Source organism: Polypterus senegalus, chromosome 10 (genome assembly GCF_016835505.1).
Source record: "Polypterus senegalus isolate Bchr_013 chromosome 10, ASM1683550v1, whole genome shotgun sequence".
Classification (NCBI taxonomy): Eukaryota; Metazoa; Chordata; class Cladistia; order Polypteriformes; family Polypteridae; genus Polypterus; species Polypterus senegalus.
The window spans coordinates 86,029,292-86,094,385 of NC_053163.1; the positions used below are offsets into that span (position 1 = coordinate 86,029,292).

The 65,094-nt window shown below is 37.5% G+C and overlaps 1 protein-coding gene across 2 annotated transcripts; it reads left to right on the top strand.

Annotated features, from left to right (window-relative positions):
* Window positions 1–17,571: 17,571 nt before the first annotated feature.
* lamp2 (lysosomal-associated membrane protein 2) lies at window positions 17,572–59,807 on the top strand. Of its 2 annotated transcripts, none has more exons than XM_039766073.1 (9): window positions 17,572–17,710; window positions 22,377–22,495; window positions 34,627–34,840; window positions 35,046–35,207; window positions 35,784–36,040; window positions 45,091–45,213; window positions 45,526–45,580; window positions 53,685–53,852; window positions 58,471–59,807. In XM_039766073.1, the coding sequence occupies exons 1-9, from the start codon at window positions 17,665–17,667 to the stop codon at window positions 58,611–58,613; spliced, it is 1,287 nt and encodes a 428-aa protein (XP_039622007.1). In that variant the 5' UTR covers window positions 17,572–17,664; the 3' UTR covers window positions 58,614–59,807. The 2 variants fall into 2 exon arrangements, with proteins under 2 accessions (XP_039622007.1, XP_039622008.1); XM_039766074.1 differs by lacking the exon at window positions 58,471–59,807 and adding an exon at window positions 54,481–58,337 and having other exon boundaries at window positions 17,574–17,710.
* The last annotated feature ends 5,287 nt before the right edge of the window (window positions 59,808–65,094 follow it).

Consider the following 65,094-nt stretch of genomic DNA (forward strand, 5'->3'; position numbering starts at 1 on the left):
TTAGCTATTAACTAAACAGATGAGATTGATGGACCCAATAGTCTCCTCTATTTGTAATAATATTTATGTTTTTATGTAAAGTATGAATAAATATATGTCTGACCCCTATCAAGTCCCGTTCCTATGTACCAAATGCAGCTGTAGATCCTTCTACTTTAAAGGGTCTTGGGATGGAACTGTGTAATAGAGATTGGTTGTTAAAACACTCTTGTCTGTTTTCAAATCATTTATTTTGCTGAATTGACAAGTATTAGACTTAGCACTTTAAAAGAAGGTTTTTTTTCAAGTAAGACTAATAATTAACTGTTAAGTAGAGCTGGGGGTCGATAGAATGTGAGAATTACTTGAGGATTAGCTACTCCAGTGAAGGTATTTCATTACAAAAAAGAGTCTATCAAATCTCACAATTTTGATGTCCACTACATATAAATGGTTGAAAGTGTAATACACCTTTAAAAAACTTGACATCTGCAGAGGTAGAGGCACAACCATTGATAGCATAATGCAGCATTACTTATCAGGTGGCTCAGTTTTATGAAGCCAAGGAGAATCTACTCAAGCATTTCTGTGCAGATATTGCAACATCTGAGTGCAGTTTCTGTCCTGTGATAGCATGTAAAACTAGGCTGGTAAGTTCCAAAGTGCTGGTTAACAGATACTGTAAATGTTGAAGGTGAAGAGGTAAGAGGAAAATGAATGTACAGAAAAGGAAGTTGAGAGATGAACTAAAAGTTGCATTGAACATGTAAGCTGTAGAAGTTTGCCTTAATACAAGTCCTTTTTATCTGTCTGCTGTTTTTCATCATGTTTGTGTGTGAATGCATAAACTGGAATCTGAAACAGTTTGAAGTAGACTGTGAAATTCCTCAGTTCTTCTCCTATTTTAAAATCAAATTTTTGAACACCTGCAAATGGTATTTTTATGATATAATCAAATGGTATAAATATTTAAAGTGATGGTGCACTGTGAAACAGTCATTGTCTGTTGGTACATTATTTAAATTGTGTAGGCCTTTTGTGGTCCTCAGGCCATTGAATCTTTTTTGAGCTTGTCCCATATTTCTTCTGACAAGCTGTAATCCAGACATTCCATGGGTTTTTTACCCCAGAAAAATGCTTTTTGTTTTAAAATTGTTTCAGTAAACCCATGTCTGCAGTCCCTTTAGATTTGCCTCCTGCAGTCTTTTTGACTTGTGCCGTTTTCATCTAATTATCTCATTTTAGAGGTTGTCATGTTTTGTACACATTTAAAATTGTACAATTCTTTCTCTTTTGGCTTAGTAAACTTTCCAGTACCCCTTATTGTTGACTTTCCTCAATATGCCTTTTCAGTTTTCCTTTTCCCCCATATACAGTTTTAGTTAAGAACTGGGTGGTCCATTGTATGAGTTCCTAGAGGTAGGTATGGTTATCCCATACTTGTTAGAGCCATCTTTAATGTTCACAGGTGGATTCTAATTTTTTTTAATCTAAATTTTACAAAGACAGCTGCTACACCAGAAGCATATTTTGGTGTGTCAAATCCCAAGGATAAGTATCCTGGAATCGGTCATTTTCTGTTGTTTTTTTTTAATTTGTTGTTATTTAAAATGTTCTGTACTGTTTTGTGGGTTCAATGGTGCTACAGTGGTTAGCACTGCTTCTTCATGGATCCATCATCCCAGATTCAAACCTCCTGCCCAGTCACTGCCTGTGTGGCGTCTGCCAGCGTCTCTGTCTGCATGGGGATTTTATTTTATTTTTTTTATCTACATGCTCTAGCTTTCCTTCCACATCCCAAAGATAACCCATTATTTGAAAGGGAAACTTTTTCAATTGGCCCATGTGGGTATGTGTATATTGGACTGGCATTCGGTCTAGGATTGGTTCCTGCCTTGTTCCAAGTGCTGCAAAGACAGACTACAGACTCCTGCAATAGTGAATTGCATAAAGCTGGATCTATAATATTATGTTATGTTTTGATGACTGCCAAAAACTGCAGGTGAATATGTAAAAATGCAACGCCATGTGAAAAGTGTCCAGGCTGGGAAAGTAACTTGTTTCTAAGCACATACCTTCAGTTCCTACCAGTGGCAGGGAAAAAGAGCCATCTCAGAGTGGAAATGTTTAACTGGTGGAGTGTGTATTTTGTTATATATGAATATCTACATTATCTATGCATGGAAGCTCAGGTGCTTCTTAATGTTAATACCTGATAAAGCTAGAGAAAATTCTGGTCCCATTCTATTTAAATGGTTATTTAATTAAGTGCTTTTGTTCTGTGTAGACCAAGAGTTCCCAAAGTGGTCGATATTGACCCCCTGGGGTCAATATGAACTTTCTAGGGGTCAATAGTTTCAATAAAAAAATTTGGGGGTCGACGACAGCAAAAATAGACCCCCTTACTACTGCTATTTGTTTGTTACTTCAAAATATCTATGATTCCAATAGGTACCTAATTAAGAAGTAAAATAATTAAAAAAAAACTTTTTTGATAAAAACACATTACATACCAAACTTGCGAATGAAAAGGTAAAATGTGTCATCAAAAGAGTCACATGTAAGAATGCATGAAAATACATGTAGCACAAACATGTCTGTGCATTGTCTTATCAAACGTATCAGAGCAAGTGTGGACATGAAAAACCGTTGCATGTGACTAGGGGGTCGACGGTTTTAAACGTTTTTGGTAAATGGGTCTGCAGCCGAAAAACGTTTGGGAACTCTTGGTGTAGACAGTGGGATATTTTACTTTCACATACAGTACCTATACAAAGTACTCACCATTTTGGAAATGTTCATTTTGTAATTATACAACATTGACTTTGGCTTTTTTGTCACAGATAAACAGAAAAGGCCTTTAAAGTCAAAATGAAAATAGATCCCTTTAATGTGGTCTAAATTAATTACAAATATAAAATAAATGATCACACAAGTGTTCAAATCCCAAGTCAGTATGTAGTAGATGTACCTTTGTCAGCTATGATGGGCTTGAGTTCAATGTTGACTGTATTTTTAAAACGACAAAACATCTGCTGTCCGGTGGCCACAAGAACACTGCAATGCCTGATGAACAAAGACAGTAAGAAACACAAAGAAACAGACACGTGAGTAAAGGCAACAAGACGAACAAAGAAAGAGGGATGTAAGGGCTAGCATATCAGGTGAACAGAGGTTCCTAAATGTACACTGTGATCAAAACAGAGGGACTTACCGTTGTGCCTGTTGTAATAAATGGGTGTTTTGCTGTGACAGTATAACAATAAAACACTAAGCCTTTCATGGAATGAATACTTTTTAGAGGCACTTTACATCAAAATAATAATACTATTGACTCTATATTTTAGTGTCCATTGATGGAATGTTTTCCTTTCCAGGGCTTATTCTTACCTACGGAGTACTGTTTGGATAGGCTTTGGATCCTCACCACTCCACAGTTTTATTAAACAACTTAGAATATAATGAATGGATTGATTTTAATACTTTATTCTTTCGTATATCCTGCAAACTATAACTAGATTGTTACCAAACAAGTAAGTGAGTTGCTTTATTTCAGCTACTAATAATACTAGTAATTTTTATTCTTGCATACATAACATGAACTTTGTTCTGTTCTGTGTATTGTGTTGTGTTGACCCCATTCTTTTTCACACCCACTGCATGCCCAACCTACCTGGAAAGGAGTCTCTTTTTTTTCCCCAAGGTTTCTTCCATTTTCTTTTTTTTTTTTTTTTCTACAAGGTTTTTTTTGGGAGTTTTTCCTTGTCTTCTTAGAGAGTCAAGGTTTGGGGGATGTCAAGAGGCAGGGAATGTTAAAGCCCATTGTGGCACTTCTTGTGTGATTTTGGGCTATACAAAAATAAATTGCATTGTATTGTATTGTATTGTATGAAGTTGTAAATCCTTGACATCGATTGTACTGTGAGAAAGCAGGCCCTGCAGTAGAGTGCCATCTCATCCAGGGTTGGTTGATTTCTTCTGTTGGCTGCTGCCAGAGTAGAATCTAGGCCTCCAGTGACTCTTAACTGGAATTATTGGGTTTGGTGGCTACTCATTTCAAAATTTCATATTGTTTTACTTTTTAAGTGGTTATGCAAAAATTACATTAATGCTATCATCGTTCTTTTATCCCAAAATATTGTATGGCAAGATACAGAAAAAGGTAAAATTAAATTACAGATAAGACAAATAAAAAGATAACATTTCAATCAAGCTTTAATAATAACCAATTGTACCAATCTGTTAGCAAATTAACAAAAAAGTAAACTTTTTCTTGCAAAGCTTGAACAAAACCTTGTTTTTGAGTTTTAAGAAATGCTTTGCAATAAATAAGGGAACTGAGTGAATATTTGTCATTATGCATGTGAAATAAAGTTAATTCATGTGTACTGTAAACAGCAGTGAAGTTCAATCATTACGCAATGTATCGCTGTGGTATGTTTGTTTAATAAGCTTTGCACTGATATACAACCTGCTTGTGAATTATTAGTAATTCATATTCAATACATATGTATGTGTGTGTATTCATGCATGCACTACTCAGGCTGATTATTATCATGTTACACTGATTACACTGCTTGATTTTCCTTTTCAATTATATATTCTTGGTTTTTGTTTGGACTACAGTGTTGTGTCTGTGAGGAAGAATTTCCTGAGTTCTTCCTGGAGAAATGCTGAGAAAGTTCTTTGTTCCCAGAGATTTTGTAGCAAAAAGGGTCAGAGCTCCTAGTTAAACACTGATTGGTTTACTACACCAAAATAGATAGATAGATACTTTATTAATCCCAAGGGGAAATTCACATAATCAGGCAGCAGTATACTGATACAAAGAAACAATATTACATTAAATAGTAATAGTATAAACAGTAAAAACCAACAGATAATCTCAGATAAATTATCTCAAATAATTTTAATGATGTTTACGGGAATAATGTGTCACATCACACAGTGCATCAAACCCTACTGCATATGGGACCACACAACTACAGGCCAGTCAAAGTGTCCATGCTAACCCCTAACCATCATTAAAAAAATACCCATAATGGTCACTCGATTGTTAGAACTGGATCTTTGATCAATGGAAAATGTTTGGCAAGTCCGATTAATACAGATTTTTGTTGTATCATGTGGGCAGCCCAGTACGTGTCCATTGTTTACCTGGAGAAGAGATGGCACCAGAAAGTACTGTGGGAAGAAGACAAGTCAATGGGAGGAGAGTGATGCTTTGAGCATCCCTAGATTCAACCATTCACGTTGACATTAATTTGACATGTAACATGCACCTAACCATCCTTGCAGGCCTGGAACACCCCTCTCTTGGCAATGGCATTTCCAGATGGAATTGGCATCTATCAGCAGAATAATGCACACTGCCATACTGCATAAATTGTTCAGGAATGGCTTGAGGAACATGACAAAGAGTTCAAGGTGTTGCCCTGACCTCCAAATTCCACATGTCTCAATCCAATTGAGCTTGTATGGGACATGTAGAAACTACAAGTCTGATATGCGGCAGCTGCACTTAACAATTTATAGAAGTTAAGAGGATCTGCTGCTAACATCTAGGTGCCAGATACCACAGGACATCCTCAAAGGTCTTGCTTGGGTGGGTCAGAGCAATTTTGTGGCACATGGAGGAGTTAACAGCATATTAGGTAGGTTGTCATACAGTTCTGGCTGATCTATGTATATATTTATAGGGAAATTATTGTGATTGGGTGAAAAGTTCAACGTATTCATCCCATAACATTATTTGATCACTTTATGTTTATGTGTCAGAATGCAAGTTTGTGAACAAATTAACTCAGAAAACAAATCACAAAATCTGAATAACTCCTGGCCCAGTTATTAGCAATGCAAATGCTAGAAGCAGATTGATGTTGAGAAAAATCACTCCATTAAATGTTGCTCTACAGAAATAGGTTTACACATTCTCTGCACATTTGTGTCCCAAGTATAGCACAAGTGGGGAAGCAACAAGTGACACCAAGTCTGCAGCTTGAAATCCTATGAAGCATATCTAAATGGCTGTTAGATTACAATCATTGTGAAATTAGCACCTTTTATGATCTTCAGTATATCATTCCTTCATAGTAAATTTAGCAAGCCATGTAAATTGGTCTTGTAGAGATTTACTGTACTTTGAACTATTGTACAAATATTGTTTGGGGCTGCCTAGCTATATAAATTATAAGAAATCCGACAAATGAGAAGAGACCATTCTATTTGTCCAAATTTCAGCTCAATTGAAAATGTTAAATTGTTTTTAGTAAGATATGGTTCTTCAGGTTCACTGTGGATGGTTGGGATATCTCACAGCTAAAGACGTCAGGTCCCTGTGTGGACACTTGCATGTTCTCCCTGTGCACATTTGTCTTCTTCCCTTTCCCATTCCAAGCAAATACTTGTCGGGTTGATTTTGATTTTAATTAAACTGGTAGGTGTATATGAGCATACTTCACAGGACACTGGCATCCTATTCAGGGCTGGTGGGATATGTTTTGGAATCGCATGACTTGGCATAGGAGTAAGCTGACTTGGAGAATAAATACATTCATTTAAATTGATAATTGTGGGGAAATTGTGTCCTTTTTATGTTGTAGATTACACCATCTCAATGCATATTATATGTACAGATACTATGGTAGTTTCCTTTAACATGCCATTTACCTTTGTCCCCCTCCTTGTTGTAATTTCTATTAATTATTGTTAGAAATGAATTTGTAAAGACTAGAAAATGTACCAAATGTCAGCTTATTTTTCTCTGATTAGCTGTGCCTTAGTTCATTAAAGTCAATTGGTAGAAAAAATCAGTTGGTAGAACTAATCAGAAAGAAGCAATGCTGATTTGTTAATGAAGCCCCTAATGTCATTTCATATTCTTGAGTGTGCTTCAACATTTCAAGGTTAAACTTTTACAAGAAAATGTGACTGCAACTGCTTTACAAGGAGCTGACAGCATAAACCTAAGATAATGTAAGAAGGAGGGTGGGAACTTGAAAAACATAGTGATTTGTTGGCACACATCCTGTGGTTTTCATGCAGTCTGTTATGTAAAATTGAGTGCGCTAACACTAAAAAAAGACAAGTGAAGTTTTATCAGTCTTAAGTTTACTTATCAAAAAGCCTGCTTTTGTTAAATCTTTGATATTTCGCAAAGCAATGTGGAGAGATATAAAAAGGTGTAATATAACTTAATGCAGTGTAGGGTTACTGAGAACGGAGTCTAACCCTGCAACATCAACTGCAAGACAGGAAATTACTATATTCTGCCTATAAATTAAATAAAGACTACTGTTAAACCCTTCAGTTATTCTATGATCCGTTCTTACTATTGATTATTGATCTGCATAGTACAAATATGACTGGCCAGTATTATCATGGAAGAATTTGAACAATTCTGCTACAATTCTATCTTTTCTTGAAAGTTACTTATTAACAATGCTTTCAGAGGCCCAATTAACTTTGCCATGCAAGCTACCTGGCTCAAGGGCACTGAGTATACTAAGTTATGTGTCACTGATGATAGCACTGTGTGAGTATACTCTCTTATGCTCGCTTTCCCTCTCTGATATATACGAGAGGAGTGGGTACCCTTCACATAACCTAATAGCCAATAGATAAACAAAGGAAAGCAAACTTTATTGCCTTTTTTTCCTTATTGCCACTCTTTCTACGTTGTGTCTGCACCCCTGCAGAAAAGACTTGCTAGGGAGCCTCATCAATGAAGGAGTCTGAGCAGAACCAACTTGTAGCTGCCCCTTATGTGCCTGACACCCGACTGACCCATACTTCCCCTGGAGGCCGTGACCGTGCAGTGATTTCAGATAACATATACAGTACCTGCTCAATTCAGTGGCTTATCTGGATAACAGGATAGATGAAGGTTCACAAAAATAATTAAAAAAAAACAATAATAATCCTCTAAAACAGGGGTTCTTAAACTTGGTCCTGGGGGAGCCCTGTGGCTGCAGGTTTTTGTTCCAACCAGATTCCTAATCAATGACAACACCTGATAGCACTGATCTCTTTTAATCAGCTGGTATTATTTATATTTTATTCTACATTCAGAAAAGCACAGCAGCATGATTTTTGCATTTATAAGAAACATTTCTTATATTTCTGTTTATGCTATGAATTTAAATGCTTAACTCTCTTTTTTATTATATCTCACCCTTTCTCTGTGCAGTTTGCTCCCTTCATTGAATCTTAATAATGACAATAATAAACAAGCAGAGCAGAAACCCAAGTAAACAACACTCGATCGTGAAAGGCTGCAATTAATTTTGCGTGAGCCCCACAAAGTAGTAAATAACGGATTAATTAAACAATAAGAACACCTAGAATGACAATCAAGATGAAAAAACTGTTAAAAAGAAACAAATACATATAACTGCTTAGTACATTTTACTACCTTTTTTTTTTTTTTTTACCAAACTTAGTTTTCTAATTTGTATATTTTTCCCAAAACAGGCAATCTGGGAAACAACAGTTCACTTAATTAGCACAGGAGTCCAATTAAAAACAGAGGCTGGTTGGAACAAAAACCTGCAGCCACAGTGGGACCCCAGGACCGAGTTTGAGAACCCCTGCTCTAAAGAGCAGTATTGGGCAGAGTGCAAAGCAGACTCTTTTTTCTTAGGAGACTGTGTCCCTTAATTGAGGGTAATGACAACCATTAAATATTCTAAAATTCTATGATGGCCAGTGTGATTTTCTTTACTATGATGTGCTACACTGATAACATCACTTCAAGAGAGGCCCACTGTATCAAAAAGCTAATTAAAAGGGCAAGTTCAGTTATGGGACACACTCTGGACCACCTGGAGCTAGTAGCAAAGAGGAGAATTTAAAAAAAAACAAAAACTAGTGTCATTATGAACAAAGCAGCACATACTCTCTCTGACACGCTAACACTGAGGACTTTCAGCCAACAAATTATTCGGCAAAATTGTGTCAACAAAAGCTAGTGGGGCTCCTTCATACAAAAAGCAATACATCTGCATAAGCCCCCACTGGGACTGTGACAGCCAAATCAGACGTTTTTCATTCTTTTTAGTCATTCTTTCATATGTTCAGACCATAGTGTGTGTGGTTGTCTGTATAGTATTTATTTATGTATTTATTTATTTAACAAGCTTCTGTAAAAAGCCAAAAATCTCCCGGGGACAAATAAGGTTCTCTTTATCCATCTATCTATTGACCCTGAGGTTCTGCAGATATTTTCCGTCTTTATATTGTATGGGAATTCTATCTCTCAAGTTGAATTTCAGTTCAAATCAAGTTTAGAGGTATGTCAATACTGTATGTTCTGTATTATCAAAAACATTGATAACTAAGTAATATTAATTATGCATAGACGAGAGCAACTAAAAAAGTAGCATAACAACATGGTCTCCCTGGATAACAGTAAGTGCATTTACACTATAAAGCTAGATCCAGATTGTAGTGCACATACTCATGAGTTTAATCAAGATGTTCTTCTCACGAGGTGATCAGTCTGATGTGTTGTACTTTTTTTTTTTTTACCGTGTCCTGTTCGGCTGTGAAGCAGTCAGAATTGATGTCTGAATGCTGGCGACTAGCCTTACAGTTTTTCTCTCAGGTGGAGCGTTACAGCTTCTGCTGACGTCACGCCTGATACCAAAACTTTATTAAAAATATTTTTAGATGTTTTTAAGATTCGAACCGGACACGGAGACAAAAGTGAAAGAAAAAGAAGAGAGAGAAGGAAGAGATGGAGGTAAAGGGGAGGGGGGGGGTTTCATATAGAATAACAATAAATGAACCAGAATCCGCTTCTAGACCTGCAGAAAGAGAGGGGGGAAAAAAAAAACCACAAGACAAAAACATTGCTGCATCAGCTACATGAAGATATATAAAAGTAAAAATGTTTGCTGACAATCATACAGTAATTATTACTGAGGCATTTAAGGCCACCACAACCTTAGATCATGTGCTGAAGATGTCCAAGTCATACTTATGAAATCACCATGTGAGCACCTGTGTGTATGCACGCTTGTATGTGTAAGGTTTCTCTATAGGAGCATCCAATAGTGAGTGTGAAGGGCCACAGACCTGCCCCCAAAAACGTGCGGAAGATGGAGGGAGTTCCAAGCCCAGAGATCCAGAGGTCACCCCAGAGCGCGGAGACCCCAGGGAGGCCGTCACCAGAGAAGCCCCAACCCCCACCCGAGGCGCAGAGGATCACCCCGGGGGTCACAACCAGCAGCCGGCAGAGTCCCGGGAGATATCAACGGCAAGCCCTCAGGCCCGCCCGCAGCCGCTCTCCCCCGAGTCGGCCGGGCCCGGAACCCAGCAGCCCGGGACCCGAGGGCGACCCACCCCGCCGAGGATCCAACAGAGCCCAGGGAACCAGATCCCACCAGGCAGCCACCGGGAGCGACCAGACAGATGCTTAAGGCAGGGGGAGGGTAGGCAAAGATGTTGTAGTATTGCCAGATGTCCCAGGAGAGGGGAGGAGTCCAAAACCCCACCTGACATATACAGTCACACACAAACACAGTCATACACTCCCTCCCTCATGCTCTCACATACACATACAACCCAAGACTTACAAGGATGTACGCCAGACACCCATTCACACTCCCCACACACCCTACCTAACTCTGGTCCCGGTGCTGCCGCACCTGAGGTACAGCCATTCCTGGACGCCAGAGTTAGCCCGTTCGCAGGGGTAATAGTGAGCAGGCACCCCATCCAACGTAGAGCAAAGCAACCCACCACTCCAGACCACAGGCAGACGGCCAGCTCCCACTCCTAGCCTCCAGCCCCGGCAGCTAACTGAGAACAGAGTGTGATAAGACCTCTAGTCTCCCTCCGCCTGCTCTAATGTAGTGTTGGTGTGTGCTGATAAGGTGCATTTTGTGGTTGGGGGCAGGCAGTGCCGGCACCATGTGGCCTACACCAGCTGATGCCAACACACAGCCCCACCTCCCCCCCAAAACTCTCCGTGACTAGGTGCAGTTTAAAATTGGAAGTGGACACCGCACTGGAGTGAGGCTGAAATTTCCCCCCACCGGATGCCGTTGAGTGTGCCCACTCCCAAGGCCCTAAGTGTGCATTTGTGTGGAATGTTTTTTGTGGAAGTGTTTAATGTGCAAATAAAATTGGGGTGTAGGCTGCCACAGGACTGCGGAAACGGGATCCATACCCGCACCCCCTGACTTACCCACACCCCAAGGCCCTATGTGCATGTTTGTGTGATGATGTGAAGGAGCAGGAGGAGGGAAATGTCTGAGGATGGGGAGGAACGGCTGAGGGGCCTGAGCCCTCCAGGGAGCCAGCTCCCCTACTGGCCCCAATAGGCACCTCCGTTCCCAAAATCCACCCGGGCACGGAGGCCCCAGCCTATCTAGCCATGGCCCAAGCAGCAGCATCACAGAGCCCCACGGAGTCTGAGGCCACCAACCCACACCACCCCAGCAGAATATTTACTCCCATCCCCACATTTACTCAACATTCAGATTAAGTAAGACATAAGACACCCAGGATAAAGCTGGATCCTCCCTCCCGGACATCCCTCCCCATGGTGGAACTGCCGCACGTTCCGCCCTCTTCCCGCAGCGCACATGCCAGGACCCAATCCCCAAGGCCCCACCCATATCCCCATCCGGGACGGCCGCCCCAAACCCTAAGCCACCAGGCCCACACCCAGACCAACCCAGGGGCATTGCGCCACTAGGCAGCGACCAGCAGCCACCGCCAAGACCCCCCTAAGGCCCTACACACAACCACCACAAGCCCACCCCGGAGGTAACCCAAGCACCACCAGAGTCGGGCAGCAGCCCCCCAGCCCAAGACCCCCCTAGTGAACCCACCCCAGGGATCCTCCAGATACTCCAAGCTCAGACTCTCCACCACATCAACCACAGCATCCCGCAGGACCTATCAATGACCCTCCATCATCGCTATGTGATGGAACCGATCAAAGGAGCCCAGAGAGATTGATTTGAAGTGGAGGCAGAGGCTGTCTCAAGTGTAATATGATCCAATAAAAGATTTCTATACTGGTTAATGCAAAGATTATCTTTGTTTTTCCAGTTTATGAGGATAGTTTTCTTAGCGATGCATATGGCAGTGAGAACCACGTGAACCAAATTTGTTTCAATCGGGACATCCTCTAGGTTCCCCAGCAAGCAAAATGAGGGGGAAGTTGGGATATCACATTTCAGACACTTTGACAGGTCTTCACATACTCTATACCAGAATCCCTGAACAGGTGGACATGACCACAGTGCGTGGATATAACTGTCAGGAATGTTGTCTGTGCAGTGTGTGCAGGTGTCAGATGGCACAAATCCCATCCTGAACATCCGATGACCTGTATAGTGTACTCTGTGTAGAATTTTGTATTGAATTAGTTGTAAATTGGGGTTTCTGATCGTTTTAAAAGTTTTTAAACAGGTTTGGGACCAGAAAGTCTGATCAAAGCTAACTAATAGATCCTCCTCCCATTTGCCTATAGGAATTGCTATTGTATCATCTATTTTGGTCAATGTTTTATATACTTTAGACAGTAATTTGGGGTGTTTGAGATTACAGAAGTCTAATACCCTTGATGGTGTTTGTAATTCTACTTTAAGCTTAAATTTTTCTTTAACTACTGATTTAATTTGGAGATATTCTAAAAATCTATTCTTGTCTATCCCAAATTGGGAGACTATTCTGTTAAATGGAATGAAATCCAATCCTTCAACTATGTGTTCCATGTATAGAATTCCTTTACTTTTCCAGTATGGGAGGTTCATCATTTTATTGTTTTGCAATATGTCAGGATTATTCCAGATGGGTGTGCGTCTGCATGGAATTAGTGAAGACTCCGTCATTTTTAGATATTCCCACCATGCTGTCAGTGAGGTACTGATATTAATACTTTTAAAGCTTTCATGCTTTCTTATTTTTGAGCTAATAAACGGTAGGTCCAAAGCTCTATAGTATTGCAAAGTGTCTGTTCTACATCTAACCAGGACTCATCCAGCGGGTTATGTTGCAACCATCTTGGTATATATTGGAGCCTGTTGGTTAAGAAATAATGATAGAAGTTGGGTAGATCCAACCCTCCTCTATCTTTGGTCTTCTGTAGTGTTTTTAAGCTAATTCGTGGAGGTTTATCCTTCCAAAGGAATTTAGTGATGGAGGAGTCCAGGGATCTAAACCAATCAGATGATGGCTTGTTTGGGATCATAGAAAATAAGTAATTGATTCTTGGTAAAACCATCATTTTAATTGTGGCAACCCTCCCCATAAGTGATATCGGTAAGGATTTCCATCTAGCAAGATCATCTTCCACTTTCTTTAATAGTGGGATGTAGTTTAGTTTAGTTAGATCTGCCAGCCTGGGAGACACATGAATGCCCAGGTATGTAATATTCCCTGATTCCAATTGTGTATTAAGGGAATTGACAAAAGAGAAATTAATTGGAAGAACTGTGGATTTTAACCAGTTTATTGAATAATCTGAAACTCTTGAAAAGGAGTTTATTAGTTCAATTGCCTGGGAGAGAGAGGATTGAGAATTCTGAAGATAAAGTAACACGTCATCTGCATAAAGACTGATTTTATGTTCTATGTTCTTACACTTTATGCCTTTAATAACTGTAGTTTGCCTGATTGCTGCTGCTAGTGGTTCAATAAAGATAGCAAATAGCGAGGGGGAGAGAGGGCATCCCTGCCTGGTCCCCCTCTGAAGACAGAAGCTATCTGATGTTTGGTCATTTGTCCTGACGCATGCTGTTGGTGAACTGTATAAAATTTTTAACCAGTTTATGAAGAAGTTTCCAAAACCAAATTTATGTAAAGTTGCAAATAAGAACTTCCAGTTAACTCTATCAAAAGCCTTTTCTGCATCGAGAGATAATATACTGGTTTCCATGTTTCTGCTATAAGAAAAGTCTATTAAGTTGAGTAATCTACGTGAATTTGTGGATGAATGTCTCCCCTTAATGAAACCAGTTTGGTCTGGATGTATTATGAAAGGGGTTACCTTCTCTAATCTTTTTGCAAGGGCTTTACAAATTATTTTCAGGTCAACATTAATAAGAGAAATTGGGCGATAGCTGGTAGGAAATATAGGATCTTTGCCTGGTTTTAACAGGAGACTAATGTTGGCTGAATTCATGTTTGGCTGTAGTCTACCATTTTCTTGTATTTCACACATCATTCTGAAGAATGTTGGCGCCAGAATGATCCAGAATTCTTTGTAGAACTCTGCTGGAAACCCATCTGGACCTGGAGCCTTCCTATTAGGCATGGAGTTAAGAGCTTCCTGAAGCTCATCTGATGTTAATGGCGAGTCCAGGACTGTAGCTTGGCTATCTGATAATTTAGGAAGTATTATCCTGTCTAGAAACTCATTGATCTCATTATCTGATGGGTTAATCTGTGGTGAGTACAAGGTTTTGTAAAAATCTCTGAAAGTGTTGTTTATTCTTTCAGGGTCATATACTATATTCCCAGTTGAGTCTTTAACAGCAGATATGGCAGTTTTCTCTTTGTTTATTTTTAACTGGTTGGCTAAAAACTTGCCTGATTTATTACCGTGTTCAAAGTTTTCTATTCGTAGTCTTTGTGCTAAAAATTGTGTTTTTTTGTCAATAATTCCTTTAAGTTCTAGTTTACTTTACTGATGTGTTGTACTAAATCATGCCATTATGCATGACACCCAGAAACTCCCATTATTCAACTTATTAAAATATCTGGACCAGTGAGTTTGAAAAAAGAAACTGCCATTTGAATTATTTGTTTATCCCAATATCTGCCACTATAGTTTGTTCTAGTATTATTCAAACATTTTCTGAACCCACTTATTCCTTATTAAAGGAGCATTTTGTGAGTCTTGTGCTCCTCACCCTCTAATAGCTATCTGGCCAATCATCATGCTGTTGAAATCCATCCATCCATTATCCAACCTGCTATATCCTAACTACAGGGTCACGGGGGTCTGCTAGAGCCAATCCCAGCCAACACAGGGTGCAAGGCAGGAAACAAACCCCGGGCAGGGCACCAACCCACAGCAGCCATACATCCATCCATTTTCTTAATCTGCTCATCCAGGGCATGGTTGTGGGGGAGCTGGTAACTATCCCAGCAGGCATAGGGCACAAGACAGGGACAATACCTGGAAATGTCCTGCTAGGAATACTACCAAAGCTGTCTCTAGATGTGACCAGGAGAAAAGATGCAGTCAAAAACAAAAATAAGGTTGAAACTGGGAAGTCACAAGATTAGTAAGCAAAACCAAAAGTAAAAAAATAAAGGCATGAATTGAAACCAAAAATACAAAAATAAAGGTTTTAGTTTTCAAGGACAAAGACAAAAAGGGATTTAGAATATGTCAACTCAGATAAGGAACTGACCTTCCTGAGTGACTTTTTTAACATTGCTGGTTAAAAGATCAAAGGTCATGACCTTTGAGGGTAAGTCCCAAGAAATGCAGGAGGTACCCTAGCAAATGAAACACAAATGGTACTGACCATAGGTACAAAAGATGGTGGTGATAATGATAGAAATACAATTCACAAAAATAAAAGTAAACTGTAAATTAAAATCAAAGTACTTAACTAATCAAAGAAACATAATCTAAAACCTGAAAAAAACACACAGAGTGTCTGAACACTTGAATGACCAAGGTAAAACCAGAAAGAAAATTAAAGAATGGCATACAACAGGATGGGGTGCCAGTCCATCACAGGGTGAAGACACACAAACACACACGTGCACAAAAATCAAATGCAAAGATGTTCGCAGTTGCTATCAACAACATGGAGGCATTCATTGAAAAGAATAACAAATAGCAACAACAAAAATGACAATAATAATTCCACAAATTAAACAAACCAAATCCCCCCGTGACCCTGTGTTCGGATTCAGCAGGTTAGAAAATGGATGGATGGATGGAAATCAGGACACTTCCAACATGATCGTAACTATTATTCATAAAAATTGCAAGGAAAATATAAAAAAAAATCATAAACACAACAAAACCCAGTCCTGTATTAATGAGATTCTGAGAAAATATTGTGAATTTCCTGCATTTAACAACTTTTTTTTGTCAGTCCCTGGAAAAATGCCACATGGGCATTTCATACTCATCTGCTTCTCCTCTAAAAGACAGTATCTATTCAAACAAATGTTTCATTGACATCAAATTTTAATTAATTCTGTACTGTGTCTGGTCAGTTTGTTGCAATTCTCTGAGAACATTGCTAAGAATTTAATGTATGAAACATTTACTTATTTCTGTTTAAATACTGCATATTGCTATTTATTCCTGGGTCTGGGGATGTCAGGTTATTGTGCACAACTTATGAGCTTATGGTCACCTGAAATAGGAAGAGGTGGCAAGGAGGATAAGCTGAAGAAAGTCTCTTCTATTGAGCTTATTCTGATGCTCAATTCACCTGACATACAGCAATCTGTGGTTATGATACTTGGTGGTTGTATTTCTGTAATTTCATCTTCCACTGATCATTTAAGCCTAGATGTTATTTTAAATATAGTCTGGCATTTATAGTGCCAATTGATTGCTGTGGGCAGTGCTCAGTTATTTTATTTTTCTTATGATGCAATTCTTCGTTGTCTAATTGCTGATTTTTGCAGATTAGAGTATTACGGCACCCACCGTCAACCCATCTGTTACTTGTAACGTCACATGACATGGCATCGCAACTTCTCACATTTTGGGCCCTATTCCAACATACATGTCTGCTTTACCTTAAAAGTATGTTGACCACAGATCTCCTTAGGCAAAAACCTTTGTAGCCATTGTATTCTCGGACAAACTTAATCCAATTCAGGATTAATTTTAACATGGCAACCCTGGGCTCAAGCCAAGAGATTCATTCTTAAATAGTAAATCAGTCCATCACATGTCTTATCTATGCACAGATCAATTCAGACTCACCAACTGACCTAATGAACTTTGGAAGTGAAGTCTATGCAAACCCCTCATAAAAACATTGAGACATGACATTTACACTCAGGGTGCTGAAAAAGCCTTAGGGATAAAATACATTAAGACTTTCACGTAACACATCTGCATGACAACATACATTTTGCACATCACTTTCTAGGGATTAATTAGAAATGTAGGGGAAGGATCAGTTTATGGCAGGAGCGCTGGTTCTACACAGTTGTACTAGATGGAAGCCAAACGAAGCACAAGAGCTGGGAGCAATTCTGTTATCAGACCCCAACGTTGTTTATTTTGTACAGTTATTCTGTGTTGGTAATTTTGTTATCGGCGTAGTAACATTTTCTTTTCTGGAATATATAAATTCTGGCTCCGTCGAATCCAAAATGGAATAGCGGACTTAGGAAACTGGCTATTTAACAGTTTTAGTGCATTAAAAATGACATAAATCTTTAACATAGTGCACTTCTCGAAATCTTTGCTTCTGCTGCTCCTATACATGGTTTCTGGAGGAAGTTATTCTGATTGAACCAATTTTAACTTTTATTCTGAAAAAAAAACCCCAGCAATTTCTTTCTCTCTAAATAAATAAACTTTGACACGTGACGCCGCACGGCCCGCCTCCTCGCGATCATTCATGATTCTCGACTACTGTCATGTGATTTCATGCTCCTTTGCGCTGTAGCACTAGCCACGGACTGACGATATCTAGTTTACTTTGACTGCTGCTGTGTTTTTTCTGTGCACCTGCCATGAAGAGCTATAAGAACTTGCTCCTTCTCATTGTTATGGGCTGTGGTGAGTATGGAAACGAGGAGTCAGACGTATCAAAGGAGTTGTCTTGTCTTTCAGTGCTGACGGGAAACTTTTCTTTCCTCGGCCTTGCTGCCTCGGGACTCTCCTGAGAAAGGCACCGTAGACCGTGGCGCGTTGAACGCAGTGTGTGCTCCTGGTGAGCATCGCCCTTAGTAGCACATTAAAATAATAAGAATCCTGCTATTTACATCGTGTCTGTTTTGTTTCCAGAACCGATTCTATTTTCAGTGAGCGAAAAACGGGTTTATTTCAAGAAGTGCGACAATTGCATTTTAAAAGTGTGCTGATATCAACCAAACACGTCAAGAACATGCTAAGTAGGAATGGCCAGATTCAACCGAGCAGTGATTTATTTCGCTTGTTGTTTCAAAGTGTTTGAAGTATGTTCGACATTTTGTTGAATCACGCCTTAGGTGGTAAAAAGAACTCTGGAAAGTTACTTTAATGAGGTATCAGCATATCGGTTTGCTATCAGGAGTTGTATGAATGTCTTATTGATTATTTTTTCCTTAACTATTTGTCACTTCACAGTAAGTTCTGAGCTTCTCGAAGAAAAAAAAAAAGATTTTCTCATAAAATAAAATTAATTACAGAGAAACGTGTGATATCCAGAGTGATTACACCACCGGGCTCTAGCTCGGGTTTTCAAATTGAGTTCATGGATGGCTGTAATGACCTCCGTTTTTCGCTGCGAACACTTTTATGTTCCGAAGCCAATTCTTGCTGTTAATCATACGTGATCTGTTATTTATATGGCTTGGTATTACAACGGAGGCTCCGTCAGCAACGGCAATTGCCCCTTTAGGATCCGTGTTTGACACCACAGGCCCATGCAAAGTTAACGGATTATGTCCGGCTCAATTGATTTACTGCAATAAAATGGGATTTTTTTTTAGCTGTCATTTTAATTGCATAGCTATATCTCATCTTTGTGTTTAAATAAAGTTTTACAATACCGTTTTTGTGTCACTGTTAAGTGTCTTAATTCTTTTATATAACAACCTGAAATAATAATAACCCCGTATCAACTACATGTACACCTTTTTGAAGTTTTGTCAATTTTGGATTAATAGCAGGTCTGTTTGCATATTCTAGGGATTTCATTGTTTTTATATAGCAAACTTCCCATATACAGACTTTGAATAGGCACATAGTAAAAAACAAAGTATTAAAAACAGTTAGTACAGAATAATGCTATGTACGCATTATTTATGTGCTTTTCAAAATGTGAGTCTTAAGTTTCTAACCTTGTAAGCAAATGAGATAGTAAGCCAAGGTCAGCCAATAAGAAAGGAGAGGATTTTTTCTTGCTGGTTGATTTGCAATACTTTGTACTTTTTTTTTTGTCAGGTCTGTAGCTTGAAATTCTGATTTCATGTTTAAAGTACACAGTATCACCACCCCCCCCATCAAGTTTCAGAGTACATCTTCCTGTAATTATCATGTGATGATGTTTGAATATCCTGTACTTGTCAGTGTTATCTAGCAGCCTTTCCTTTGTATAGATACAACGGCAAGTTACATTTGACTTCTGGAAATGCTACTTACTTTTTTATCTTACTAAATTATAAAGAGCAAAGTTTCTTTTTTAAAATATTTTTTCATGAAATACTTAAAAGATTGATCATTATGTGCTTGGATTGAAAAATAAAAGCTTTATACACAATGCAATTCATTCTTTACGCCACAAGTATATGCTTACATTTTTAGCAAAATTAAGCAACATCTGAAGAAGCCGTCCAGCCATAATTTTTCTAAGAAGCTTATGCAGTTCAATATCTAGCGTAACAGAATCCATCACACTCTTACCTTTCACCTAGTGGCATAGCACCATTCACTCATCCTTATGCTGTGGTTTTAAAGGGTCTTTTACAGGTTGAGTCTGATGGAGTTCATTAAAATGATCTTGTTGTGCTTGTTTCATCTGAGATACTCTGTTTTATTTAGTTGGTAGGATCTTTTATTAATTGTTCTTAGTCTGTCCATTCCCTTAAACTATTTTTCCTTATGTAAGTCTGTCGGGAGCACACTTTTCAAGAAAACATAGCCCAAAGGATTATAGAGGTACACAGGTTCCCGCCATGTCAAAACCACAATTTTTTTGTCACTATCGGATCCCTCCTAGAAATGTGACAGAAGGTGCAATCTGCTAAAGTGAGGTTTCTGTACAGGGTAATTAAACTGGCTCTCCAGGTGGTTCATCGTGTGTTGGGTGCAGCAACGTGCCCTCAGTGCATGCTCCCAACCGCTCTCCCGTCTGTATTGCTGATCTCCTCCCTTTGTCACAGAGGGAGAAAGAACCACTACAGGAGTAGAACCACTTCTCCTGTGGATCAAGAGGAGCCAGTTTAAGTGGTTTGGGCTTTAAATTAGGATGCTCACTGTGCATAGATGTAAAAGTCATGACCCTAGGTCAGTGCTTCTCAATTATTTTCTGTCATGCCCTCCCTAGGAAGAAGAAAACATCTCGCGCCCCCCACGCGACTATAAATAGTATCATTTGTCTATAAAATTGTTATAAGTACACCTCGGCATAACACTGTATCCTTATTAACGTATAAGAGAATAAAAAAAGAAAGAAATATGGACCAATTTACAACAAAGAATAGCTTTATTAAATGTAACCGAAAAGATTTAAAGTGCATTCTAAATTCAAAAAAAATTTAAAATAAAAATAAAAAAGCATGTTCCCCGAGGTCAAACGCGCCTCCCTTGACGGAGCCAGGGGGTTTGTTGGAGGTGCGCCCCACTATTTGAGAAACACTGCCCTAGGTAGATCCAGGATATACTGTAGGTGTTTTTCTCTTGACTAGCGTAAGAGCATCTGAGAAATCCTTGGGAGATTTTGGAAGAAGTTGCTTAGGACAAACTGAGTAGGTTTAGCATTGGTGTTCAACACAACCTATGCTATGTTTATATAAGCAAGCTGGCGAACATCCTTGTCTGTAGCTGCATATATTCAATTTTCTCATGTTTGTTTTCCTTCATTTAGCTTTGAGACTCTCCCTCCTTGGCTGCCCCATAATGCTCCTGAGATCATTTATCTGTGCAGTTTTAACACCTGCCCTTTTTTACACTGCTCTCCTGGGGTCAGTGGTAACTCAGTCTGCCACACTTTTCCCAGCTCCATGAACCTGAAGCTCCGCTTACTGTCAGATCCCCCACCCCTGATCCTGCTGTAGTAATACTGCAAATGGCACTAAAGATCTTAGATCTCTGCTTCAACACTCTCCAAGAACTGTTCTGAAGAGCTTACAAGTCTGTTACAGGGCTTCACAACACTCGGCACTTTGCTAAGTTGGACAGTAGGTCTTTTTGTCCTGTTGCCGACACCAATGTAGCGCTGAGTGGCAGAATGGATTCTCTTTCTTTTTAGGTGGCTCTCTATTTGTAATCTGGCCACTTCTCTTGGGATGTTTACCAGTTATAGGCGCCCTTGCTGTTGGTGAGGGAATACAAGCTCATACAATCCTTCTATATAAAAGCGGTCGGGATTGACCTTCCGTCCCGTGAGTGCTATGCAGGCGCGGAGTTTCACACATGCCCCGTCCGTTTTGCAATGCACGATGGGATTTGTAGTTTCGTTTTTCCAGGTAAAAGATGATTTTCTACTCCAGGCTGTGCGATATCTTCTTCTTCTTTCTTACTATATAAAAGCAGTCGGGATTGTCCTTCCGTCCCGTGAGTGGAGTGCGTAGCGGTATTCCGTTTATCACAGACTTACTACTTGCAGCTTATGGTCGGCGACATGATGTGAGCAGAGTTCTGGTGCTCCCATCATTCCCTTGCTTTTGTGCGTGATGCGCTGGAAAAATAGACAAAATTATGTCTCTGGAAATAATTAATGTTGATGGAGTACAAATGCCTCACCGCGTAGTAAATATCAGGCGGGTTTAAAAGGGCGACCTCAATATAGAAAAAAAGTTTAAATTTTATAACAAAAATAACAGAAACTACGAGTATTAAAGTAATACCGCTCAAATGCAATATAACCAAATTAATGAGTTTGTATAAAATATCAAATTGATCTACATATTGAATTGCCTTAAGAAGTGGTCAACTTAAAAGTCAGTCGCCTTAAAAGGCGGGTCAGCCTAGTGGCTGACTAATCCTTGACTGATGCAACTTGTCAATGACATTACAATAGCAAGAATTGTGAAAGTCCAGAATGTCTTAGTGTATACCATACTACTTTCTAACTTATTCCATGTGCCTATGGTGTTCTTTGTGTGAAGAAACATTTTCTAACGTTTGTGTGAAAGTTACTATAGAATTTTCCATCTGTGTTTATATGTATTCACAGTACTAATTTCCTTCAGAATTTTAAACATTTACTCTTACCTTTTTAATGTCCTTTTGTTTAAACAGTAAAGGCTTAGCTTTTCTTTCATCCCAGGATCAGCCTAGTTGCCCTTTCCTGGACTTTTTCTAGTGCTCCTGTGCTGTTTTTGTAGCCCGGAGATGAAAATTGTACACGTTATCTCAGATGAGGCCTCGCCAGTCATGCATTTTTAATCTTGAGCAAAAACCTCCTTTGAGGTTTCATTTAATGTTAGTTTGGTCCAATTTTTCCAGGAAACTTTTTTTTAAACACCAGTTATTTTTTTGTTTCCATTTTTAATATATTTATAATTTTTTTTTTTTAAAGGTGTCTTACAGTCTTGTGCAATGAGGGCCGAAGTTTATGATAACAATAATAAAACATGCCTATATGGTAATATGGAACTTCAGTTCACCATTAAATATGAGACAATTGACAAGAACGTGGTAAGTTTTTTTTTAATTTATAAATTCCATCATTATTTAACCATTCTTGTTTGAAGTGTTTTGCATTTGACCAGTTCAATGAGTCTTTTGCTGAGAAACCCTTTGTCTTTACATGTGTGCAGAATCCTTATTATTTTGTCAGTAACTTGAAAACTACTTGTTGGCTTTACATAGAAGCAGATGGGTTCGAGTTAAAAAAAAAAATGATGCAGAGGTTTAAAATGTAATTTTTACAGATTTAGAGAGTAGTTTTTTTATTTTAGGATTTTAAAGCATGCTATTTGTTCTTTGCAATCACTTTGTTACTTAGTGGTTGAATATTAATCATTGTATTGCATGAGCACATAAAAGATCACTGAATGTGTTGTGCTTAATTTAGCCTTTGGACTCAGGAAATCTAAACAAGCATTAAATAACACAGGTGAGCATTACCAAATGAACATTTATACATTCTTAGAAAAAGTTAGAAACCACTGACATTATAGAGCAAATGGCTACAAGAGGTTAATGATAGAAAATTGACTGGGGGTGTGGCTGTAAAACCACTCTTGGTGATTTAACAAACAATCTCGACAGTGTATAGCTGAATATATAACCACCTATTAATTACAGAATCATTTTGTAGCAGAATTTATATTGGCCCATCTACAGGACAAACGGAGTTCTGCACAACAGTTTAACAAATGACATGAGGCAATATGATCATAAAGTGAAAGTTTTGTCAAAGGAGCAAGTTGCAGTTGAATCCAAAGCATAGCATGTCATGTGCAAAAACAACAGCAACATTTCGTCACATCCTAGCTGTAAACATCTGCCTCTAGCCCTTGCTTCCTCATTTTTACTGATATTACTAATATTACTAATGATTATAGCTAAAGAATCATTAAAAATGTGTGGAATATATTTCCACCTGTTTCTGAAGAGAATACCTTGAGACTCATTATGTAATAGAAGCATTTGCATACATAAAAGCATAAATAGGAAATCGGAACAGTACTATAAATACAAAATGTAGAAAATTTTACGGCATTTTGATTGCACCAATTTATTTTGAAGATGAAAATTCAGTGGATGTTTATACACTGCTTAAAAAAATTAAGAGAACACTTAATCATCACAGTCAAACACCAGTCATTTAAGCTTTAGGGATATCGGTCTGTCCAGTTAGGACGCATAAGTGATTGTAAAGCAACTTTATCTGCTTTGGTCCAAATGAAAGTGACAACAGGTGCACTGGAGAGACATCAGCAAGACAACCCCCAAAAGGGAATGGTTTTGTAGGTAATATTCACAGAAAATTGCTCTTTTCTTATTCTTTCTGACTGACTCTACTCTAGTTTTGTGTTTGGCTAGTATTCTTGTCACTACTTGTAGCAAGTGGTGGTGCCTGCAACTGATTAAGGCTGCGCAGGTAGTCTAGCTCCTCCAAGGTGGTACATCAATATGTGCTGTTGCAAGAAGGTTTTCTGTGTCTCCCAGTATGGTCTGGAGGAAATGCCAGGAGACAGGCAGTTATACTAGGAGAACTGACAGGGTCGTAGAAAACAAACAGCAGGAGCACTGCCAAAGCCCTACAAAATGATCAATCTCCTGTTAAGCTGCGGGTGTGCTTGTTTCTGACCAGATTGTCAGAAACTGACTCCATGAGGGTGGCATGAGGGGCTGTTCTCCTCTAGTGGAACCTGTGCTCACAGCCCATCAATGTGCAGCTCGATTGGCCTTTGTCAGGAATACCACAATTTTCAGCTCCGCCATTGGCATCCTATTCTTTTCATAGGTGAGAGCAGATTCACACTGAACTTCTGACCGATGTGAAAGAGTCTGGAGACCTTGCATTGAATGTTACGCAGCCTGCATCATCATCCAACACGACCAGTTTGGCATTGGACCAATGATGGACTGGCGAGGCATAACCTTGGAGGATTGCACAGACCTCCACATGCTATGCAACGGTACCCTAACTGCTTTTAAGTACAGAGATGAAATCCTCAGAGCCATTGTCAGACCTTATGCTGGTTTAGTGAGCCCTGGGTTCCTGCTGGTGCAGGCCAATTTCCGGCTTCATATGGCCAAAGTGTGTGGAGAGTTTCTGGATGACTAAGGCATTGATGCCATTCACTGGCCCAAATCCAATTGAGGACCCCTGAGAGGTTATGTATTGGTCTGGGAGAAGATCCCCCAGACACCATTCCCCATCTCATCAGGAGCATGCCCAGATGTTGTCGGGAGCACCTACTGGCACGTGGGACCTATACACACTTCTGAGTCACATTATAAGTTGCTGGGGTGAAATTCACACAGGTTGGATCAGTCTGTGATTTCAGTTTTTGACTTTTAATTTTGATGTGGTGTTAAGTGGGTTGGTGATTTTTAGTTTCCATTGACCATTGTTACATCATTTTGTTCTCAAAAATTATACAGGATTACTCAGTAAAGATTTTCCACTTGAATTTTTGTTTATCGAGATCCAATGTATATATAAAATGTAGCAGATGAAAAACTAGTTAATGAAAGGAAAAAAAAAGTAGATTAAAGAGGTGTGTTTTTTTTCAGTAGTTTTAATTGTACTGGCCTGGCTAGCTCTAAAGTAAAGTATTTCAGGCTTTATGTGCACAAAAACAAAAAGCCGTCTCACCAGTTCTTTTATGCTTTACCCTAGAGGATCTAAGATTACAATTAGGAATGTAGGGAGATGAACAGCCCAAAATATAAATTGGAACAAAATTGTTTTAAAACTTACATACAATTAAAATTATTTTAAAATTGGCCATTAAAGTGGGCTGCTGTGGGTATTTGATCTTTATTTGGTTTGTTTTTAAAACTATTGTGAAGTGTTAATTCTGTTCAAAATCTTTGTAATTGTATCTTTAGTATGCTTATTTAAGTGGATTTTTGTGGGTACACTGTGGAAAAATATGAATTATATTGTAATATTTATTTTCAAATAACTCATTGTTCACCTGACACTTCAACATGAGTGCTTCCTTTAATCTAAATCTAAGTGCCACCTGTTCAGACTTAGTTTTTATTGTAGTCATAGGATTTTTCTTTTATGCTATACTTAGACTGAATTCTGAAATTTGACTTTAAAATTAAAACTGCATTAGGCAGTCTCTTTAATATTTAGCAAATTTTGGTGTAGGCATTGCAGTTTTAATACTGAATACCTAGCTTCTTGAAAGCAATTCTTATTGCTAAATCTTTTAAGTCATTTTTTTCAGGCTACCCCTTGTCAATGATTCTTGGTTTTCAGTCTATATTCAGCTAATATCCAACATTTATGTAGCAGGTTGCTGTTGATCTCATCACTTAAATTCAACTGTGTTCTCATATTTAGAGAATTTGGTGTTTGGAGTTGCTGTTCAGTCACTGTTAAGGACCGACTTTTCTCTTAATGCCTCTTGCCCCTCTGATCCTTATGCCTTTTATACAGAAGGAAACTTACTTTCAGAAGATGATGTTCCAGTGATAAACTTTGACATTCAACAGACCTTTCAAGGAAATGGCATGTCTCTTGTTGATTGTGAACTTTTCAAATGGGATGAAATCTTTTGTCATCCAGTATGCCTTCTTTACCTTAAGTCTGTGTTTCCCAACCTTTTTTTTCTGTAGTGGCACACTTTTTGAAACCAAAATCATCCCAAGGCACATTACTATCAAACACATGTATACGTCATACACTTTGCTCAACTGTCTGAAGGGGTGGGACTACTGGAGGAGCCAGTAAAAGTGCAGTTCTGAGAACAGTGTTCTTAGACACAGCACTTAGTAAGCACTTTGGTGGCATCTCCAAGCTGCTTCACCCTTTTGCTTGCCCCTCTCTACCTCAGAGGCAACATATACCCACTATCCACTAGCCCTGTGAGGCTCGCTGGAGAACACACAACAAGGGTAGATGGACTGTAGCAGCCTAGAGCTTCGTCTGAAGTGGTCTAAGTGCTGTCTGCAATATAGTGATTATAGAGCTGCTTTTATGGCAGCTTCTCCAGGTAGACTTATCCTCTTCAGGGATGTCTCAACCGTTCAGATCCATGGCAAATCAGTTGAAAAACATTGCCTTAAGTTTATTTTAGGAAAATCTAACAGTATTCTGATAGACAAAAACATACTCCTATGTAACTGTTACCACCAGAATAGTGAGGAAGTGGAGCTTGAAGGCTACAATGGCTTTGAATAACTGATTTCAAATGACAGACTGGGAAATGGTGTATGAGTCAAATAATGACAATATTAAGGAACTCAGTCACTCCATCACAGACTATACAAAAGACATTCCATTGTTTTTCAAACAACAAACCATGGTTTACTATGGTGCTAAAAGGTCTCTTGAATAAGAAAAAGAGGGCATTCAAATCAGGTGACAAATAGGCTCTGTGCTAAAGAAAAAGCTGAGTGAAAGAAAGGAAGGTTACAAAGCTAAAATAGAAAACAAACTCACTTAGAATAACATTAAGGATGTCTGGAATGGACTGAGTATAATTATTGGACTCTAGCAATCCAGGGCTGTTGTGCTAGTAAGAGATGTGGACAAAGCTCTAATGCCCTGAGCCAAGTTTTTAATAGATTTTTCCGCCCACGTCCACCTTCTTCCAGTGACCAGTCTCCTCTCACAATCCTTTCTACATCAACAACTCCTACCACGTCAACTGGAATGGCTTGTGACAAGTCCACCTCTGACCATAACTGAAGACCAAGTAAGGAGGCAACTGATGAAACTACACAGTACACAGAGGAAAAGCTGTGGAACCAGATGGAGTCAGTCAAGTTCTTAAGGCCTGTGCTTTGGTGTGTGATGTCACCTGTTCATTCTGTTCCTAAGGGTTCAGAAAGTACCACCGCTTTTTTTAAAACATCCTGCATTGTTCCTGTTCCAGAGAAGGCAGTGACATGCCTCATTATTATGAATACCTTTGAGAGACTAGTCCTAGACTATACAAGTCCTCTTGTGGTTGAACATTTGGACCCACTGCTGTTTCCTTATTGGACAAAGATTGGAGTGGCGGATGCAATTATAGATCTGCTCCACAAAGCTTATTCTCACCTGGACAAAGCTAGCAACACTGTGATTGTTTTATTTTTTGATTTATCCATTGCCTTCAGTACCATCCAGCCATCCCTGTTAAGGGGTAAACTCGAAGATTTGGAGGTGGATGAGCCTATGGTATCTTGGCTAATGCACAATCTGTTGGGCAGACCAGAGCCTTTTAGACTCAAAGGACTGTGTTTCTGATATGGATGTGACCAATGCTGGAGCACCACTAGGAACAGTCCTGTCTCCTTTTCTATTCATTTTGTTCACTTCAGACTATAAATATAACACCAAGTCATGTCACTTGCATAAATGCTCAGATAATTCTGCACTTATGGGGGTATATTGATAAAGGGAATGAGACAGAGTATAGGAGTTGGCATCACCAAGGAATTGGTCATTGACTTTTGATGTTTGCCTTACCAAAGTGTCTCCATGTCTGGTCACTACTCAGGGAGTGGATGTAGAGGTGGTCCACTCCTACATGTACTTGGGGGGTCCACATTAATGACAGGTTGGACTAGTCTCCAAACACAGAGGAACTATACAAGAAAGGACAGAGCAGGCTCTTTTTCCTTAGGAGACTGTTCTTTAATGTGGGAAGTGACATCCTTTACATCTTATTTAACTCTGTGATGGCCAGTGTTTTTGTATTTTAAACTCTTAAATTTAACATACAATGCTATGTAAAAGTTTGGGCACCCCTGATAAAAATCAAGAATCTGCTGATACTGGGAAGAATTCAGGCAGCCCACAACTTTAAGAAGGTTTCCAGTACCTGTGCTAACCACACAGCCCTATAACATGATGGACCTCCACCAAATTTTGCAGTAGGCAGCAAGTTCTTCTCCTGGAATGGTGTGTGTGTGTTTGTTTGTTTGTTTGTTTGATAAACCCCCCCAAACATGCATAGCACCTCTGGTTGTGACCAAATAACTCTACCTTAGTGTCATTTGTCCACAGTGTTTTTTTTTCCAAAATGTTCCTGGCTTGTCCAGATGCACTTTTGCATACCTCATGCGACTCTACTTGTGGTGAGTTCTTAGAAAAGGCTTTTTTGCGCACCATCCTTCCACCGAACTGTTCCTGGTACAAAGTGCGTTGAACTGTGGAACATTGTACAATGACACCGTCAGCAGCCAGATGTTCTTGTAGCTCTCTGGAAATGGTTTCCGGTATGGCTGTGACCATTCTAACCATCTTCGGCTGTGCCTTTCAGATATATTTCTTGGCCTCTTTCCTTCACAAGAACTGTTTCTGTGGCCTTCCATTTACTATGTTTCTGACTGTGGAGACAGATGGTCCAAGCCTTTATTATAATTTCTTGTACCCTTCTCCTAATTCATAACAACAAATTTTTGTAGTGGGTTTTTTTTTTTTAGGTCAGTAGGAAGTTCTTTAGAGGTTCCCATGTTGCTACTCTAGAGAACTGAGGACAAGCACAATTAGAAGTTAACTATGTTAAATGATCTTTTTCATGACTGGTTGTATCTATCTTTGTAGTTTAATGTCTATTAAGCTAAGCAAAGCAATTTTGTGCTGCAACCTGTCAGCATTAAATGACTACAGGTCTCAAATTAATGTAATTAAAAGGGTGCCCAAATTTTTGCACATCCCATTTTTTACATTTTATTTTATTTCATACATCTCAATAATGCTACACTGAGAATTTTGGTCTGATAACATCCCCTTGTCTACATTTCTGTAGTTAAAAAAAAAAAAAATTTTAAAAAATGGCATATTGCTGTGATCTTCTCATATGAATACAGAGCAAATTATCATGCAACCTTCAAGGGGTGCCCAAACTTTTACATAGCATTGTATTATTAGAAGTATGATATATTTTATGCATGTTGACAGGCATGAACTATTTCTATTTATTGAACCCCAAAATTACTCTAATTTTTACATGTATATACAGTAAACCCTCGTTTATCGCGGTTAATCCATTCCAGAGTCTACCGCGATAAATGAATTTCCGCGAAGTAGGATTCTTTAATTATAAATCTAATATTTTCTCAGTCAGGGCATAGAAAACCTGTTTACGACCTTCTAAATACATTTTTTAACATTATTAGAGCCCTCTAGACATGAAATAATTCCCATTAGTCAAAAGTTTAAACTGTGCTCAATTGACAAGACAGAGATGACAGTTCTTTCTCACAATTAAAAGAATGCAAACATATCTTCCTCTTCGAAGGAGTGCACGTCAGGAGCAGAGAATGTCAGAGAGAGAGAAAAGCAAATAATCGAAAATCAATACGTGCTGTTGGGCTTTTAAGTATGCGAAGCACCGCGATAAAGCGGCCGCAAGGAAGGGAGCAATGTGAAGATAGTCTTTCAGCATTTTTTAGAGGAGCATTCATATCCTCTAGGCAGACAGTCTCTGTGCAAACAGCCTCTCCGCTCACACCCCCTCCGTCAGGAGCAGAGAATGTCAGAGAGAGTGAGAGAGGCAGAGAAAAGCAAACAATTAAAAATCAATAGGTGCTGTTAGAGCTTTTAAGTATGTGACGCACCGCTCGGGAAGCATATCGTATATCATTGAGGAGTTTTATTTAATACGTAATACGTGCTGTGATTGGGTAGCTTCTCAGCCATCTGCCAATAGCGTCCCTTGTATGAAATCAACTGGGCAAACCAACTGAGGAAGCATGTACCATAAATTTAAAAGACCCATTGTCCGCAGAAATCCGTGAACCAGCGAAAAATCCGTGATATATATTTAGACTAGCAAAATACCCACGCTTCACAGCAGAGAAGTAGTGTGTTAAAGAAGTAATGAAAAAGAAAAGGAAACATTTTGAAAATAAAGTAACATGATTGTCAATGTAATTGTTTTGTCACTGTTATGAGTGTTGCTCGCTCATATATATATATATATACACACACACACACACAGTGCCCTCCACAATTATTGGCACCCCTGGTTAAAATGTGTTCTTAAGCTTCCAATAATTTTTTTTTTCAAAAAATATAGGCTCACGAAACAAAAAAGGGAAAAATCTATTTATTCATTGGGAAAAAAAATCCCACATTAAGAAATACATATTTTACATGAAATCATGTGTGCCACAATTATTGGCACCCCTAACAATTCCAATAAAATGTAATTGGAGCATTTTTGTAATTTCTAGTTTATTTTTTAAAGTTGATCAGAGTAAATTGGAACTTTTAAATAGTAATTAATGACTTCCTTTGTCCCTGGGGTATAAATATGATGTGTCAGAGTCCTATTGCTCTTAGCCACTCTTCAACATGGGAAAGACGAGAGAAGATGCTGTTCAAGTAAAGCAGATGTGCGTCGACCTTCATAAGTCAGGCAATGGCTACAAGAAAATAGCTCCTCGCCTAAACCCACCTGTATCTACAGTCAGAGGAATAATAAAGAAGTGTAAAACGATAGGAACAGTGACAAACAAGGCTGGATGAGGACCCAGTTTATCTTGCCACCACGCACAGTGAGGAGGATGGTAAGAGAAGTAAAACATTCTCCAGAGTTCACTGTTAAGAGGATTGCACCAAAGAATAGTATCTAGGGGGGGTCATAAAGTCTCCATGACAACCATAAGACGTTATCTCCATGCCAACAAGCTGTTTTGGAGACATGCAAGGAAAAAACGTTTTCACACCAACAATCACAAATGTACACGTCTTGAGTTTGCTAAGCAGTACTGGGTTTCAACTGGGACTGTGTGCTTTGGTCAGATGAGACTAAAATTGAGCTTATTGGCAAAAAATATTCTAAGTGAGTCTGGCGTGAATCCAAGAATGAGTATGAGGAAAAGCACCTCATGCCCACTGTAAAGTATGGTAGAGGATATGTGGTGCTGCCTGGCTGTTTCTTTTCCAAAGGCCTTGGGATCCTTGTTAGGGTGCATGGCATCATGATCTATTTGAGATACCAGGACATTTTAAATCAAAATTTGGATGCCTCTGTCAGAAAGCTGAAGATGGGTTGTCACTGGGTCTTCCAGCACAATAATGACCCAAAACGCAGACACAAAATCAAGCTGTTTCCATGGCCATCTCAGTCCCCAGACCTCAACCCCATTGAAAACCTGTGGGGTGAGCTGAAGAGGAGAGGACCCAGGACTCTGGACAATCAAGAAAAATTGCACAAAAAGGAATGGTCAAAAATCCATGTCTCTGTATTGTCCAACCTTGTGAAATATTATAGAAGAAGATTAAGTCCTGTCTTGTTGGCAAAAGGAGGTTATACGAAATATTAACAGCAGGGGTGCCAATAATTGTGGCACATATGATTTCATTTAAAAAACGTATTTAATATGGGATTTATTTTCCCAATGAATAAATGTACTTCAATTAATGGTTGGATTTTTCTCTTTTTTTGTGTTGAGCCTATATTTTTTTGGGGAAAAAAAAGAATTTATTAGAAGCTTAAGAACACATTTTTTACACACACACACACACACACACACACACATATATAGGGGAAGAACTCGATTAAAAAAATTAATTAATTAATTAGAGGCTTTGTAATTACTTAATCTTGATTAATCGCACAAGACAATTTGCCCCAAAGCGCAAATGTTTGTTTTTTTTTTTTTTATTTAAATGGCTTTTAGTGGGCAACAGAATCAAATAATAGACATGGACATGAATATTGTAAACTCAAGCTCTTTTAATTTCTGAAAAAAAAAAAGCATTTAAACTGCATTTCAATTCAAAACAGAAACAAAAATATCATCCCTGGCTAAAATTGGGCAGACTTAAAAAATAAAAGTGGTATTTTAAGTACTTTAAGTACTTTTTCAGAATGGTATTGTCTTTAAATAATAACAAATTTCAACATAAAGTGCAGTTTTTCTTCTTAAAAAAAAAAAAAAATAAGGCAGAAACATAAAAGGTAATTTGACCAGCTTCACCTTTAAACTCTGAGTAACCTTAGCCAAAATTATTTTGTACATTAGGTAAAACAGTGTGATCATTGAACATTTTGTAATTAGATGTAATTAGAATTATTAACGGTCACGGAAGTCCAATGATCCCCAGTAAGAGCCACAAAGTCTGCGTTCTGTAATGCATCTAATTTTGCTTGCTTTTCAGTGTCCTAAAGCTGTTGAATTTTACTTGAAATAGTCTTTCGGCACAGCAGTTGGAAAGTTGGATCACCTGACTCTAACTGTAGCACATTTTCTAACCCCCTATCTTCCACCACTGTTAGTGGTCTACAGTCCAAAGCAATCCATTTTGCAAGAGAATTTGTAAGTTTGACAGATGTTGACGTACTAATTTTGGTCCTGAAGCCAGTCATTTCATCAGGTTTGGACTGCCGACATCTTTTTTTGGTACTCGAAATCGTAGTGCTAACAGCATACACAGTTTCTGTGCTCGCTGTAAAATGTTTTGCATTTAAATAGTACTGTAAGGTTGAAGTGCTTCGGTGGTATGCAAACTACTTTTTGAACAGTTTGCACAAAACCACGCTTTTATCAAGGCTTCCGTCGGGTAGTCTTTTGAAATGAAATTTGCCTCCGATCAGTCCCAGCAACGCGTTTTCTTCCAACTCTTCCATTTTTGTAGCTCTGATGTGTGCATCAGTGTAATCGATGTACCTGGTAATCATGCATTGACAAAATTTCCCCTTTGCTTGGAATGCATAGTGTGATTAAATGTGTTTTTTTAAAAAAACGCGTTATGGAGTACATGCATTGAAGCTTCTCAGCTGTGCTTGTCCCAAAAAAAGAAAACATTTTAAAAATAAAGTAACATGATTGTCAATGTAATAATTTTGTGACTGTTATGAGTGTTGCTGTCATCAAGGATTTGATTATCATTATTTCTTTCAATCAGGTTCGTATTTGGAGGATGTGTTGTGTTCAAGTTATATTCCGTGTTTGTCAACCGTTGTAAAGATAACAGGTTTCATTCATCGAAATGTTCACCACCCAAATCGGTACGAATGTAAGATGTTCAACAGGCATTCCCGGTATTAAGTTGTGGATTTGCCTGCGAATGTAGCGTGTGTATAACCTTAATTTAATCTTTTCCAGTCCTGCAAAGTTGATGTGAGCCGCTCGGAGTACATGCATCGAAGCTTCTCAGCTGTGTTCGTGCTATCTCATGCAGTCTCCCGATGTCCACGGCTTTATTTAATGTTAGCTAAGACCCGGCACTTAAGTTTCTTGCTACAGCAATTTTAACTCCGTTACAAAGTGATACAAAGTCTCGTTTATACCTCGTGTCTTCTCATTAAACTTGTATCTCGCGAATACCGTATTCGTCGTAGGCATGACAAACGGCAGCGGGAGCGTGTATATAAACTTAATTTAAACTTACGGTTCACACCGTGCTTTGTTTTCCGTAGTAGCTGCGCTTAAGAATATGCTTGTATGCGTCACTCGCTTCATAATCTTTTGCTGCCTTCTCAATTGTGAAATGCATTTTTGTTCAGCGCTCTTTGGAGCTCTTCCTTGTTCTCTACGTACTTACATAGGAGGCGTGATGCTGTGGCACGCAACTCCGCCTCACATGGCGACCGAGCTGCTGGCTATGGCTGTATATATGGTCGAAAATAGGTTTCAGTTATGACCGTTACGCGTAGAATTTCGAAATGAAACCTGCTTAACTTTTGTAAGTAAGCTGTAAGGAATGAGCCTGCCAAATTTCAGCCTTCCACCTACACAGGAATTTGGATAATTAGTGATGAGTCAGTCAGTGAGTGAGTGAGTGAGTGAGTGAGTCGGTGAGGGCTTTGCCTTTTATTAGTATAGATATGCTTACATTTAAAATCCGTGATGGAGTGAAAACGTGAAAGTCGAAGCACGATATAGCGAGGGATCACTGTACTTCACTTTTAGGAGTTTGATATTGCTTTATTTGTGTTTTAGAGGTTTAATGATTATTTGCAAATTTTCATAAGATTAATTTTTTGGATTTTTTTTTTTTTATTTTAAAATAAGATTTTTTTACTTACTTGAATTGCATATTATGAATGTTTTAAAAAGTTGACAAATAACCTGAACGTAAGTAATTTTTAGCATATTATCTGATTATTTTTAACAAAGATAATAGATGTCTAGATTTTCTGGTTATCTTCCTGCTTGTAATTTTTTTTTTTCTTTTTTATTAAATGCAGTCAACTTCAGTTTTTCTGTTGCCAAACAATGTGTCAACTACTGGAAGCACCTGTGGGGATAACACGACTGAACCATTGTTAAAACTTGGTTTTGGCAATGGCCACTCTTTTACAGTGAATTTTACGCATAATCAAACTGTTTACCATGTAGATGTTATAACCTTTGTCTACAATACCAATGACAGTTCGATATTTCCTAATGCATCTGCAAAAGGTAATTGCTGCTGTATTCTGATTTCTGCATGTCTTTTTGTTTGTTTTTTGTGGATTTCAAGAATCACTTACAAATATTATGTAAGAAGTGTTATTAATTTGTTGTATAAGCAATATGTATTGTTGAGATCTGTGTAGTGTGTGTGTGTGTGTGTGTGTGTGTGTGTAAGTATAAATTATATCTAATTGTTGCATTTTATCCTTAGGTGTTTTTACGGTTGCGTCTAAAGTAACTATGCCAGGTTTACCAATGGACAACTACTACAAATGTGTAAATCCTGAAATTCTTATCATAAATAATGTAACAATGAAATTTTCCAATGTCAGCGTTCAAGCCTACATAAAGGATGGAAATGTCAGCAAGCAAGGTATCTACACAAGTAGCACTGTTATGTCTGAGTTTTTGTATTTCGCTAAATATTTCTAAACTGAATGAAATGATTTAATATTTTTACATAAATGTGTGCTTTTTTTTCATGCAAGCTCTGTCTCATGTTGTTGCATTTCGTTGTTTTTTGTTGTTTGGTTTACTTTTCTGTGGACACTTTTTTTTTTTTTTATTATTTTCATTCATTTTATAACTTGCTAATTTAAAATATGTGGAGTTAATTGTGGCAGTTTTTACCTGTTTGTGATAAAAACACAGGAACTAATCCTAGGTACATGTCAGCCTTTCATAGGACATGCTAATGCAAAACCTATTTCATAGTCAACAAATTAAACTGAAATACAAACGCCGTATCAGCACACAATACTAGGACTGGGTAACCTGGGACTGTGAGGTGGCGGCATTATTTAGTGCCTCATTATACTGTTGCTGAGTGAAATTGTAATATCCCCTTTTTTATTTTATTTTCACATTGTGTATAACCAGTATTACTTTCTGCCTCTAAAACTTAAAATTCAAGAAAATGTAGTGTAACTGTATTTGTTTTTACGCATAGCATTTGAATGTAGTGCAGACACCCCCACTACGACTCTTGCTCCAAATGTTACGACTTCGGCTCCAAATGTTACGACTTCGGCTCCAAATGTTACGACTTCGGCTCCAAATGTCACAACCGTTGCACCTACTCCAACTCCAGTTCCTACTCCAATTCCAAAGCCTGAAGTGGGTAATTATGTGGTGAAGACTGGTAACGTTACATGTCTCCTAGCTGACATGGGTCTTCAGCTAAATTTCAGCATTACCAAGAATCAGGTAAGTCTCATCCTATTCATTTTTCTTTAGTTTACAGCTCCTTGGTTGCTAATGGTAAGTTTTTACACTGTTTTTACATTGTTTATTAACAGCTTGTTTTGGACTTTCCACTTTTAAGAACCCGTTTAGTCAGAGAATTTTCAACGTAAGTGTTGGTTAATTTCTCTGGTGTGTTGTAGAAAACTTTTTTCCCCTTCAAAGATTAATCTCCCACTGTGTCTACTTTTTACAAATTTTGAAACTGTCTGTTCTTAAAATCGTCTGTGATTTCTTATTCTTCTGGCACCCTGCTAATTTCTGGTCAAAAAAGCCTTTATTTGATTGCAGAAAGGTGGCAAATCAGCTCCATATGTGTAGGTAATGTCCCTTTCCAAGAAAACATTAACGGAGAGATTAACCAGGTCTCTCCTACACCAGTAAAAGCTTGTCTTATGCCACTTTAGGGCTGGTTTACACTTCACACTCAGAACGCGTATGCACACGCATCATGGCTGCCATGCATTCCCAGCGTTCATTTGACATGTACACTGAGTACATCCTCCAAAATTAATGTGATGCATGCACAAGTTGCAGTACCAGCAAAAAATCGACGGGCATTGTGTGTGGATGTTGGAATGTGATGGAGTCTCTGTGTTACTATCAACATGTGACGGCAAGTCACTCTGCAGATCCTATAGGATCAATGTGTGTGCTTAGATGTTTGAATGATTAGATGTGGTGAAGCAAAATGCTGGCATACAGATGTATTTGTGATGCTTGATATTCCCCAATGTAATGACGCAATACTTTTTAAAGATCTCACATACGCACATACGATCTTCCGTGTTGTCTTTTTTTGCACCTTCACAACAGTAACAGAATATACAAAAGCGTATTTGGGTAACAGAAAAAACAATTACGGACACTATGAAAAGGTCTATTTTGTGAATTTTGTGATTAAAGTGGAAATTTAGGGTTTAATTTCAATATTTTGTCATTAAAGTAGACCATTGTAAATGTTATCTTAAAAACCAACCTGCAGAACGCATTACATTTCTGATATTCCAGCTACACATTTAGAATCCTTAGATTTATACTTGATACCACTTTCATGATGAAATACATTAAAATATGTATATTACATTTTACAGATAAATTTTTAATTTAAATAATAAATACTGTTAATAATTGCACATATGAGGGCGCCACGGTGGTGGAGTGGTACCGCTGCTGCCTCACAGGGAGTCGCATCCCTGGTGTCCCCAGGCCTGGAGTTTGCATGTTTTCCTGGTGGGTTTCCGCAGTATGCTCCGGCTTCCTCCCAAGGACATGCAGGTTTTGCGGATTTGATGATACGAAAATGAGGCTAGTGTATGTGGGGGCTTGTTTTCACCTTGCAGTGAGCTGATGTTTTGTCTAGGGATTGTTTCTGCCTTGTGCCCGATGCTAACCGCAATGGGTGTGTCCCTGCATTGATGGATATAATCATTAAACATTCATCCTTTTCATAGATGTTGTGGTAAGGTGTCCTGGGAATGTAATGGATGTTTTGGCCAATTCACAACACAGCAAAGCCACATTTTTTTCTTATCTTGATGATCGCTTGCACTTCACCTAGTGGAATGTTCCAGATTTACGTAAAGTACGTTCACACGTAAAACAGTACACCTCTTGCGTAGCACTAGTCTCCATAGGAGCACGCGTTGCATTAAGTATAAACTTGGCCTTAACCTTAATTGACAGAATTTACCTCTGATATGTTTCACAAAAGAAAGTGGCAGATGCTTACAGTATTTCTGTCCAACTAAGCAAACACAAAAAAGTATATTTTTGCTGGCACAATCCATAAATTACTGAGTCTTTTTTTTTTTTTTCCTTTAATCAAACCAGAATTTTCAATAGGAGATGCATGTCTTTTAGCAGCCATCTAGACTGACGAGCATACTTTAATTGAGCCTAAATAGAGCTACTAAGTGCTTGTTTAGTGGAACCTCTAACTTGGGTGACCAGGTATAACAGTTGGTGGTGTGAGTGGACTTCAAGAAATTGCCAACAGACTAGCAAAATCAAGTGTGGGGAAGTTCAGCATTGGCAGACATGTTTGATTTTCCTGTGCTTCCACTTAAAATAGTGGGCACAGTGTTGTAATGAAGAGAACGATAGAATAAGGATACAGTGCATCTGGAAAATATTCACAGCGTATCACTTTTTCCACATTTTGTTATTTTACAGCCTTATTCCAAAATAACCCCATAATGAAAACGTGAAAAAAAGTTTACTTGAGGTTTTTGCAAATTTATTAAAAATAAAAAAACAGATCACATGTAGATAAGTATTCACAGCCTTTGCTCAATACTTTGTCGATGCACCTTTGGCAGCAATTATAGCCTCAAGTCTTTTTGAATATGATGCCACAAGCTTGGCACACCTATCCTTGGCCAGTTTCGCCCATTCATCTTTGCAGCACCTCTCAAGCTCCATCAAGTTGGATGGGAAGCGTTGGTGCACAGCCATTTTAAGATGAACCATCGCCCCGGTCTGAGGTCAAGAGCGCTCCGTAGCAGGTTTTCATCCAGGATGTCTCTGTACATTGCTGCAGTAATCTTTACCTTTATCCTGACTAGTCTCCCAGTTCCTGCTGCTGAAAAACATCCCCACAGCATGATGCTGCCACCACCATGCTTCACTGTAGGGATGGTATTGGACTGGTGATGAGCGGTGCCTGGTTTCCTCCAAATGTGACGCCTGGCATTCACACCAAAGAGTCCAATCTTTGTCTCATCAGACCAGAGAATTTTGTTTCTCATGGTCAGAGTCCTTCAGGTGCCTTTTGGCAAACTCCAGGCGGGATGACATGTGCCTTTTACTAAGGAGTGGCTTCCGTCTGGCCACTCTACCATACAGGCCTGATTGGTGGATTGCTGCAGATGTGGTTGTCCTTCTGCAAAGTTCTCCTCTTTTTGCAAAGGACCGCTGGAGCTCTGACAGAGTGACCATCGGGTTATTGGTCACCTCCCTGACTAAGGCCCTTCTCCTTCGATTGCTCAGTTTAGATGGCTGGTCAGCTCTACGAAGAGTCCTGGTGGTTTCGAACTTCTTCTACTTATATATGATGGAGGCCACTGTGCTCATTGGGACCTTCAAAGCAGCAGAATTTTTCTGTAACCTTCCCCAGATTTGTGCCTCGAGACAATCCTGTCTCGGAGGTCTACAGACAATTCCTTTGACTTCATGCTTGGTTTGTGCTCTGACATGAACTGTCAACTGTGGGACCTTCTATAGACAGGTGTGTGCTTTCCAAATCATGTCCAATCAACTGAATTTACCACAGGTGGACTCCAATTAAGCTGCAGAAACATCTCAAGGATGATCAGGGGCAACAGGATGCTTCATGGCAAAGGCTGTGAATACTTATGTACATGTGCTTTTTCAATTTTTTTTATTTTTAATAAATTTGCAAAAACCTCAAACGTTTTTCACATTATTATGGGGTGTTGTGTGTAGAATTCTGAGGAAAAAAATGAATTTAATCCATTTTGGAATAACACTGTAACATAACAAAATGTGGAAAAGTGATGCGCTGTGAATACTTCCCGGATGCACTGTATATAGATGATGTCTTGAAAGTCATCTCAGCCTTGCTTTGATGTGTATTAGAAAGAATGGAAAAGATAATATTCATCAAAATGAGCAAAACCCCAGTAATCATCTTGCTCTGTCTTGTTGCCAAAACACCTGTTTGGTGAAATCCTTTTTGGTAACCTTTATCAGTAATAGTCTTGATTTCAAACATAGAATTTAGCTAACATATGTACATGTGTGGTGATAAAGCAAATAATAATATGACTTACCTTGCGCTCTTATACCAGAAGTGTGTAACATAATTGTCACTGAGGCTTTGGGCTACCGGTTAGAATAGATTTAGAATGCATTGCCAAAGGTAAATGACACTGGTGCAGTCTGCCTTTAGTAAATGCTTATGTAAATAAGTTGCAGTGTATTGTGGACACTGAGCTGTTGCCATTGCATATATTCACCATTAGGCTTATCAATTTATTGTATCAGAGATGATTATTAATGTCCAACAAAGTTGAACAGAAATTGTCGACACAGAATATGATCTCAATATGGCATTGCAACCTTAGCTGGCAATCAGTCAAACCATAATAATCATGTAAAGTTTTCTTGTTTTAAATCAAACTCTGATTAGGTAATGGGTTTAATGAATACTATTTGGGATATAAACAGTTATATTTTACAGAGCATGTGCTATGATTGAAGCAGATATTTTTTGATAGTAAAGATTTTTTTTTTCTTCCAAAGGATGTAGAGTATATTTTTAGACAGATAAAAACGAGCAAAAGCCTTTGGCCAAACCATTGTTGCGTAAGGCTTTTGAAATCTTGAGCTGCTTAACCTCCATTTTTACTTTATTTTTTAGGTTATTATTTGATCATCAAAAGGTTCCAAAGCTGTGAAAACAGGCTACAGATATTCCAATAGCTGAAAATAAAACCCATAAATGACTTTTGACCAGTGATTCTAACATAATTAGTATAAAATCATTTTGATAAAACCTAGAAAGTGGAAGCTGAAAGAGAGAACTCTTTTTATTAGATCCATTTCAGATCACCAGGCAGTTAAATAGCATAGGATGCCATGGTAACTTTGTTTCATCTGTTGTATATGCACTTGGAGGGCACCGGGACTCATGTGAAGCTCCTTTTTGTGGACTTCTGACCAGCTTTTAATACCATGCAGCCCCACCTTCTTGCAGGAAGACTTAAAAGAATTTGGACTTGAGCTTGGTGAGGGTAGTCAATTGACTTTTTAACAGACAAGTCTGAATGAAAATAAATGGTTATCTGACTTGATAGGCTGAATCCTACCATTTTATTAGTCTTTTAAAAATCTTGTATTGAGTTTGTCTATACTTCAAGTATGTTCTGCTGACCTAATTTGGGAAGGTTAATGTTAGCAACAAAAACAGAATATATATAACTTTAAAATGGAACAGTAAAATAACATGGCCTTGACAGTGAAATCTGACTGACCTCTTTAATAAGCAAATGTAACTGAGAGTAGAGTGTTTTCTCTTATACAGATTTTGCCCACTACATTCTCAATTCCAGTTGTTGCAATCCGGTCACAGGTTCAAGGTTCCAAAAATGAAAAGCAATTATTCAGACACTTTTTCATACCTATTGCTATTAGCCTTCTAAATAAGTTTTTCATCCACAGGCTTAGGTCATGGGATAAACAGTTCTTATTTGCATTAGTCAAGTCTTAATGTTTGGTTTAATTTTTATTTGTAATATTTATGATTTATTGTTATACCATAGGTATTATGCTCGATGTTATACTTTATTTACTTGCATGATAACTCATCTAGGACTAATAAGATTTTTAATTTTGCATGGTCCATCATTGCAATTAAATGTTGCAGTTTCCATTTGAACTTAGTAGTGGTGAGATGCCAGTCATTGAGAGAAATTATTTGGTTGTGAATCTGCATATGTATGTATGTAAATAAATATTATCCAAAATATAGCTAAGAAGAAAAAACAATCTAAAATAGAAGCGTGTTGATTACATGAAGGCTTCACTTTATTTAATTAATTTATTTATTGGTGTTACCCACAAATATGCTCATATTTGGCACTATAGCCCAGAAAGTGGTTTACCAGAACTTGTAAGTGACGTCCATCTGTAGTTCACCAACTACAAGTTTGTTTATGTTTAGCAGTCAGCAAGTTAAGAATGTTCAGTAAAAAGAGTGAATGAATCTAGTTTTATATTCTCTGTGATTTTATCACCTAAATGCCTGTTTTAAGAACATGTAAAGAAAGCCTGAGAAAAATCCTACAAAACTTAGTTTGGCAATTTCTTAGGTTGAGGTCTAGATTATTTCCAGAAGTTCATGAGGTCTTCTGATGGATCAAGCAAGTTGTTCTAGCTCTAACATGCTATTTATACAAGTGAATCAATCCAAGGCTCAGCTGATTATGTGTAATAGTTTACTAAAAGCTTCATCACTTCACAATAGTTTGTTTTGCTAAGCTAGCCATTTAAAACTATTTTAGAAATTAGACATACTATTAGGGGTGGGCGGTATGACCAAAATTCTATATCACGGTATTTTTCTAAATTATCCCGGTTTCACGGTATTCAACGGTATTTTTTCCCCATGCATGAGTGGATGTTAACCACATTTTCCACTGCAATTACTGGCTAAGAATAACCTATTCCACTGTCAAGATTACTGTACATTGTACAAAAAAAAATGAATGTGCACACAAGTATTAATACAGTTTTGCGTTGCCCCATAAAATGAGAGTTTTCAAGGGGGTGGCACTAATGGAGAAGGTATCACATTGCATCACAGATGCAGTCAAAATATAGAACCTTTTTTATTGAACAAATTTTGCAAAAACTAATTTTGACAACATATTTTCAACCATACAAAGAGGCATTTAGACTTAGTAAAATATCCAGAAGTGCTTGTTAAAAATTGTATTGCACCGAATATGTCTTAGAAAAGGAATAAATAGTAAATATTTTTTGTAAACCAACTACACTTTCTGTTAATGTTAACAATCTCAGTCCACTGACACGTTAAAGTGACTTTTTAAACAGCTTTATCATCATTAAACTGCATAATATTTAAACTAATAAACAATAACAATAAAATAAATAGTATTATTACTAATAGTTGCACAATTACTTCAAGCCCAGGTGCATTACACAGTATTCACCAAATTAAAATAAAATAAAAAAAATGCAACTTGGTGATGACATCTTTACCAACTGAACCATCATTTAGGCAAACTGCAATAATATGGACCTTGCTTCAAGCTAAGCTATACTGGGAAGAAAAAAACAAACTATATGTCGAGAACAAAGTCAACATTTCCACTTTATTCTCGCCGTTTATGTTGAGATTAAAGTCGACATTTCCACTTTATTCTCATAGTTTACTTCATAATTAAAGTAGAATGTCATAAACTAAACTTCTTCCTAAAATCAATGTTTAATCAATTACTTAATTTACCCCGTCATAAATTAATGCAGCACATTAAATGCTTTGTGTTACGTTCCCCGACCCAGTGGTTAATCACTATGCTTCTTAAACTGACTTCCTCCGCACTAAGAGAAGACCACAATCACCATACAGAATCCATTCACTTCATGATATTCCTGCTTTCTGAAAATTTAGAATGCTAAGATAAATACTTAATATCATTTTCATGACGAAATGCATTAAAGCAGGTATTACGCATGCACGGTAGTGAGACGGTAGTGCTGCTCCCTCGCAGTAAGGGGTCCCCAGGTGTATGTTCTGTGTAGAGAACTTTATGGCAGGTGTGACGAGGCTCCAAAAAACAGGATGTATGAATAGCTATCGCACAGGTTTAACTTAAATATTGTGCACATGTTGGGTTTCTGATCTGCTGGTCAGAGACATAAACACAGAATTCAATGCATGTTCTTCTAAGCAGGCTATCTTTATTGCATGCATGCTGTCTCTATCTGACGTCCCAAAACCCCAGTTCCTTTTTCCTTCCTTCCTTTTTCTTTCACCACATAACCAATCACCACACGATAAACGTCTTTGTGAAATTAAAACTAGTTATAAACTTAGCCCACGGAGTGTTCAGAACTTTAAAAATATCTTTATACATGTTTAATTATGCCATCCATTCAGAGTTGCGCCCATCTCTGAACGAGTCGCCAGCGCATCGCAGGATGAATACAAGCAAAACATACACTAGCAGGGTCAATATAGCACAACAAAACCCCACATCCTACATGACTTTGAAAGGAAACTGAAGCACGCCGAGTAAACCCACCAGAAAAACATGCAAATGCAAGGCAGGCACGCCGCCGTACCCCCATATGATTAATGCATGCTTTAATGCATTTCACCATGAAAATTATATTCAGTATTTATCTTGGCATTCTAAATGTTCAGAGAGCAGGAAGATAATGAAGTGAATGTATTCTGTGCGGCGATTGCTGCCGGCGCCGCCTCTTAGTGCAAGAAGAAGTCAGTTTAAGAATCACTTAACACAAAGCATTTAATGTGCTATATAACTTATGACGGGGATTTGAGAAAATCTAGTAAATTAAATATTTTACGATGAAGTTTAGTTTACGATGGTCTACTTTAATGACAAATTACGAGAATAAAGTCAACATGTCGTCACACTATTACACAGTACCCAGGTACATTACACTGTATTGAAAACAAATAAAACAAGTACAACTTGGCTTGCAGTATTATCCAATAGTATAGAAACAGTATTTACACATCTGACCTTTTAAAACTAAAGTTATCTCCAGGCGACGGACATGACTCCTTTTTTTCGGCAAAAGTTCTTCTGTTCATCATGTTCAACTTTATTTTTAGTTCACTTTCGGAATGCTCTCTGTCCATTTTCACCGCGCAGCATACCTATGCTACCGCCCACTATTTGGTGGTGTAGCAGTGAAAACGAGCCCTAGTGCAACAAATCTGTGTTTAGCGGTATAGCAGTGAAAAGGGTCCCCACTTGAACAGTTTCCCGCTGCGCCACGTTCCGAACGTCGTTTAGGCAATTTAAACCGGTGTTGCGGTATAAGAAAAATCCATATCATAAAAAAAAATAAACGGTTTTCGGTATGAACTGGTATACTGCCCAGCACTACGTACTACTAAATAAGGCAGACTAATTCTTGTAGAACAGTGATACTTCTTGGTATTCTGTGATTCTTTAAAAATAGCAACCTGTTAGGTACTGGCATATAATAAGTTTGTACGTGGTGAAAGTGTGCATTGCTCACTTTTCTGACCCTAGATCTGCATTTGAGGGGTATTATGCAGCTCCATTTTAATAATCAATATCTGCAGAGTGCATAGTAATGTTAAACAAATAAGTATGTGCTCCCAACCTAACTGTAATTTGCAGTAAATGTTGGTAACAGTTGTGTAATTTAATTTTTGGTTCTGTTTATAATGCTGTCTTGAAGTTCAAAGAGAAAGTAAAATATGAAAAACCTAAAATTAAGCTGTATATTTCTACCAATTTTAGAGTGACTGGAAAGTTATAAATATTGTTCCAAATGATACCTCGACATCCGGGACATGTGGCATTGACACCTCTTCATTAAAACTGCAAGAAAAACAGATGATGGTTGAGTTGGTCTTTGCTGTGGTAAGTATGACTGTACCAAATTAAGTAGAGCAGTTGTCTGGTCTTAATGTATTTGCTGTATTTGGCTTCTAAGGGGAACTGTGCTTAAGAAAAAATTTAGCAGTATGTGCAGAAAAACAAATTTATCATTTACACATCTGTAGACAGTGTGAATATATTGCATGGTGTTTTTGTGTTACTTTGTTTTAAATATGCTATATTTGTTAATGGCTGTTGCTGTTGTTCTTAAAGAGAGTGCTTTTATTTACAAGTTTAAGTTGGATTAAAGATATTTATGATTGTGTTTTTATTTTCCATTACTTTTAATTGCAGAAAAACTCAACTAAATTTTACCTGAAAGGAGTAAATGTTAACCATACTATTCCTGGTAAGTTCCATACTATCTTGTACCTGAAATTGCCCTTAAAAGGTTATTAGGCCTTTTTACTTTATAAAAATTTGGTCAGGAGCTGGTCGTGTTACCTGTCCCCCGAATGTAGAATAAGGACTGAGAGAGACCAGAAATGATTAATCCATTATCACAAGTAAATTGCACAAGTTAGGGTGAGCACAAGACAGAAATATAATACAAAATAAAGTGAAAACAAATAACTTGTTTACTTATGTCTGTTTTAGATGAGATTATGTCCTCACATGCCTGTGACCTAACCTGCTTACTTTCCCACAACCTATTTCACAAACACACTCTTCCCCAAGTACCTCCCATACCTCTCTCACCACCTCTAACCTCTTTCTCCTGCCTTCTTCTAGTCAACTAGTCACTATTTCAATAAAATTGTTCTTTCATCAAGAGTTGTTCTGTTCCACCAAAAAAAAACACTTGTCTATTAAGGTATCTTCTCTGTACCACTTGCTTTGCACTGTTGTTCACCATGCATCCAAGGGTTTGCTAAAGATGAAGAAACATTAATTCCACACATTCTTATGAGACTCCTTCACATGCCTTGTGATTGTAAGCAACTGCAATATCCAGTGCAACTTGCATTTGCTATAACTATAAAAACAGTCAAGAATAGTCACTCAGGGCAGCAAGTATTAACTTTGAAATTCCATGCTTCTCTCATTATCGACAATATGTTGCTTTCTCCAGACTGGGTACACCAGATGGGAAAACCAAATATACTGTAGATCACAAAGCATTAAATTAGCAATATGGCAATAATACATGCATGCTCTTAGTATAGAAGAACAAAAAGATGCACTATATGAATTTGTAAATTAAATATCAATTAATTTGAATAGGTCATTGTTTCATTTTCACATTTACACAAATGCTAATGTTCTAGATCAGGGGTGGGCAAAGTCATTCCTGGAGGGCCGCAGTGGCTGCAGGTTTTTGTTCCAACCCAGTTTCACAATGAGAAAACAATTATTGTTGATGAAACACTTATTGCTTAAGTGACATTTTGATGCTTCATTTTAGTGGTCTCGCTTGTTAAGGTTCCCCACCTTTAATTACTTATTTCAATCTTAAACAGCTCCATTCATTGTTTTAATGGTTCCTTATGAGCAATAAAATGTAAAAGACAAAGCAGCCAGCAGTTCTCCATTCAGCTTGTTTTCATTTACAGCTCTGGGTGTGTTCATCATGCACTGTTTGATTTAATAAAACACAGAACAGAAAATATGACAGACTGAAAATTATCTGTTTTAGGCTTCAAAGCATTTGGATGATATACTTGGAAAGGAAAAAATCTACGATATAAGAACTTTACATTGCAGACTAACAAGTCATAAAATTAAATAAGGTGTGAGACTGGCAAGGATTGGTTTCTAATTAAGCAGTTGGGTTGGAAAGAAAACATGGAGCCACTGTGGCTCTCCAGGACCGACATTGCCCAACCCTGTTCTAGATAAACAAAGCCTTGTAAAATACAGGTAGTTTAAGCTAGTGCCAACTAAAAGGTAGTCTAGCTTGAAGTATTTGTTTTATATTTACTCCAGTGTTTTCAATAGCTGATAGCCTATGCTGCATCATTTTACATCATGATGTGTTTGTTTTATATGCAGTGGTACATGCAACAGTACTATCTACAATCATTACACACCATCCAAGGTTGTTGTCTCTAAAAGGTTACATGCTTCCTGTGCCAAAAGTAATCCTGTTTAAAGAGGTTTAATTTCCCCACTGCAGTCTGTGCACTATATGAAGCTTTAAGACTCATTAGTGTTGGTAAGACACACATGAGCATCATGCATACAATATCTCCATAGTGTCTTTATACTTGACGATGGCTGCAAAACAAGCACAGAGATGTTATTCAGAATTGCCCTTGCACGCAAATGAACAGCAATATGGTCATTCTACTCTAAAATTGGAATTAAGAACAGAATTTTAAGGAGTAAGGTATACTGCAAATATCCTGTCTTATGACTAAAGGACGATGCACAAGTAACTGTTCTCTTTAAGCAACCTCTTGCCATGGGTATATGCAGTCAATGATTTTTCTGTAATAGGAAAAACTTGATCTGTTTTCTTATCAGTATGGCTAATAACAGCTCTCCTACACAGACCAAGGGAATAACAAGCAAGCACAATCCTAATAATCCCTGATTGTCTGAAATTGTTCTTGTAACCACAGCTTAGAATGATTGGCAGCATAACACAAAATCAATGCTTAAATAAGATTGTATTTTGTAGAACAAGAGAGATGCACCACATGACATTTTTTTGCAAATTTATAGGCATTACTAAACCTTCTTAAATGTAGTCATTGAAAACTGTCTACACACAGATTTTACCACTTTTTTCTTTTTATCAAAGACCCATAATCTTTTAAATTCAAAGATAATACATTTAGGGTACAGTGGATATAAAAAGTCTACATACCCCTTTGTGTAATAAAAAAAAAAAATGGATCCAAGATAAATTAAAATCTGTACAAAGAAGGTGAAAACAAATCAAACTATTTAGTTTATTTTTTTGACCTCCTCTACGTGTTTTTGTGTTAAGAATATAACTGCAAGAACTCGCCATACTGTATATAAGAAGTAACAAGCATCGTCTGTCTCAAGTCTTGTGTCAAAGAGTCAATGACAATGGTGATGTCAACTTTGTTAATATATCGCATCTCACCTGCACTATTTAACCCAGTATATGTGCTTCCGGGAGAAGGGGGGCAGAGGTTTTTGGGAGGTGCTGGTAGGTGTGTTTGTGTGAGTGTTCGGGTGCGAGACTGAGCGAAGAAGCTGCTGAACGCCTCTAATAAAGGTTATCAACAATTAAACGTTTTGTTTATTTCAGTTTAACGAACTTGACACAATGCTGCTCCCACATAAGGAAGCCAATGCATCACAGTCTCCCAGTAATAAAACCTTTTTAACTGCTAAGGGGTTTTTGGCATTATTGTGCCTAAATGACATACCCAAAAATGAATGGGTGGTATTCTGCTTATGTAATAAAGGAGCTGCAAATGGCTAAAGAGTAGCGAGTATAATACTTCAGGTTTTTAAAAGACAAAATGTGATTAAATCTTTTGTCATCCAGTCTGCTCTGTTTACCTTTCAATTAATTGTTGGGAGATTTAATGATATTCTGATACATGAAAATATACTCCTTGTATGGTGCCTATTCATCTTGACTGAATCACAGTCTGCCTATTCTTCAAGCATCTGTAGTTACTATATTCATTTATGTTGCATAGTGCACACACAAGAATGACTTTTTAACCTTCTGTACACTAAAGGATTTTTAGCATTGTTGCGCCAAAGTTACATACCCAAAATGAACAGCTATTCTGTTTATGTAGTAAATAAGCTGCAAATGGCTGAAGAGTAGTCCGTACAACACTCAAGAATGTTTAAAGAAAGTATATAATTAAAAAAAAATTGTTCACACCAGTCAACTAAATAAAATAAAAATATAAACGGCAACTCTATACAGTTGCAAGGGCTTTTCCAGGTAGGGCAACAAGAGACACAGTCCTTTTAAGGATAGTGAGCTACCTCAAAGAATATGGAATTTAGCCATTGTGGCACTCGGCACCGATGCTACAACTACAAAAATACAAAGCACCGTTTTTCCACTTTAGTTTAAATAAATGGAAATTCTGACGTAATGAAGGCTGATTTCTGTCATGTTTAATATTATATTCAAGTAGCACATTAATTACTTCAGATCTGCAATTATACATGGTGTTGGGGAATTTGTGAGATGGTTTCACTGGCTGTGAAGCTTGCAGTATGGGAGTGAAAAGATCAAAATCACATGAATTAAATACAGTTGAAGTGGGAAGTATTCTATTGATTTGAAATGGCTCTGCAACTATGAAGTACAAAGAATTGTGGAAAATCGAGGTGCAAAGCCCTGCATATTGACATGCGTTTATTTACTGTATATGTTAAGAACTTGAAAATGAAAATGCAAAGTGCAGAATGAAAATTCAATGAACAGCAGGTGGCGCAAGTGCTTATTTGTTGTTTACTTTTCATTTTTTTTTTGCTGCTTCATTGCAGTGCAGTCTGAAAATTACATTACAAATGGTGTTCATTTTATTTTTTAATTTTTGCAGCATTCTTGTGCATAGACTTTGAAAATGAAATTGCAAAAGAGAGATTGGATTTTTATTTTATAATTTTAATTTACTTTTTTTCGCAGAAAATACCTCCCATAGCCTCATTGCCTTATAGAAAAATTGCCAGCTCATTTCTTTTGTGTTTTCTTTCCATTGTAACAATAACAAACACCACATGGTAAAAACGCACACTAAGAAGTAATTATACAACTTTTTTTTCTTTTAATTGAAAGCTTATTCCTGACACTCAAATTGTTTTTAATTACATGTAGCTACAGGAAAATGTTGGTGAACCCCTTAGATTTTCCTGGGTTTCTGGATTAATTACTCATAAAGATAATCTGATCTTTAGCAAAATCACATATATTAGACAGACACAATCAGCTTAAATTGATAATGCAAAAACAGTTGTACATCTTGTGTATGCTGAACAGTATTTATACATGCATTATGGAAAATGTGAACCCATGTATTTAGTAAGTAGTAGAAACTCCTTTAGCACCCAGACTTTTTCTGTAGCTGCTAATAAAACTTGCAGAACTGTTGGAAAAGGTTGTACCATTCCACCTAATAAAACTATTGCAAGTCTTTGATATTTCTAGTGTGTCTTTCATGAATAGTCCTCCTGTTTTACCACAGCACCTCTTTTGGATTAAGGGCTTGGCTTAAAGGCAATCTGTATCATGGTACCATTTGTCCTTGTGCAGAAATTCTCTCAGTGATGTCTCAAGTGCTCAGAGCTACCTCCTGGCCACGATCCAGAGGCCTTCAGGTTTCAAAGTATGTTCAGTCTCGTATGTCTACAGAACATTGCCCCAGAAGTGTTGTGGAACAACCAGGTGGTCTTCTGCAAACTTGAGGTGTACAGAAGTGATTATTTTGGACTGAAGTGGTTTCCTCTGTGGTGTCCTTCCATGATCATCATTCTTGTTCAGAATGTTGGTTATACATGGACAATGACTGGCAAGTTCAAAAGATTCCTAGAGTTTTTTTATTTTTAGTATTGTCGTAGAGATTACCTTCACCTGCATTGGCATTGCATAGTATTTTTTTTTTTTTTTTACTGTAATTTTTTTTTTTGAGTAGGATGCCCACTGCTCAGGAGTGTAGCAACAGCAATGAGTGTCCAGCATTTTATAGAAAACCCTGGCCTTCTGCGATTTCTGATTCTAGCCCCAACCTCCAAACACATTTCTCCCTAATCAGGGTTCTCAAGAGATGATCTTTCTTGAGCAGGCAATCAAATTTTGTGTACCTTAGTTGTAGAATGACACCTCCAACCCATATTTTCAATAATGTCTTAGTGTTTGGAACTCTAGTTAGTTTTTGGAGAAATGATTAGCATAGAGGTTTACTTACTATGAATAATTTTGTAAGTAAAGCAGAGAGAGATGCTTTGATATCATTTTGGTACTGGTATTGGATGTGTTAAAGGTAATGTTACTGAATGCAAAATGTTGGTTTTGATCCAATACTGTTTGTTTCAATATATTCTTATATAGCACTTTTCATCACAAGCATGAATTCAGCAATAAGACTCGCATAACTTGGGCCCAGAACATTTATAAAATGTAAATGACATCAGAAAGCAAATTAATATGCAATTACACATTTTAATAAATTCATAACTTGTTTTACAGATATTATTTTGCCAATATCTGTATTGATCCTAAACCAAAGTGTACTTGCATAAATTATGTATACGTATATTGGGAATCCATCGACCTTAGTTACAGCTGTCCAGTTCAGGAGCTAGAGTTTATGCAGATGCAATTAAAAAAAATAAAAACAAATAAATAAATCAGAGCCCCATCAACTGTCTTGCACATGAACTTGTGCATCCCACACTATAGCTCATCCAGGGCCAATTCATAGCTACCAATCCAGATCTCTGTAACTCGGTAGGATATTTGTTTTACCCAACCTTGTTGGGAAGGGTTACAACACCAGTAGAACAACATCAATTTATGTATGTTCTAACCTGCAGCGAGATACCCAGCTGAAAAAATTATCCTACAACTTTTGTTTTCATCTTTGTTTGCCATGTAAAAGTGTCTTTTTTTTTTTTTTTCCCCTAACAAATAGCAGACTACCCACACTCGGTTTGACATTTAGCAAAAGAAATGTGTAAACTGCCGTATAGATCTATGTCTGTATTGGTTACATCACATTTTGCCTTGGAAAACTTGCTTATGCTTGGAATTATGCAGAAGCCATTTCTTATGTAAAGGTTGGGATATATAAAACGTAAAGTTGATTTTTTAAATTTTCCCAAATTTATGGAAGGTTTTGGCCATCCAAAAGTCTTGCCACAACTTTTTTCGTGTTGGCATTTTCGTGACTATAGACAGCGGGACAATGAAGTAAACCGAAAATCTTTCTAATTGTGTGTTTCAATGACATGTCAGTCACATTCTGTTGTCCTTTCATCCATTTACTTTCTAAATCTGGCTGTCCTAAACCTGTAATGGAAAAGGGATCATGTGATTTATGTGTGGTATTCTCTGTATAGTAGGCTGCAGTTCAGCACACAACTCCCAAGAGGATAGCTGTACAGCCTCTAAATCAGCTTGTAAGTCAGTTGGCATCATGAAAAAAGACCCACATACCATATACAATATTAAAATGACAGAAAACTTGTTTTTAAGTTTGTCTGCATATTTTAATTATAGCAATATAAACATTTTCTTATTTTAAGAAGTTAGAAAATGTATGCATATTGTAACATTTAGGTGCGACTTAGTTAACCAATTTGAAAGTTGGAGCATTTTGTTTTGTTTGCTTCATCAAAGAGACATATTTTTGTTTTGTAAATATTTATTCACAGGTGTATGTGTGGATATTTGCTCATACTGTCACAATGCTGTTTGTACAGGCAGACATAAGCTACAGTCACATGTACTACTGTTTCAATTGCTGCAATACTAACTACTGACAATCTGTTTTACTGACATGGCATGCTTTGTGGCATGCAAAAGAGGAAATATTGAATACAGCATATTCTTGTTTAAGTATCCTCTCTCTAGTCAAAAGTGAAATGGTGAACTAATCCGTAATTGAAACAATAGATTACTTCATCTGTTTTCAGGATTGGTGATATGCAATTGAGACTTGCCGTGGATATTCATTGATCCATCATCCTCTAAACTGGCTTGTCTAGGTCAGGGGACAGCTGGAGCATAACCAAGCAGGCAGGAGCAACCCCTGGACAGGGCATCAGCCCATCGCACAATAGACACTCACACAATCACACACATCAGGGAAAGATTTAGCACTGCCAATTCATTTGTCTTTAGATTTTGAGAGGAAATGCAAGTGAACCCATATAGACCCAAATGCAACCTCCACACAGAGAGCACCTGGGATGTGATCCCAAGAGTCTTTACTATGAGACAGCAGTACTACTGCTGCATTGCCATGTGCCTAATTTTTATTGATCAACTTATTTACATTAGCTATGGTCTTAAAAATTAAGGGAAAGAGTACCATTTCTTTAAGATATTTTAGTAACATATTGCAACCTAAAAAGGGAGGTGCAAGGTCTCCCTAGCCACTCCTTAAACACTGCCAAATGTCAGTAATACCTGAAATTAGCATTCTCTGAAGTAGCATTTCCTCAGTTATCCCATGGTTTGAAAGTAAAGATGTCACTCAGGAACTGGTCCAAATATATGTAGTGATTAAGTCATGAATATTCAAGAATGTTTGTTTTTTAAGGCCATACATGATTACTGATGATAGGTAATGGAGAGTAGCTACAAACTTGGCATATGATCTGGTGTACATCTGTTTATTTATTTATGTATTTTTTGGCCTGACTGATCATTTTGAATTGCTGCACTTAACCAGGCAATATGAATTTCATAATCTAACTTTTGCTTGTTTTGGTATGATGGTCTTCACATTCATAGCTTGATATATATTTGATTATCTCTACATCTTATTGTCTCTTTGTAGGTCAGTTTGCTGAGAGTAATAACAGTTTGGAATATTGGGAGGCTTCCGTTGGTAGCTCATACATGTGTAACAAAAATCAGAATTTTAAGATCACAGACAACCTTTTTCTCACCACGCTTGATTTAAGAGTACAGCCATTCAATGTGACAGACAACAAGTTCTCAACAGGTATGTTTCAAGAAAAAGGTGTCATCTTTTTTTCTTTCATTTTTAAGTTTTATATGTAAATGTTCCATTACTTCAAGTATAATTATTTCTACAGGTAATTGTTTAAGAATAAAGTTGACAACCAAATTAGGTGAAACAAAGCTATTTCAGATCTCTGTGTATCCTACAAATTTACTTTTAATATTATGAAGCTTAACACTATTGGGTAAAGCAGCTTTTAGTTTTACTTCATTTTGTGATTCATTTGTGGGAGTAGCTGTTAATTTCCACATCACTTGTTCATAAAGGTTGTTTGCTAGCAGCAGTAATAGTCATGGTGTATACTAGGATTGCTCAAATAAAAAATATTGACTTTTACTGTTCATTTTATTCGGATATTTTGAGCAGTTAATCTATTCTTTGAATACCATGTTGATATATCTATATCAGCAAAGTATGCAGAAGTATATCTAACATACTGAATGCAATAATGAAAGGCATCTTGGTGCAATTTGATTTCTTTTTATTAATAATCTTAAACTTCCTTTTTTTTTTTACAGAAAAGTCAGATTGTGTCTTTTAGATTTTATTTCCTAAGCCACTGTTTTATTAATTTCTTTTCTTTTGCATGATTTCTTTCTACTTGCAGCCCAGCAGTGTCCACTAGACGATAACAGCCTTCTAATTCCAATCATAGTTGGAGCTGCCCTGGCAGGATTGATTCTCATTGTTGTGATTGCTTATGTGATCGGTCGAAGAAAGACTTACGTTGGATATCAGACACTATAAAGCGATTTTCTGCCCATCCCCCAAAATTGGCACAGTGTTTCTCTTTCAAAAATTTTAAATAAATTTACTTTTGTGAGTCAAGTGCAGGTTCTTTTTTAGCATAGTTCTGTTATTTTCATTATATACATTTTAATACATGTAGCCAGGCAACCACACGGTGCTTTGCAAGTAACTGTTGGCCATCTTAGTGCCAGTATCATCTGACCACCAAATGAAGGTGGTAATATCTCCTAAATTCTTTTGAGTTTATAGAACCTGATCTTGTGTCTCATGACAATCTCTGAAGGTATTGGTTTTTTATGCTAACTTTCTGTTACATTTATTTCCTTAGTAATGGTTTAAGTAACAAAGATTTTGTCACATATATCATTAATTTGTCTGTATTTTATGATGCTGTGCGTTTAAGAATAGTTTACATCTGAACAGTTGTTTGGTACCCATCTCAAAGAATTAGTTCACAGCACACATTTTGTATATAAACAGGCACTGAAAATATGTTTTGATGATCCTTAAGTTTTTAAATTACAGATTATTATGCATATTAACGATTTGCATTGGAAATGGCATTATTTAAAACAAGTTTAACAAGCTGAATCTTTGCTTATACATGATCTATTTGTGAATTATTTTGTAGTGTTTTGATTTGAAATGAACCTGCACTTGCCTCCATTACTTTGCATTCCTTTGATTTTATTCATAAATTTATTCTTCATAATTTCCTCCAATGAACATCAGAGAATTTCTTTTTTTTTTGCATATCTGCATGATGTTTTAATTGTGTTCTCCCGAGTCCAGTACCTACATTTTCTGATTATAATTATTTGTGGGTGGTAGGGCCAGTAGCAGACTTGAAAGTGAGGATCTTCCATAGATTTTTGGAAGGAAAAAAAAACTGTGGAAGATGTACAGTTCCTACATATCTTAATAAATGAACACAGGGAAAATCAGGCTAAAGTAATGCCTTTGAACTGAGTTGTTTTTGTTTTTTTTTTTTTTTTCTTTAGTGCAGTCAGACATACAAACCACTCTTGTGTAAAGAGATTAAATGCAAATTTCTTTCCATGTACTCGGATAAGATTGTCTGCTGCTTATCGAGATTGCATATTGTACTTATTAAAATATAATGGTAATTTTAACAGAAAAAAATGTTACATTTTAAAATACAATAATTTCATAACACTACACAGGCGTACATTATTACAGATTATAACACATTTTGCCACTTAGATAAAAAACAGTTAAGTTAATGTAGCTCTCCTGAATAAACATACATTACCAAAATAGTATATGTTTAGATGTAATCTTTAATATTTGAGTGCCTTGTTTGTTTTTGATGAAAAGAGACCATTCACTTTCACTTTTGTGTATTTTTTTAATATATTTTTACTCCTTTATCTGTTTGCACTTTGCGTTGACAAGCTTGATAAAAACTGTATTTATTATAAACCATTATTGTAGTATTTTGCTAATTTGGAAGCTCAGGATTTTTTTTTTTTTTTAACATTTGACCCCATATATATTACATGCCACCTTAATTGTCCACTTTTTCAAAAGAGTTGGTTGTAAAAATGAAAATCTGTAAACGCAAATGTACAAGTTTGTGACTCTTGGTGCATGTTTATAAATTCAAATACCTTTTAGTACCCAATTGGATAAAAATGGAACTCCTAACAAACACTTTTGGTTATAGCAGTCTCTAATTGCATTTTTTCCCCCTTTAATATTACTTATCTGACCTCTGCAAGATTACATTTTGCAATATGGTAAACAAAATGCATTTTATGTGCATGAGCTTTCAGTTTAGTAAATTAAATGCTTGTTTTCTTAATTATAAAAAGGGAAACTGTAGAATAGTACTTTTTAATGTAGCTATATAATTTAAAAAAATGATTTTGAGACTTGCACATTTTTTTTTTAATTCTGTTGCAAAAAATGTTCAGTACAGTTAAAGAAATAAATAAAACCTGGTTTTGCAAGATTTTTGTAAGTTTTATTCCATAGATAAATTTCTGTCTTTAGCATTTGGAAACCATTTATGGTTTAATTGGTTATTTAGACAAACTTAAATATCAAAAAGTATTATTTTAAGGTTCTGCTCTAGCATTGTTTTTATAAGAAATCTGTTCAAGTCCTCGTTTTTCTCCCTTAGGACTGACTGTTACCTGCTTGCATATACTGTGCAGTACTTTGATCTCCTCTCCAAAGAGCATGTTATGTTGCATACACAAACTTTTGGAGATAAGATTCAAATGAGAAATAATAGAATAGTTTACATACTAATGAATATGTGTTGAGGTCTTGTTTGTTTATAGGTTTATTTTTGTGTAAAGGTTTCAATCTATTCAATCAATAAAGGATAGCCTGAATGGAGAGCTGATCGCATTTTTTAATTAATGATTTGGCAAAACATTTTTGTATATTTCTCTTAGTATTTTTGTAATGAATCAGTTGAAAATGCATTTGTAGCATTGGTTTGGATGTTTTTCTGTATGCAAATAGCCATTTAAATGAGCAAGCATAAAAATGGTCAGGAAACTGAGAATGTTTATCTATTAAAAATAAAGTTGTATAAAAAGGAAAAACCTATTTCTAAAAGTTTTTTGGAGACTTTAGTCTTAACGTGCAGAAATATAGTTCACCTTTAAATTTTTGCAACTGACATGGCTTCTGTGACGAATTGTTCATGTTCATTTTTTTTGTTGGTCTTCCTCTTTGGCATTTCCTCTTGACTGACTTATTTTTCTGATTTGCATCCAGCGGAAGATTGCCTGGCTGATAAGAAAGAGAACTACATTGTGCCTATTGCTGTTGGAGTAGCTCTGCTTGTTCTAGTTATTGTAGTGATTGTGGCATACATTATTGGCAGAAGGCGAAATAGTAACTCTGGATATGAGCACTTTTAGACAAAAGAAGATAACCATGTTACCGGCTGTGGGTTATCCTTGCCTATTAATTGAATGCTTTAAAACGGTTGGTGGTGATCTTCACCTCTTCATTTTGTCTACCCTATAATGCTCCTGAATTACAAGAATAAAAAAGGTTGCCTGTTAAGTTAGTAACACTCCAAAAGTATATTTCTTTAAGATTTAAAGAGTGGAGCAGTCATTAAACTAAAACTGTAATATATATTTTAATTGCCTGATTTATAACTTGATGGTGATCAAAGTTGTTTTTTTATTATTTTTTTTTTTAACCCTAATCATGAAGGTTGTTATTTAGAGCAGGCTGACATCCAACAAACCCGTCAGATGATTTTTTTTCTGTACTGCACAAGCATACAAGTTTGCCCAAAGATTGATTTCTGAAATTCCTAGTTTTTGGAAAATGTAAATCAGTTCATTATTCGCTTCTGTGTTGGATTGATTTCAGTCAGTTTTGCCTAAAGCATTTTAGTTATCTGTCTAATTCTATGAATCGCTGGTTTAAGTATTTTAAAATACTGCATAGTGTATGTAATCTTGTTTTTCTTCTGTTTAATGTTTTTAAAATTGCTTTTCTTCGTCATTCATTGTGTACAAATTTATACCGATTTTCAGGATAAAATGGTATCGGATTTATTTTTGATTTCTAGACATTATTGTTAGGCATTTGTTTTTCATCATGGACTGAAATAATTTGCACAATAAATGCCTTGAAATGTTTTTGTCATTGTGTTCTGAATCACTTGATGGAAGTAGAGAAAACATAAGACAACATACAAATATAAAAAGTTTTGTCCAAATATGCATTTGTTGTGGTTTCCTTTTGATTATTCAGCTGCAGCTGCTACCTTTACACTGTGTGTTTTCTATTTCTTTAACCATCTTGGTTCTCTGTTTAACTCTTCTCTCTTGTCTTCTTTCTGCAACAGCTGAGGAATGCTTCTTGGACTCTGACCTGAGCTTTCTTGTGCCTATTGCTGTAGGGGTAGCTTTGGGCTTCTTAATCCTTCTTGTTCTTATTTCTTACATCATTGGAAGAAAGAAAAGCCATACGGGATATCAGTCTGTATAACGCTTTGGGAGGGACGTTTGCTGCTACTTTTCATGCTAACACAACAGTGAAACATTTAATTCCTTGCCACATTTCTAACAGGCTGGAAGTATGCTTGAACAAAAGAGTGATTTAGACATCCAGGATTTGAATGCGTTTCCTACTTGTGACTCTTGCTGTGATAGTTTTCCGCTGTTATGTAATGCGGTTTGTGCAGAAACCAATTATCTCCATTTATTTCAGTTCCTCCAGTGTTTATATAGTGGAAAATACCATTCCAAAGAACAAATATAAAATTTTTTTTTTTTTTTTTTAAACAAAATTGTAATTACAACAATGTATGGTTAAGATGTATTTTTTTTTTGTTAAAATACCAAATGTTATCTGTTGCTTTTTAATATTGGAGACACTGTAAATGTACTATTTTAAAATTTCTGCGAACACACTAATTTGGAGACATTCCTTCTTAGTAAGGAAAGGTGGGTGAAATGCTCTCTGTTAAATCCAGCACTATTTGATGAACCTAAATTGTCCTGCATGTAGATGCTACAAAGTTAATCATTGAAGGCAATGAAGTAATTAATAGGTATTGTGGATCTTTAGAGGTCCATCTATGGGTTATTTGTAAAAAAAATGTTCTTCAACACAACTTGTAAGAAAGGGTGCCTTGGTGTAAAATGCTATTGTCTTTTATCTAACTCTCTGTTCATAACTTCAGACTTTCTAAGGTAGTAGATGTTAAAGATTTAAATACTTGCATTGTCTGGAATAGTTTTCTGCATTGGTTTATGAAATTACTTTTTGCAACTTATATTAAAGGTGATCCAGAGAGTGGATTTTGGAGTCCATGCTGCAGCTATTTCTTAAATTCTTTTTACAAAGCAAGTAATTTTCAACATATTAAAATATAATGTTGAATTAAATGCAGTACTTGCTTTCTTGGATGGCTACATGTCTTCATATTACACTTTTGCATTTCACTTCATTCAAGCTGCCTGTATATCATTTGCGTTATTTGTAGCATGTGAAAAATAACTGGAACTGCAGTCGCAATTGTTCTTTGGACTTGGATAAGTCATTGAAGCTGTCACTTTTACAGTTTGACATCATAATACAGTGGTTCCATCTGTCTTAGTTTCTTCATTTGATCTTTGTTTTGTAGTATTTTCTTCACATATCCTAATAAATTTGTGTCAGCTGTGCTGAATATATTTGGCATTTGCTTTAGTTCTTTTTGTTTTCTTTCTCAGTAACACTAGTTTTACAGTGCTTTCAGAAGACACTCTGTTGTCCAGACAATGACTGATATGTCTGATTGCTAAGACTACATGCCGCTTTGTGAAAATATAGTACAGCAATACCTCAGTTAATGAAGTAGATGCAGGTGTTCCAGAGCTTGGGATTGTCGTGGGTTCATGCCACCTGCCACTGTCTTCTTGGACTAACCTGTTAACGCTGCTGCCACCCCTGTCGGGATTTTGAACCACTGATTCAACCTCGCAGCTCACTTGAGGTATGAGACAACACCATCTGTCTCGGATGCCGGTGCATTTTAAAAGTGGCGAGGCATTGCCTAAGTGATGGGGCTGTGATGCTTGCATGCTCTTGGCCGGGGTAAAATCTTTCCTTCTGTTTCCACCCCCTTATAATGTGCATTTGTGTATGTAACGGTATTGCTTAGCATTTTTGTGACATCTTAATGCAAATTATATTACTTTATATATACATTACTAAAATTAGAATATGACATATTAACAGCATAAGGAAGTTCTACTGCAGGGTTCGAGCAGTCTGGTACAGTAGTTGAATTGGTGATGGGCCATAGCACATTTAATGCAGATTTCATTATAAAGGAGATTTGCTCTCTTTAGAGGATTATTGTGAGGTATCACTCTACTTTTCATAGCTACACAGAGTTCTGATCAGGAGATTGAAGTGTGCATGAATGTTTTGAGCTCTGCGTGCCAATAATCTTCGGTATACTCTTTGCTACTCAACCCACATACTGTTAACATAGAAACTGAGCTTTAATTCAGTTAATGCTGCATTTGTATGAGAGGAGGACCCACTGGAGTGTTGTAGAGGCAACCTACATTTCTTTAAAACTTACAGAATTAGCCAAACATGCAAACGTCAGAGTGATAGCTGATTTCAAATGTTAAGAAAAAAAAAATTTGCATTATAAATTGTTAATATGCTTGAGATTTTTTAATATATACAGTGCATCTGGAAAGTATTCACAGTGCATCACTTTTTCCACATTTTATGTTACAGCCTTTTTCCAAAATTGATTCAATTCATTTTTTTCCTCGAAATTCTACACACAACACCCCATAATGACAACGTGAAAAAAAGTTTACTTGAAGTTTTTGCAAATTTATTAAAAATAAAAAAACTGAGAAATCGCATGTACATAAATATTCACAGCCTTTGCCATGAAGCTCAAAATTGAGCTCAGGTGCATCCTGTTCCCCTTGATCATCCTTGAGATGTTTCTGCAGCTTAATTGCAGTCCACCTGTGGTAAATTCAATTGATTGGACATGATTTGGAAAGGCACACACCTGTCTATAGAAGGTCCCACAGTTGACAGTTCATGTCAGAGCACAAACCAAGCATGAAGTCAAAGGAATTGTCTGTAGACCTCCGAGACAAGTTTTGTCTCGCACAAATCTGGGGAAGGTTACAGAAAAATTTCTGCTGCTATGTAGGTCCCAATGAGCACAGTGGCCTCCATCATCCGTAGGTGGAAGAAGTTCGAAACCACCAGGACTCTTCCTAGAGCTGACCAGCCATCTAAACTGAGTGATCGGAGGAAAAGGGCCTCAGTCAGGGAGGTGACCAAGAACCCGATGGTCACTCTGTCACAGCTCCTTAGGTCCTCTGTGGAGAGAGGAGAACCTTCCAGAAGGACAGCCATCTCTGCAGCAATCCACCAATCAGGCCTGTATGGTAGAGTGGCCAGACGGAAGCCACTCCTTAGTAAAAGGCGCATGGCAGCCCACCTGGAGTTTACCAAAAGGCACCTGAAGGACTCTCAGACCATGAGAAACAAAATTCTCTGGTCTGATGAGACAAAGATTGAACTCTTTGGCGTGAATGCCAGGCGTCATGTTTGTAGGAGACCAGGCACTGCCCATCACCAGGCCAATACCATCCCTACAGTGAAGCATGGTGGTGGCAGCATCATGCTGTGGGGATGATTTTCAGTGGCAGGAACTGGGAGACTAGTCAGGATAAAGGGAAAGATGACTGCGGCAATGTACAGAGACATCTTGGATGAAAACCTGCTCCAGAGCGCTCTTGACCTCAGACTGGGGTGACGATTCATCTTTCAGCAGGACAACGACCCTAAGCACACAGCCAAGATATCAAAGGAGTGGCTTCAGGACAACTCTGTGAATGTCCTTGAGTGGCCCAGACTTGAATCCGATTGAACATCTCTGGAGAGATCTTAAAATGGCTGTGCACCGACGCATTCCATCCAACCTGATGGAGCTTGAGAGGTGCTGCAAAGAGGAATTGGCAAAACTGGCCAAGGATAGGTGTGCCAAGCTTGTGGCATCATATTCAAAAAGACTTGAGGCTGTAATTACTGCCAAAGGTGCATCGACAAAGTATTGAGCAAAGGCTGTGAATACTTATGTACATGTGATTTCTCAGTTTTTTTATTTTTAATAAATTTGCAAAACCTCAAGTAAACTTTTTTCACGTTGTCATTATGGGGTGTTGTGTATAGAATTCTGAGGAAAAAATGAATTTAATCCATTTTGGAATAAGGCTGTAACATAACAAAATGTGGAAAAAGTGATGCGCTGTGAATACTTTCCGGATGCATTGTATATGTGCCTTATTTAAACACTAATGATCTGTAATAGTGTGAGATATACAGTGGTGTGAAAAACTATTTGCCCCCTTCCTGATTTCTTATTCTTTTGCATGTTTGTCACACAAAATGTTTCTGATCATCAAACACATTTAACCATTAGTCAAATATAACACAAGTAAACACAAAATTCAGTTTTTAAATGATGGTTTTTATTATTTTGGGGAGAAAAAAATCCAAACCTACATGGCCCTGTGTGAAAAAGTAATTGCCCCCTGAACCTAATAACTGGTTGGGCCACCCTTAGCAGCAATAACTGCAATCAAGCGTTTGCGATAACTTGCAATGAGTCTTTTACAGCGCTCTGGAGGAATTTTGGCCCACTCATCTTTGCAGAATTGTTGTAATTCAGCTTTATTTGAGGGTTTTCTAGCATGAACTGCCTTTTTAAGGCCATGCCATAGCATCTCAATTGGATTCAGGTCAGGACTTTGACTAGGCCACTCCAAAGTCTTCATTTTGTTTTTCTTCAGCCATTCAGAGGTGGATTTGCTGGTGTGTTTTGGGTCATTGTCCTGTTGCAGCACCCAAGATCGCTTCAGCTTGAGTTGACGAACAGATGGCCAGACATTCTCCTTCAGGATTTTTTGGTAGACAGTAGAATTCATGGTTCCATCTATCACAGCAAGCCTTCCCGGTCCTGAAGCAGCAAAACAACCCCAGACCATCACACTACCACCACCATATTTTACTGTTGGTATGATGTTCTTTTTCTGAAATGCTGTGTTCCTTTTACGCCAGATGTAACGGGACATTTGCCTTCCAAAAAGCTAAACTTTTGTCTCATGAGTCCACAAGGTATTTTCCCAAAAGTCTTGGCAACCATTGAGATGTTTCTTAGCAAAATTGAGACGAGCCCTAATGTTCTTTTGCTTAACAGTGGTTTGTGTCTTGGAAATCTGCCATGCAGGCCGTTTTTGCCCAGTCTCTTTCTTATGGTGGAGTCGTGAACACTGGCCTTAATTGAGGAATGTGAGGCCTGCAGTTCTTTAGACGTTGTCCTGGGGTCTTTTGTGACCTCTCGGATGAGTCATCTCTGCGCTCTTGGGGTAATTTTGGTCGGCCGGCCACTCCTGGGAAGGTTCACCTCTGTTCCATGTTTTTGCCATTTGTGGATAATGGCTCTCACTGTGGTTCTCTGGAGTCCCAAAGCTTTAGAAATGGCTTTAAAACCTTTACCAGACTGATAGATCTCAATTACTTCTGTTCTCATTTGTTCCTGAATTTCTTTGGATCTTGGCATGATGTCTAGCTTTTGAGGTGCTTTTGGTCTACTTTTCTGTGTCAGGCAGCTCCTATTTAAGTGATTTCTTGTTTGAAACAGGTGTGGCAGTAATCAGGAAATTGAACTCAGGTGTGATACACCACAGTTAGGTTATTTTTTAACAAGGGGGCAATTACTTTTTCACACAGGGCCATGTAGGTTTGGATTTTTTTTCTCCCTAAATAATAAAAACCATCATTTAAAAACTGCATTTTGTGTTTACTTCTGTTATATTTGACTAATGGTTAAATGTGTTTGATGATCAGAAACATTTTGTGTGACAAACATGCAAAAGAATAAGAAATCAGGAAGGGGGCAAATAGTTTTTCACACCACTGTACCTGTTCAGCTTACATACATTCTGATTTTGCAACTCCCAAATGTTTTCAAAAGGAGTTCCACCACGGCCTACACATTAACATTTTTTTATTCACGATACTCCACTTTGCTATTCATTGTGGTAGTCTCTTTTTAATGATCTGTATTGGTTGAATGTAGCTTTATAAATCAAGAATGTGTTTTTAATTAATGGTAGTGGCATGGTGCTTTTTAAGTTCTTATTGGCAGCTTTGGAGCCCTGTGTGTTTCAATCTTTTTTGCCCCAAAGAGTAATGGTGCAGTGCCTGCTGGAATGATGTCTTGTCTGTTTAGTTCAGTTCTCTGACATGACAACAGAATTACCAAACTACAGTGGTTTACTTTAGAATGAAGTCCTGTACCCCCAGCACCTCTGTCACCATTGCATGCCACCACTGCTTTTAAGCTGAATGCCAGCCGCTGCCTCTCCTGTTTACATACAGATTGTACAATTAAAAGATATCATAGAACTGGCCTGCAGTGTCACTAAAATCTGGGACAACACTTGTCTTCTGGTTGGTTTCTGTATATTAGTTATAGCTTACATTAAAAGAGGAACTTAAAAATGTTACTGCATGTAAAACCAAGTGTATTATATATTAAAGAATAAAATCAAATGAAGTCATGAGATTATAAAGAATGTAAGGACACAAGATGTGTTAAAAAATATAAATTGGCAAGAGATCATGAGCGACTTGGGGTTTCTTACATGATGTGCTAACTTGCTGAAATGGCCATAGTAGCAGCATAATCGCCTTTTATCAGACCCACCAGAGGAAGCTTTAAGAGGCAGTGTGAAGCTGGTGAACGAACGCTGAACTCTCTGCCTTCCTATCAACCATCTTCTCTGTTGGCCTCAGAATTGTTTTCTGAATGACAGAGGTTTGTGAAATTGCACCAGTCTTGTATGTGTGTACATTTATGGGTGTATGTCGTTGTGGTTTAAAGTGCACACTCAGAATAAACTTATTAGATTGGATTTGCTTGCACTGCAAT

Coding starts and splice junctions, on each gene's coding strand:
- lamp2 (XM_039766073.1), top strand. CDS start 17,665: ATGAAGAGCTATAAGAACTTGCTCCTTCTCATTGTTATGGGCTGTG. Junction 34,841..35,045: donor TCCTAATGCATCTGCAAAAG/GTAATTGCTGCT, acceptor TTTTATCCTTAG/GTGTTTTTACGGTTGCGTCT. Junction 45,581..53,684: donor TGTTAACCATACTATTCCTG/GTAAGTTCCATA, acceptor GTCTCTTTGTAG/GTCAGTTTGCTGAGAGTAAT.